The following is a 72089-nucleotide window of genomic DNA, read 5'->3' on the forward strand; positions in this document are numbered from 1 at the left end:
GGCTGTATAAATACATTACACTTTGAAAAACCACCCTTTAGGCATAATTTTGAGGGAAATGATACATCCCTTCTAGTGATATTTTATATCCTCTCGTTTTCTTCTTTTCACCTTGTAAGAACCATTGCAAAATTACAACATGGTAGCCCAATCATTTATGCTAAAGGTTTTGGGCCCCCGATTTCTGTCTACTCCTTGGCTATAGACGGTGCAAGAGTTTACTAAACAACAAGGGAGCCTTGTGGATGCCATGACAAGAATAAACTCACAAAGAAAGAAGTTCAAAGAGAAAGGTGAATGAACTAAAAAGAAATATCAAGAAGACTAATGAAAATATATTGGGTGCCAAAAAGAATATTGAAATATATCTTAACTTTCAAAAAAGTCATTATTGACTTCATCCCATCTTTGTCACATATTTCATCACATTTTCTAAAGTAAATAAAGATTTGGCACTACCAAAACATGTTAAACTTTGAAGATTTCGGCTAAAAAGGAGACAATCATGAAATGGAATCTACTATCTCCAAAAAAGAGGAGACAATAATACTATATTCTTGCATATATGGCAAACTCTCTGTTTTCTTAATCCCATGATAAACAAAAGTGAATTTTTGAAGCATTTTTGGTTCTAATGAGTAGGCATAATTAGGAGAAGACTATGATCAACGTTGTCCACAAGTTGCTAATGATGATGATGATGCTATCCATGAATAACAAGAGTAGGTGCAATCTAAAGACTAGGATGACATTGATGGTGCCCTAGGTAGCAAACACATGCTTGTTCAAGAGAACTAGCAGTCAATGATGAAGAGCAATAGACGATGATGAGGAAGATGTTGTCCCTGAGTAGCAACAAGCACAGCCTATAGAAGATGTTGATGCTGATGCCACCCTACTTTGATCACGAGCAACAAAGGAAGATAAAGATGATGATGAGCATGAGCATGAGGTAGAAGATGTAGATGACTGGTATGAGACAGGGAGTAGGGTTGCTAAAAGCAACTACTGCTTTCTCCTCTATTTTCCTCCCGTGATTTTGTTTATTATTTTCTTCCTCAACACAAAAGCAATCCCACAAAATCAAGCAACCTAAAGCTATTAGTCATTAATATGCACATGGCACCTTCTTTATTCATCTCACTCTAAGGTGCTTACTTACAACTACAATTACCTCTTACGATCTTGAATTAAAAATTATTAAACTACCATCCTACCATAATTCCAAATCACAATTCATGAATAAAAAATATCAATCATAAAACCTAAATGTATGTTTGAACACAAAAAAACAAATTTAATTACTTGGAAGTGTTTGGAGTTGGCACGAGTAGGCCCCCTCCTATTCCGCAACCATGAACCATGCAAGTGACTTCATAGTCTATGTGTTCTTGGCCTTGGCAATGGAACCAAAATTTGGGGCACCACACACTCAATGTATTTGGGATATTTGGATACACTCCTATTATTTCAAGAGCTTCAACCACTTAGCCCACCGATGATGACTACCTCATCACATAGTCTCTTGCACTTGAATTCATACTTGATTGTAGTGGATATGCAAAGAAAATCTCCATGCACGAAGAGCACTCTCATGCATTCCATGATCCACAATACACTCCTTGGGCTTCCACACCCTCTATGTCCTTCACCAGTCAAGAGGAGAGCATGGATAAGGCATGAGAGAGTACATGATAAGAGAAGGAGACTTCATCATTTTTCCCTCACCACACACTCTCACTCTCTTTCCCTCAATCTCAATCTCTCTCCCTTACTCTCTCACAAGACAAAAGTAAGAAAGCAAGAGCCAAAAGTTAGCACACACAAGAATGTCTTGTTCCATTCTTTCTCATCATCTTTATACAAGTTTTAAGGGTTATGATTTCCACATCCCCCTTCGGCATTCCAATCCTCTTTTTGGCCAAGTGAGTGGTCACTCCTTGCATGCACCTAGAGGTATTGATTTACATGTTGTTAATTCAAGTGTCACTCCTTTTGCAATACAAATTGCAAGGGAGAGAGCCTGGCTCTCTTGACATCTTTCAAAATAATAGTAAAACTCGGAAATTCAAAAAACTTGTGGTCCTTCCAAGCGCTTCCTTCCTTCGTTCCTTCATATTGTTAACAACATATGCTATTTTAATGGTAACCTATATGCTACCTAGTCCAAACATGTATCCTAGTCCTCAACACTAACCTATATGGTAGTTCACATGTGTATGCTAGTTACAACACTAACATGTATGCTAGTTAACAATAACATCTATGAAAGCATGCCACTTAATACAAATCTTTATGCTAGTTAACATGAAATTTCATGATACTTAGCACTTGTCTATATGCTAGCTACTAGCATGTGTGTGTGTGTGTGTGTGTGTGTGTGTGTGTGTGTGTGTGTGTGTGTGTGTGTGTGTGTGTGTGTGTGTGTGTGTGTGTGTGTGTGTGTGTGTGTGTGTGTGTGTGTGTGTGTGTGTGTGTGTGTGTGTGTGTGTGTGTGTGTGTGTGTGTGTGTGTGTGTGTGTGTGTGTGTGTGTGTGTGTGTGTGTGTGTGTGTGTGTGTGTGTGTGTGTGTGTGTGTGTGTGTGTGTGTGTGTGTGTGTGTGTGTGTGTGTGTGTGTGTGTGTGTGTGTGTGTGTGTGTGTGTGTGTGTGTGTGTGTGTGTGTGTGTGTGTGTGTGCGCGCGCGCGCGCTAGTCAACATAATGTGAATGCTTAGTAGCACTTATTGACTAGCCAATTAACAATTGTATGTGAGTCTATACTCACTTATATGCTACTTGTTAACACCTAAAGTCTATTCAGCACCAACCTATACACTAGCTTGTTAATAGCTGTATGCTAGTGAATACTAATCACCCAAGGTTCATCGAGTAGATGAACTAGATGTCTAAGTTCTTTCCTAATCCTTTTCTACATACATCCTTCCCATTGGGATAAACACAATTCAATATTCCAAAACTTGTAAACTAATTGTTTTAATTCTTCAATTATGATACTACTATGTTGATGCTTCCAAAATGTTGGCAATGAGAATAAGTTATTTGCATCACCTATATTGGTGTTTGGGAAATGGAACCATGCCAGATATAAGTCTTTCTTGGACACTTGTAGAACCCTTGCTACATTATGAATGTGCATTGCTTTAATTAAGTTCACAAGCATGGTCAATGCACTATTCTTTTAGAACAGCTCTTCCTTATTTGTTGGCTATCTTACAATGGCAAATATATTACTCACATTGGCCTCACTAGTGCTATTCGCATTTCCTACTCCTCTCTAGATGAATGATATTGAAATTCGAACACTATACGTATTATATAAATCCATCAAATATTTCACATGTTATTTCCTTCCCATACCTTTGGTGCTATTAATGAAGAGCATTATTGTATCATGCATAGTGCATCGCTTTTTGGATTCATCAATCCCCTTCACATGAACCTAGCCCTTGCACTTGCATTTTTCATAATATCGTCTCTTTCTTTTGGCCTCATATTGCATGATGATGACATGTGATTACAATTGTCTCTCCCAAACATCATGATCCGATGGAATCTTGCATCTCTAGAATCCATCAATAGTAAGTGATTGAAGCAAACTCACACTATTGGATTTTCATGTCCCTTGAACCCATCAATGATAGGTAATCGAAACTAATATTCATGATCCTTTATTTTTTCTTGTCATTGAAATCCATGGAGAACGAGCAACATTACAATAATTTGGCATATAATGGCTTTTTCTTTTAACATTGTAGTTCAGGAATAGTTAGCAGTGCATGCATCCATATTTCCCTCTCTCTCTCTCTCTCTCTCTCTCTCTCTCTCTCTCTCTCTCTCTCTCTCTCTCTCTCTCTCTCTCTCTCTCTCTCTCTCTCTCTCTCTCAATGTGTGTGTGTGTGTTGGGGGGGGGAGCTACAAAACTAAGAGCAAATGTTGTAAGATTTTATGGGTTGCTCTTTGGCCACTCATGCATGCGCGCGCGCACGGAGAGAGAGAGAGAGAGAGAGAGAGAGAGAGAGAGAGGAAAGTCCACATCTATAATTGTTTTTAATTAGAATTGCCTTTATGGAATGACATGGTGAATATCATATATTTTCAAAAGGAACTTTTTGCCAAATGAAGAAAATACTGATAACGTTTGGATATCAATGTCCATGGATATGCTATTTGGTAAACATTAACTTGCTCATATCCATAATTCAACAACCTTCTCCCATTTGGTCTACCACTCATGCACATAGCACTTGCAAGATAGAAGAAGTACATAGTTACTTGTACACTTTTTTTAAGGGAATGCAATAGAGAACAACACTGATCTCAATGTTATCACACCATTTTGGAACATTGTGTTTTGGCTCTTTTGAAGGTTATCACTAAGACTTCAAGAATATTTAGGCTTGGTTTGTGGAAAATTTTAGATTGGGAACCTAAAAAACTTAAGGGGAACTACCCACCACATTTTCTCATCTAACATCACTTACAAAAACCATTTAATATGTATGTTATGTTCTTGCACTCTCATTCAATGTTTTGCTACATCCCTTTTAATTTTGCAATCATGTTAAGAAGAATTACATGCAATATTTAGAACATTATATTATCACAAAATGTGGACAACTTTCGTTTAATAATCATCTTTTCATTGATAGAATGCCTTTTTGTTTTTCTTGCATGATTGAAAAATTAAGAAAATTTTCATGATGTGTTTGGGACATAAAACAATCACATAACATGGATAAAGTCAATGTATTAGAAAAGTGCATGCCATTCACAAACTTTTTTGCATGTACTATTGCATGTATGCAATCATTTGCATGGACTCTTGCATCATGAATCTAGTTGAATGCTTCTAGTACATTATCAATTTTTGTTTTTCCTTTCTTGATTGCATGTTCCCAAAAGTTTCATTTCAACCTTAGTCCTATAGCCTAGTCAATTTTGCTTCTCAACTAAGCCTATACTTGTAACTATGCCCTTGCCTTATTCTCATGCTATAGAAGATAGTCCAAAATACTTTCCTTGAAATATTTCATACATACATACATACATGTGTGTGTGTGTGTGTGTGTGTGTGTGTGCGTGTGCGTGTGCGTGTGCGTGTGCGTGTGCGTGTGCGTGTGTGTGTGTGTGTGTGTGTGTGTGTGTGTGTGTGTGTGTGTGTGTGTGTGTGTGTGTGTGTGTGTGTGTGTGTGTGTGTGTGTGTGTGTGTGTGTGTGTGTGTGTGTGTGTGTGTGTGTGTGTGTGTGTGTGTGTGTGTGTGTGTGTGTGTGTGTGTGTGTGTGTGTGTGTGTGTGTGTGTGTGTGTGTGTGTGTGTGTGTGTGTGTGTGTGTGTGTGTGTGTGTGGCACACATGCTATGCTTGCAGTTAGATTGCATGCTGATAGTTTTGTAATGCAGCCTTTGACATTCCTTGATATGTGCACACCAAAGATGGATGCATTGCTACCATTACAATACATCTTAGATGGTCTACAATGAGACCCAACCATGGTGAATTGAATTTAATGATTAAGATAAACATTATCAATATTAGAATTAATCAAACTATCCTTATTATTTCCTTGGAGATTCAAAGAAACACATTAACCATGCCCTTGCCTTGTTCTCATGCTCTAGAAGATAGTCCAATATACTTTTCTTCAAATGTGATATATATATATATATATATGCATATGCTATACATGTTATACATTGAAGCTAGATGGCATGTTGATAGGTTCCTTTTTTGGTAGGGTCACCCTTGTATTTACCTTCAAGAATAAGATTTGAGGTTTCCAAATGAAACCTTTGATACAAACCAAGCCCATTTAGTATTACTTCTTGCCCAATCTTCAAATAAATTCTAGTACTTTCTCACAACCACCATCTGTGCTAATACAAGCTCTCGTCAATCGTCCTTTTAAATTGCATAATAGTCCAACTTAGTGTAGTCCATCGGTGCTATTTAGAACATTTATCTCCCCTCAATCAAGGCCATAATTTCCTTATTATGTACCCTATTAAGTGAAGCATCATGTGAGTATATATTTGGCTCTCATTGTTGTAGAGAAGGAAAAAGTTGTCATTGCCATTCTACTCTTACTACTTGGTGTTTACAAAATATTCCTCATAAGATGGGCTTCAAAAAGGGCAAGTTCAATGGTTTTGATGACTCAATCAACAAGTCTGTATCAACACAATGAGTTATATGAATATAGAAGAGCAAAGCCATCTCACTTCAATAGGTCTTGAAGATCTAGGTCCCCCTTCTCCCCCTCCTACTTCTTCAGATGTTTTGCATATGGCCCATACTTTGGCCCTTGCATAGTTATTGTGAAACCCTCTATAAATGCCATAAGAAGATTGACTCTTGATGGGTCAAACTACTCCATTTGGTCTTGCAAAGTGGAGTGTATTCTTGACACCTTCAATATATGGTCTTTTGCTAGTATCCCTATTCCTCGACCAGTCGAGGATCCCAAAATTAGTTCAGGGATAGACTAGACTATCTTATGGGATTGGCTCAACTCTCGAGCCTTATCTTTCTCTTCATGAGCTTAAAGGATTCTATTATTGTACACATGTGTAAGTTGCAAAGCCTATATCTATGCCACTTTGAGAAGAAATGATTGAATCATGTCAATTGTCTCAAGCTTGATATTGTGTAGTTGACCTTACAGGGTTATAACTTGCATGGTTGATGGAGTCTTATACATAACATGTGACTTCTCTCACACCTCAAAAGATGTCTTAAGGAAGGTAACTATTGTAAGGACCCCTTTGGAAATGCACTGAAGAAGAGTAGTGCATGAGCCTCATCATTATCCCAAGTAAGAACTGCTTCCTCCTAGTTGTCTTCATCCTAATCATTTGGAATAGGAGAGGGTTTTTGAGGGTGCAAGATCATGCATAAAATGAGATATTAGAAGCACGTTTGCACAAACCAACACCTTCATAACAATACTCTAGGTGAGATAGTCAAGTCCCTTAACCAACATTCACTATCAGCAAAGGAAAAAATCACATTTGAAAACCTTGAGGGGACTTCAATTCAAATCATTGGTAGACTTAGGAGATCTTGACTTCAATTAGTTAAAGCCAATGGTCTCTCAAAGGGTTTGAGAAAAGGGCTTCATATTTACTTAATCAAATTAAATAAGGTAGAATGCCGAAAAGACCCAAAAAAACCTTCATGGCTAAGTGAATATCCTATTATCTTTCTCAAAGAATTAACTAAGCAATCCCCTAGTTGAGAGGTGGACCATGAGATTAAATTGATTGCAAGTTGAACTAGTCGCAACAAGACCCTATAAAATGTCAATTCTTCAAGCCAAAGAATTGAAATAATAACTAAAACAAATATCAACCCAAGGCTTCATCCGTCCCAAAGATTCACCTTGGAGTACCCATTTTCTTTTCTAGGAGAACAAGGATGGAACCCTTTTTGCATTGATTGTTATCGAGGACCAAAACCGTGACATCAAAAGTAAGTATCCCATTCCTAGGATTGAATAATTACTTGATATATTACAAGGGGCCAAAATCTTTTCAAAAGTTGATCTCAAATCAAGATACTATCAAATACGACTTATGGAAGAATATATTCCAACAATAGCCCTCAAGACTTGGTATAGCCATTATGAATTTAATAATAATATCCTTTGGATTAACAAATGATTCAACTACTTTTAACGAGTCAGTCCAACATATTTTTAGGCCATATCTTGATGACTTTGTGCTTGCCTTCTTTGATGAAATTCTAACTTACCCTAAGGAGGAAGCTAAACATACTTAATCGATTTTCAAATCATCCTTGAAATCCTTAGGGTGAACAAGCTTTATGCCCATCAAAGAAAATATTCATTTTTCAAGAAAAATATTGATTATCTAGGCTTCATTATCTCAAAGGAAGGGATTTCAGTCGATCCAACTAAGGCGCAAGATGTTCAAGAGTGGTCAGCTCTCCAAAACATCCAAGAAAGCAAAGGATTCCTATGACATACAAGGTAGTACCAAATCTTTATTAAGGACTATGCCCTAATTGCTACACCAATTTACTAAGCTACTCAAGAAAAAAACTAGAATGGTGTGGATAACCAAAGAACAAGAAAACTTTGATAAGCTAAAAGAATGACTCCACACCACTCCTATTTTGAAATTCCCTGACTTCTCTCATAAATTTGAAGTTGTCACTAATGTGAGCACAAAAGCACTCGCACGTGCTTTGTCACAAGACGATCATATGGTAACTTATTATTCTCCAACATTGAAACCATCACTCATGCCCTAAAGCACTCATGTCATTATCGACTTGTTTGGTAAAATATTTTTTAATCACCCACCACGGACCATAAAAGTGTCAATCCAACCTTATCTCTATACCAAGTAATCCCATCCTTGAATTTGTAGCCACAAAAATCCCTAATGATCTAGAGCAAAGTAGGATCAAGAAGGTTGTTTAAGGAGAGAAAAGAAACCCAAAGGAAGAAGCTAAGTTTAAGGAGTGTCACCTCCAAGGAGAGCTCTTATACTACAAACATAAGTTATGTGTTTCCAAGATTGGGATCTCAAGAAGAGGATCCTATGGGAGGCACATGACAATCCCATAGTTGAATACATCTATGAAAAGACCTTGAATGCTATAAGGAGAAGATAATTTTGGCTTGGAATGAAGGTAGATATGCTTCAGTATGTGACACAATGTTGAAGCTACCAAAGGGTGAAGATAGAAAGGGTCAAATTACCTAGCAAATCACACCCCCTTAATATTCCCCAAATGAATTGGATCAATATTCGTTTTGCGATTGGTCTATCCACTACTTAAGGAGGATACTTGCTCACTAAAGTAGCACATGCCATCCTAGGGAAAACTGCCTTTAAGGCCTCAGATATAGCAAGATTATTCATTAAGGAAATATTTCGAGTACATGGCTTGCTAAAAAGGATTTTTTGTGATTGAAACACTCTTTCCACCTTTAAATTTGAGGCCTCTCTCTTCCAAGCTATTGGTACCCACATATTGATGGGCAAATAGAGAAGGTCAATTAAGTCTTGAATGACATCCTACGGGGGGCTATTACAATAGTGAATTAAGAAGATGGATAAAATACATTTCCTTAGTTGAGTTCGCATAATGTCTCTTATTTACAAAGCATTAGAATGGCCCCCTTTCAAGAATTGTATGGGTAGCAATGCTTATCTCCTCTCAACTTCTTTGACTCTACCCTAAGGATCAAGGCCTCTAAAAGGATGTCGGAGGACATGCAAGAGCAAGTCAAGGCAATCCAATAAGATATAAAGGCAGCACAAGATCAACAAAAGGTTGATATAGTTCCCAAGAGGACAAAGTACACCTTGAAAAACAAAGATATGGTCTTCCTAAGGATCCAACCCAGAGTTCACTATCTCTTGGAAAATCTAAAAGGCTTAGCTTGAGATATTATGGACTGTATAAGATCATAAAATGCCTTGGCAAACATGCCTATAAGATAGCAATCTCTCCTTACTTAAAACTCCACAATATATTTCATGTACCTTGTTAAGATCATATGTCTCCAATCTTAGTCATGTCCTTGATGACAATCATATTGTAGTGCTAACACAAGGGATCCTTGAGGTTCTCAACTAGATACTAAAAGTTAGGGAAAACCCCCTAAGGAATTGAACTCTATGATAATATGTAGTACTATCGAAAGGTTTCACAAAAGAGTATGCAACTTGGATTGAAGAGTCCATCCTTTGAAGAGACCACTGCAAGTTTCTCTTAGGATGAGGACATCTCGATCTCTCTAAGGGGAATAGAATGTAATATACCCATTTTATTTATATTTTTCCTTATACTAGCTCGTTGAGTACAACTCCCAAATTTAGGCCATAATAGGAGCAAGAAGAAAACCATGTGAACTGCTTTTTTCACCTTTTTTTACACAAGAGATGTGTATATACTTGTATGCACATGGCAACTAAAAGCTTGCATGTAAACTCACTCCTTCCCCACCAAAAATCAAAAGAAGATGTACGCAAATAAGCCTCTCCAACATTAATAGCTAAAATAGACGAGATTACTATAGCCAAGATGGGCCCTTCTAGTATGCCAAGCCCAAGCAAGTTGTCCATGCCCATCCGCAAAGAAGAAAGCATAAGTTGAACATGCAACAAAAGATAGATAAGAACATAAATGATAAGGACAAGGAGACTATCCCATCTAGTAGTAATGGTGAAAGAAAAAATGATAAAGGTATTGGTAGGATTGCAGTAAAGAAAATGGCTAGACTTCCCTTAATGGATATAAATTTTTATGCAGATCTAGATGAGGAATATGATCTCTTTGAAGATATAGATGAGATCTATTAATTGACTTAAAGAATCACCTAGGCTAAAAACATTCACATGCAATATGAGGGGATTAGGAGATTATGCTTGTAAAGAAGTCTATTTAATGAAGTATTGCCAAGAGGCAAAAGCATGACATCATCATAATATAGGAGCTTGCATTGCCTCTTCTTGATCCATTGGCTCTTAGTTTTTTGGAGTTTGTGTCTTCAAGATCTTGCACTGCAAGTGGGAGGGGAGGAGGAAGGGGGAAGGGGGCACAGTGGCTTTAGGCACTTAAAGAAGTAGCATTGCTAGCAACCAAGGGGAATGAATGGCCTTGGCCAAAGGAGGATAGTGCTATTTAAGCATCCTTCTTCGCTCTCAAAAATCGTCAAATGAGAGCTTTCTTGGTTGAGGATGGTAAGAGATTGATGGCATTGTCCATATAATATTTGAGATTTGTGTGCTTTACACATGTGCTTTGCTATGTGCCACAGTAACTTCATTGAGGTGGTGCAGCCCCATTGCATGTCATCATTAAGAAATGATGCCCACTCCGTTCTCTGTGTTATTCTTAGATTATATTATTTCAATAATTCATCATTCATAATTTCTATTTTCAATCCTCTTTTGAAAACTCTTGTTATTGATACTACTACCCTGCCATTCTAATGTTCTTATATCCTCTAGACCTTTTTCACAAAATTTTGCTTAAGGAAAATTTTATTGTGCAGGAGTTTTTAACCACTCCCAAATACTCCTTTCTCATAAATTTGAGCCCTCTACAATAACTTCATAAGAAATTGATGTACCTCTTAAGCAATGGCCTATAATATTCATCCTCCTCTTTGGGCCTATATTCTAGGCCTCCCCATCTCTCATTTTTCAAAAAACTTGTAAATACCAATTTTATGATATCCCTTTATGTGTATCTCTACATAATACTCTTGTTTCATCTAAACAAGGGAACTTTACAAGAACATTTTGCCTTCAAAATGATGGCTCGGTTTAATGCTTTTCAGTAACACTCACATGGGAGGGTGCAACTTGTAGCTCATCCTTGTAACTTCTATATGGGCTAATTTGTTAACCATTCTTTTGTAGTTTGTTGTGTGGATCCCCCAAACTTATTACAATGGGGTGCCATGAACCCCTGCCACCCCCTCCATTTTTATGCAAGGAATACTTTCTTGCATTAACTTTGTTGACTTGCATCGTACTATTATTGACAATGATATGGTCGCTCTCCAAGTTATTCCTAATGTGAAAAGCTCATGTTGTTGCAGATGGATACTTCAAATTAGCTAAAAATCTATTACATAGCCATCTCTAACACTGGTAATGCAATTTCTAAACCAAAAATATTAGGTGGCAACTTGGTTGCTCTCATAAAAGAAGACATACATAACCATAATAGCATCTACATTCTCTTTTCTCATATCAATATAATGTTCATGGAAGAAAATCCTAGGCAAATGAAGTTTATGGATGTTGCCACCCCTTCCCCTGTTGACCCAACTATAAGGAAGGCCCTCATGCCTCCTGAATTCTTAGAATCTAATGCTAAGTTCTTAGGATACTCCAAAATGAGTGAAAGGATACAATCAAGGGCCCTATGTTGATACCTTCATCCCTCCCAGACTCTTGGAGCTTTATCTTCAGCCACTCAAACAACAACCTTGGGTTGATGGTGTACTCATGCTTACTACATTTATCCCAATGGGAATGCGCCTTGTGTTGTTTTCCGAAGAGGATGTCCCTATTGCAACCAAATATTATTCGAGCTTAGCTCATGAAGGTACTCCATCTCTCACGAAGACTACTATATTAAATGATCCTTTGAATCTGACACTATTTGAAGTTGGCAAATACTACTCACCCCATGTTGTGTGTGTGTGTGTGTGTTTCTACAAAACCTACAGAGCCTAATGAAGGAAGGCATGACTCCAAGTTTAGAAATATGGAGTATTCAACTACTTGAGACCCTTTATTAAATGATGTTGTGATCTTTCTAGTCACAAATTTGATTATTGCACAAAAATTGCAATATTATGGGTTGATCATGCAATCTAGTTTGTCATGCATAATATTGATATAGTTTTTCAAGAAAAATCATTGTGCAATATTTCCACAAAATAAAAGTTAGTTGGTTAGTTCAGAAGTTAGTTAGTCAATTAATAAGGTAGTAAGGTTACTAACTAAAGACTAACTAAGGTAAAAACTAACTAACATTAATAATTAACGATTTTTATTTAATTAAAAATATTTTATTTAAAAAATCGAGAGTTGTAAATCTGATATTTTTCTTGGATTGACAAGGACTGTAGCCATCCTTCACATAAGTTACAATGTGAACGAGACTTATGAGCTATATTAATCACTAGTATTAATGTGTATAATTTGGATGATCCAAAAATATTAGATTTTGGGCAAAACTAGTTTATTTTAGATATTATCCACAAAAAAAGATATGGAGATTTCTAGAACTGGATGTCATTTAAAAGAAAAGACAAGTGATATTTTAGTTAGTTTTGGAGATTTTATAAAAAGAAAAATAAAGAAAAGTGACTGAAGAAATCGCACGCGCCGCGATCGCAGTCCACAGACAGAAAACAGCACTTCGAACAGAGAAAAGAAGGAGTGAACTAAGAGCTTTCTATCCACATTTCTTGCAGTTTTACCCCCCTTTCGGAGCCAATGGAACCATCATATTTATGATCTGAGCATCGGATCACTTATCTTTCTAAGATCCCCCTCCACAAAGAGCTCCACTTCTCAGCCACAAGTCCTCCTCTCTAATTCACTATAAATATGAGGCATCGGGAGACACAAGGAAGCATAAGGAGACCCCGAGAGGCTACGAGAGAGAGGTAGAGAGAAGGATACCTCTCCAAGAGATTGTGAGGGAGAGCTTGAAAGAGAGAGAGAGAGAGAGAGAGAGAGAGAGAGAGAGAGAGAGAGAGAGAGAGAGAGAGAGAAGAGTCACCTGAAGAGGCTGTAAGGAAGAGAGTCAGCTCAATTCCATCTATTTCAATCCTCGACTCACCCATCTTCTCTTACGCTCTCCCATCTCGAATCTATTCCGCCTTCTTAATCTCTTGAGTCTACTTGCGGTGACAATGGCTCCCAAGCGAAGACTGTCATGTGCGGATGGCAATCCTATAACCAACAACAAAGCTTCAGGTGAAGGCATCATTGTTAATTCAACTGCGGTACCAGTCGTAAGTAATGTATTTCCAAATTGATAGATGCCTATTTTGATTCTCGTATGAGATACATTAGGCCCCATACTATGATGCACAAGTATAGGCCATCGGAAAGGATAAATTTTATCTTAACTACTCGAAAGATGGAGTTTGTGAAGTGCATATATCAAGGGAAGTTAATTGCACCTAGTTGCATATGGCTTATTTACTGATAAAGCAATTACAAGGAAGAATTAGTCAAGGGTTATGAATGGTATAGTCATCAAAAGAATGGCATTAAAAGATTGTGCATACAAGTGCTAGGTTAAAACATAGTCAAGGGTTATAAATAGCATAATTGCTAAAAGAATATGACATTAAGAATCATGAATAGAGAGTAGTAGTTTAAAGTTTAGATACTTCAAAAATACTAAGCTTAAGAGCCCAAATATTAAGAAGAACTAAATTCTAGCTCAAGGCAAGGCCTATTGGAGTTTAATTACTTGAAATCATATCGCACTTATCTTATCAAGTATTTACACGTTATGCCTATAATATGTTTTGATATATGAGAATAATTTCATGTTTGCCTCATGACTTGACTAAGAGCTAGTACAAGAAATTAATCATAAGGATTAAAACTAAGATGTTTTGAGATCTGTTTGATAACTATAATCCAATTCAGGGTTGCGTTATTGATCAATGTAACTGACCTATAGAACTTATGTCATTCAACTAGTTGTTGATTTGTTGTTTGGATGATTATTCCAAGTGCTTGTAATTTATGGTAAATGCATGGCAAGGGTCTATGATGACAAGTTGCCATGAGAATAAAGGAATGTTTTCTTGGAAAAGGATATTAGGGTTGAATGCCTTGTTTGTGTTTGATTCTTAAAGGATTTGATTAAGGAAGGATCGCGCTAGGCTACCCCCAAGCTAGCGGCGAGACGCTACTACAAGGGGATCATGATTATCGCTACGAGAGGCTTGGACCAGCTCCATAGGCGAAAGGTCTATCAGTAGGGATAGTCTCGAGCAGTAGGAAATGCGGGTGTTAAAGGGGACTCTGGCTGTAAATCCTACATTGTTCCCAAAATCTAACGAGCCCCTTTGTGACCCCCAAGATGGGATACTGGAACCCTAAATACTAGTTACAAGGGTGGAATCTAGGTGGGCAGAATACCCTCATGGAATTTTGTGTATTTTCCACTGGGTCAGAAAGATATGGAATTTATGGTGTCATTTGATTTGGACCAGTTACTTCTATTGGACAAAAGGGATATATAATTTCTCTTGTATGGGCGGGAGACAAAGATTAACTTGAAGATAAGTTAAGGAACTTGTTTGAACTTGTTTGTCAAAGGATTTCTTGCTCTGTTTTCGTGTATGTGTTGTAAGTTACACAAATAAACCCTGTTCCTAAAAGGCTTAATTAATGAAGCTGATTTTAAATGTCGCACATAAATGTGGTAGGACCTAATTAGAAAACTAAAGCTATCAAGGCAAGTGGGTGGGCAGACCCCCGACGGGTCTATCCTATGGTAGGGTGGTCCCAGAGAACTGGGAGGCTTCTCACAAGGTTACACCAATGTTTGACGACCCTTAGGAATTGTTAGATTAGAACCTTGATTCATGTTGTTTTAGGGGACCGGAATGGGACTATGCCCTACGGGCAGAGAGGTTGAGCAGTGCATCCCTCTCGTTTCCCATTCTCTTTGAATCAAGTGCGACATGGGTCTGCTTCAGCTTGGGTATCTCTACGTAAAGTAGGATGCCAAGGATTCGACGCTAGAATGCTGTTAGGAGACCTTGGCCACTAGGAGCCCAAATTTCAGGTCAATCCTAGTGGGGTCAGCCGTGAACGTTCCATTGCGAGGCAGATTCAGGAAACCCTAGGCGACAAAACTCGAAACATTCCATGGGAGTGCCGAGCAATGATGCTTAGATTCATTTCTCGATAGACTGCTAAAAGCGTGCCTAGACAGCCGATGGGCGAGCACCTTACAGTTGGTATCAGAGCCAGGTATCAGAGCCAAACTTCGTAATGACGCATGATTGATTAATGTATGGTTCATAGACATATCTTAAACAAAATAATCTAAGTGGTATGGCTTGATTGTTAGGCACCTCCTGCACCATAAATGCTGACATGCAAGAGAACAAATTTCTTCTCAAACAAATTAAGGCACCCGAGTTTGATGGAGAAGGAATATGTCATCTGCCCAATATGGTGTTAAATCAGCCTTGAATAAATCCCACCCATTGGAGAGGTTAAAGAGGTGGGCATCTGGCAATTCATCGGTAATGCCTTCTCCAACGGATTCCCCTATGGGGTTGCGTGACATATGATCAGCCATGTAGTGTTGTTTCCCCTTCCGTACAACCACAGAGAAGTCAAACTCCAAAAGCAAAAGGATCCACCAAGCTATGCATCCTATAGCGCAAGGTTTGTTCACTAGGTATAGCAAGGCTTGATGGTCTACAAAGAAGGTAAAGGGTATAGCCAATAGATAATGCCGGAACTTCTTCACAGCAAACACCATGGCCAAGCCCTCTCTTTCGATCGTCGAGTAATTCATTTCCATCTCCGTCAGTTGTCTACTAGCAAAGCTCACTGGATAATCTAGGTTGTGCTCGCCAGGTTGGCACAACACTGCCCCCACAGCGATTTTAGAAGCATCGATATGCACGTGGAAGGTTATGGTCCAATCTAGGGCTCGTAGAATTGGTGCTGTGGTTAGGGTTGCATTATCGATCAATGTAAGTGACCTATAGAACTTATGTCATGAACAATGTTTGAACCCTTAACATATGCCTTAGTCGAAGGAAGGAAGTGTTAAGAAATATTTTGCATAGTATCGCTCTTAGATCCCAAGGGGAAGAGCAAATATGCAATGGAAATGTTGTATCGTCTATTCTTGCATTGTTTGGAAAGAATACAATTGGTATTTTTTGTTGATTGATCGAACAACATCCAAAATGCTTTTACATTCAATTGGTTGTTGATTTGTTGTTTGGATGATTATTCCAAGTGCTTGTGATTTATGGTAAATGCATGGCAAGGGTCTATGATGACAAGTTGCCATGAGAATAAAGGAATGTTTTCTTGGAAAAGGATATTAGGGTTGAATGCCTTGTTTGTGCTTGATTCTTAAAGGATTTGATTAAGGAAGGATTACGCTAGGCTACCCCCAAGCTAGCGGCGAGACCCTACTCCAAGGGGGTCATGATTATCGCTAAGAGAGGCTTGGACCGGCTCCGTAGGCGAAAGGTCTGTCAGTAGGGATAGTCTCGGGCAGTAGGAAATGTGGGTGCCAAAGGTGGCTCTGGCTGTAAATCCTACATTGTTCCCAAAATCTGACGAGCCCCTTTGTGTCCCAGGATGGGATCCTGGAACCCTAAATACTAGTTACAAGGGTGGAATCTAGGTGGGCAGAATACCCTCGTGGAATTTTGTATATCTTCCACTGGGTCAGAAAGATATGGAATTTGTGGTACCATGTGATTTGGACCAGTTACTTCTGTTGGACAAAAGGGATATATAATTTCTCCTGTATGGTCGGGAGACAAAGATTAACTTGAAGATAAGTTAAGGAACTTGTTTGAACTTGTTTGCCAAAGGATTTCTTGCTTTGTTTTTGTGTATGTGCTGTAAGTTACGTGAATAAACCCTGCTCCTAAAAGGCTTAATTAATAAAGTTGATTTTAAATGCCGCACATAAATGTGGTAGGACCTAATTAGAAAACTAAAGCTATCAAGGGAAGCGGGTGGGCAAACCCCTGACGGGTCTATCCTACGGTAGGGTGGTCCTAGAGAATTGGGAGGCTTCTCACAAGGTTTTACTGACGTCCGACAACACTTAGGAATTGTTAGATTAGATTCGTGATTCATGTTGTTTTAGGGGACCGGGATGGGACTATGCCCTACGAGCAGAGAGGTTGAACAGTGCATCCCTTTGGTTTCCCATTCTCTTTGAACCAAATGTAACATGGGTCTGCTTCGACTTGGGTATCTCTGCGTAAAGTAGGATGCCCAGGATTCGACGCTAGAATGCTGTTAGGAGACCTTGGCCACTAGGAGCCTAAATTTCAGGTCGATCCTAGTGGGTTTGGCCGTGAACATTCCGTTGCGAGGCAGATTCGGGAAACCCTAGGTGACAAAATTCTAAACATTCCATGGGAGTGCCGGGCAATGACGTTTAGATTCGTTTCTTGATAGACCGCTAAAAGCATGCCTAGACAGCCGATGGGCGGGCACCTTACACACTGAGGGGCTTATTTTTCAAATGGCTTGTCTCGCAAGCACATGACATAGTGTAAGTAGCTCTAGTATTCTCCTATTTCTGTGGAATGGTTCTTATTGCAATAAAGAACCTCATGGTTAACAATGGTTCTCCAAATATTCTTGGTAACAAAAAAGGTGAAGGGGGCAGACTTATTGAACATACTTCTCTAACATCAAAACTTTTAATCCCGCAAGTAATTCCCTCATACAAAGGAACTCACAAGTTTTCTCCTGTGGTAGTCAACAACCTCAAGGTCATTATTATAAGCCTAGAAACTTTGGGCCTAGAAGCATTACTACTTCAACCCAAAGTTCCAACAATACTTTCTATTTGACTAATATTGCAGTTTATTTCTATTCAAACTTGTGGCTGTAAGGATATTGTTTCTATCAAGTCTCATGCTAAGTCCCTTCATATCTCTTTTTGTAATGGGCTACTAGATCTTGTTAAACCAAAAAGTTGCTTCAAAATACTTATTAAATCAATCGTTGCCTCGAAATATTTTTAACAATCTGATCCTTGGATGGAGATTTCTTTCGTCCTTAAGAGACATTCTCTACAAGCCCATGGATACATTTGTGATTTCTTCGTCCCCTTGTAGCTATGGTTCCTATAATAAAAGCTTTTATTTCAAAAACATGTGATGTTGGTACCTTTGACCCCAATACTGTTGCATATAATAATTTCAAGCTTCTAATTTCTAAGGGATTAAAGCATATTCATTCTAGAAGCTTTAATACTAAAGAGGCTCATGACTCACTACTTATTAGTTTTGAGGAATTCCTTTACATTCTCAATCTTGATGATAGTAGTTATCTTGGAAAATTTTATTCATGTATGACTCAAAAAATTCAACTTGGCACTCTCCCTTGCTAGTAGTGCACATTTTTATGAAATCAAACCAAACCTAATGCCTTATCTATGTTGCTTGATGACTTCTATATTGTAGGAATAGACAAGTCTTCTAATAGCCCCTCTTTTTTGGTAAGCAACAACTTATTGTCTCCATTCCAAAAGAAAGATTCAATGGAGTTGATTTTGACTCTCATAATTTTGATGCATCTTCCATCATTACAATGGTGTATGAATCTCTTAAATATCTTAATCTAGAATGGAATCATCCTTACAAAAATATAGCCTTCCTTATGGTTATGTATAAAGCTTGCAATGATGACTTTAGATGGGTATGATGACTTGAGATGGCTTACAAACGCATCTAATTGTGTCTATTCAGAATGTATCTCTATACTTGCTGAAGTCCTTTCTACTTACAAGGTTGAACTAATGATGCTTTATGCACTAAACTTGATACAAAAATATCCTTGCTCACTAGATGTAGCATCCAATCCTTTTGGATAATGGATTCTAGCCAACACATTTATATCAACCTTTTTTATGACAATTTTTTGTGCCTTTTCACGTAACCAAAGGAAGTACTATGAAAACATTCCACGTGATGGTGAATTTGGCCCTATCACTATTATCAACACTATCATCAATTGGGCTTTCCACAGCAAGATAATTTTTTTTCTCTCTCTTCAAAAAAATGATGGTGTTATGATGGGCAAGAGACCTTCCAAGGATCTTTCTCCAATCATCATCAACAACACCTTCATTTTACTCTTAATGGCACTATTAAAATACAAGATTGAGGTAGAATACTATGGGTTTTAGCTATTCACTACTATGGGGTGTAATATCTTTTTGGCATTCTTTAAATACAAATTATATAAGAACTTGGCCTCTCATAATAGATATGACATTCTCAAACATGTTACATGCTCCTTTTGTTTTACTATGATGATTTACTTCTAATCAATGTACCCAACCCTACTATATTTATTGGTAATAACCCAAAATCTATTTTCACTATCTATAAAGAAGTTCCTCTTGAATTTAATTACTTGGAAAATTTTAAATTTTTTTTTTGAAATAGCCACTTTATGTCACTTGCTACTACCTTCTTAAGTATGAAACTCTCTTATGTTAATAGGCTTACCCTCATAATACCTATAACAAAATGAAAAAATTCACCTTCACATGTAACAAATATCTACATCAAGCAAGTAACCAACCCTTTGGATGGTCAAGATTATTATTTCCTCAGGCCTATTCTCTATTGTAACAATCATGTGGACACTATGTATCAAAACCTCTTGTTGCTTGTAATAGCTTCACCAAAAATGGATTTACCAAATCTCGTCTTTGGCAACTTATTGCTATGGCAATTACCAAATGTTACACCCTTGATGTGTGGGTGGTCCATAGATTCATCCCACCTTGTCATGGTCCCCATCAAATACGGGGGATAGGGTGGGTGATCCATAGATATGCCCCACCTTGTCATGGTCCCCATCAAGTATAGGGGATAGTGGACTTTAAGTGAGCTATGGTTTGGACCTTTTGGAACTACAACTTTGAAATTATGAAGAAATGTTGTTATTCTCATCAAGGTTTGTCTAAAACTCTTATAATTCTAGCATGTTTAAAAGATAGTATTCACACATATGGTCCTTTTTTCCACAATGTTTTCAAGCTTTTACGGCTTATTTATTAATGGTTATGGAAAAAATTCCTTACACAATTTTTTAAATCCAATTTGGTAACCATTAATCTTGTTGACTATATATGACTATAACTTATAGTAATTTAATCTAAAGCTATTAAGCTTGCTTTATATCACTCACACACACACACACACACTCACAGTCTATATATATATATATATATATATATATATATAATTATTATTATTATTATTTTCTTTCTCTTTCCCATTAATTGTATACATCCACACTCAACATTAACCTTTTTTAATTTTTCTTTCATATTTAGCACCTTTGCACTAACCACATTCACATATTTACATATGCCAATGTAAACTTGGGTTTATAGGCATATTTATGCATATAACACTGTTATTCTAGACATATGTTGAGTTATCTAGATATGATGTGATATTCCATAAGCATGACATTTATTATGTACTTACATGTCTCATGTGCCTCCCTCGGTAATCATCCCTAGCATGGCATACAGGTGAAAGCATTAATGCTATGGTTGGTGATGCTGACATTGTGTTTCTCACCGAGACATGGGAGTAGGAGACATGTAGAATACTAGATATTCCAGAGCACATAATTCACAGCACATATCAGCCACATGTAGGAAAAAGAGGGCAAGGAGGAGTTGCATGCATATATAAATGTCACTTGGAAGGAATGATTGATGTATGTAAAGTAGACCGACATAAGCGGTACATATGGATTATGCTCAAGCACACTACACCAATGTACATTGTGGGATGTTACATTCCACTTAAGGATTCCCCCTTCTATGCACAACATGAAGTGGATTCACAAGAACCTTTTGAAGATTTGAGTATGGATGCATGCACATATATACAACAAGGACATGTGATGGTCTTAGGTGACTTAAATGCGCATATTGGATGTATGCAATTTCAGCCCATAGCGCATGATGAGCTAGACAAGGAAGAGGTTGTGGATGTAGATGCACGTTGGTGTAGACGGTCTGAGGATACAAACATTAGCGCTCATGGACGTGCTTTGATGGATATGGTTAATGGTTTGCACATGCCGATATTGAATGGTATGAATTGTTTCCCCGATACGGAAGTATACACGTGCTACTCAGCTACTAGTGGAGGTTCCAATGTGGTAGACTATGCAATGGTACACACGAATGATTTATGCATGATCAGAGAGTTCTGATTAGGTGGAAAACATCCAAAATTGGATCATATAGCTTTGGGCTTAACAGTTGATATTTACCACCATGTAGGACATGCAAGGGACATAGTAGGTACTAGTGCATTCCGTATTGATGTGGACAAGAGACAAGCATATGCTAGTCACATGGATAGTCTTATGAGCAATCTTACTAGGAGCACATGGGTGATCTGAGAGATGCAATGTTAAATATGACTATAGAGGTTTTTTGGGAAACCAAAGAGCAGTCACAAAAATGTCAAAGGATTGCCATGTAAGAAATGGTTTGATGATGAATGTAAGACTGCACGTAGAAAGCTAAAAATCCTCCCTAAGGGACGAGAACGAAGTGAGGTGGAAAAATGATATATTGCTCTCACGCGTAAAAAGCGACGACAATATCTAGTGGCCAAAGAAAGTAAAGATGCTAGGGACTTTGAGAAATGTCCAAGGTAAGCATGGAGAAAATTGCAAACCAAACGGTCAAATGTTATGGGGGATTTTACAGATGCTGACATGCTATCGTATGTTACAGAACTTTACATGCATAAAGGGGTACATCCCATCAGATGTGATGTACATAGGCAGCCATTTAGTGCTTTGTTCACATTAGAAACATTGGAGGCAGCCCTCAACAAGATGGCTAATGGAAAAGCATGTGATACTTTGTAGTTGAATGCAGAGATGTTGAAATGGATAACAAAGGAGACGAGATTATTTATGTTGCATGTGATACATCATGCTTTTGCATATGGTTTTCCATAAGAATGGCAAGAGAATTGGATACAACCATTGTATAAGGGAGGAGATTGCAATTTACTCACAAATACCGCACGATTATGGTCAGTTCAGTCATGGCAAAGCTATTCCAGCACTATCCTAGAAATGCAATTGAGTAAATGGGCAAAAAGTAATAACAAACGAGCTTATGGACAAGCAGGTTTTCACCCTGGTCATACATAGCCAACCCGCTCTCAGTGGTATTTAGACAGAGTATTGCACGACCTTGAACTCGATCACACACTTTATTGATTGAGATAGGTGCATGGAGTGGACAGGCAAGAGAGATGAGGTTATGCAAGCTATGTGGACTACAGAGTGTAGAATCAGAGGAGCACATGATTATGATATGCCCAGCATATGCACACATACAGGTTGACTTTGATATCCCTTTGCAGGGACCACTTCACCAGTTTCTGACCACTACTCCTATATCGAAGTTAGGGGCTCTCATCTGTTGGGGTAAAAGGCCCTTGGGCTTGCCCATGTACACTGACCACCCATATTCTTTATTCATATATATGAGATAGTGCAATAAGGCTGTCATATCATTCTTAACAACACCTACATTGTGTGTGCTCTTCTCTCCCGCATCTTCATCTTCTCCTTCTCCACTGTCATTGCATCCCCTTCAATTGGTATCAGAGTTTTGGATCAGAGTTTGATCGTGGAGCTTGGCCCGGCATTACTTCAACCCGAATTGAAGACCTAGAGCTTGGAGCTTCAATGCCAGCAGTGGCTTCTTCCCCCCGAGGTAAGATTTTATCTCCTATCTCTCCCCAGCCCTCATAGACTCTTTGCAGGTGTTCCTTGGCTTCATTGGGCACCTTGTATGCCCCCATTTTCCCCCTTATCCTCCTGGTAACCAATAGGCCCCACTGTAATAGCTCACATTTTTTTGCGCATGTTTCAAAATCTGGCTCAAAAATCCCTCATATCTCGGGCATCCGAAACCCGATTTAGGCAAGGTAAGAGTCTAACTTGGGGTTTTGGCATGCTCTGAACACAATGGCGATGTCAGATCTACCAAATTCTAATCATGGAATTTTTTGCAACAGATTTGAGTTGATTTACATTAAGAAAATGTCATGCTCTTAGCTTTCGTGATGCTCACGAGGCTTGGTATTTGATGCCCTAATGCTTTGGGGATGTTTGCCCAATGTTTTGAGATGCTTTGGGACTTGGTTTGAGCTTCCATAGCTCGATTTATGCAAGGATTTACTGTTGTACATTGTTTGGCCAGTAAGATTTTATCAGGGACGGCTTATGCATAATGCTCTTTGTTGACATTCGGGTGTCCTGTTGGATGTATTGATGCTTGGTCATCATGGTTTATGCCTGGATATGCTATTTGAGAGCTATTGAGCTTTGATTTGGATGCGGACACTTCGTTGTTGGTTGGGATTTATGCTACCTTGGTTGACATGTTATTTTACCTCCAATTTGGTTATGCCTATGGTCTACAGGTGCTCTCGACTACTCCGGATGATATGCTAATGTATTTGGATGATGCCACTTTGATGTTTATGCTCAAAGAGTAGAGCTCAATTCTTGGTTCACTATCATTTTCTTTGCAGTTGGCATTTCACTTGACAAGGTTTATGCCATGTGCTACCCATTATGGGATTGATGTTTGATGTGGATACTTTTGGGTTCGGCTACAGTATGGAAGATGTTTGGGCTTGAATCGACTTGCATTTGAGAATTTTGTGGAGCAATTTGCATTTGGTCAGCTTATCACTTATGCAGCTTGGATGTTATTTGGCCCTTAATGCCTCGATTATGGATCTTGGATTTACTTGGATGCAGATACATGTTTGAGCAGTGCTTGCTCCATTGTCTTGGCAGTTGGTTATTGATCTTTCATTGCTCATTGATGCTTGGTTCTTTGTGGGTCACTCCTTGATTAGTGGACTTCTTGACAGTGCTGGGTTTAGCAATTATGGCTTTGTTGCTTCTGTGTTGCCTAGCTTCTATGCTAGTTGGGTTGCTTTTGCCCATACAGGTCAGAGAGCAGTTGCTCTTGATGCTTACCCGGCTATGCACTTTGTCTACTGTCATGTACTTTATAGAGCCACTTATTTGGATGTTGTTGTACATATACTTAGGATTTTCCTCGAGCTTGACTCTTGCAGGATTTTTTGCCTCTTGCCGGTCTTGGCTTGACTTGGCTTTTCTAAGATGGCATTATGTACTGCAGAGCTATGCTTATGGATATAGTTATGGGCTGATTTTACGGCTGAAATCTGTATGTTCTTATGACGAATGTCTTATACTTTACCATACTGTGATTAGTTATGTCATGCAATTGGCTACAACTCTTCTTCATGTGGGAGCTTTTGCATCCTTAGTTGATGTCTTTATGTCCTCCCATCCATTGAGGTTTCATGAGCCTTTGCAGCATGCTTCTACCACTAATGTACTTGTAGATGATTGTCTTTGTGAGCAGGTTCCCTCCATTGGGACAGCCCTTAACTCCTTGAGCTCTGTGGATGCTATGGATAGCCCTATTCATGATGACTTGGATTCCTTGTCATCTTCTACAGGTTCTTCAGTTACAGATGTTGTATGCTTTCATTATGGAAAGCTTGGGCATGTTAAAAGAAAATGTTTTAGATAGATTAGAGAGTAGTAGAGACAGAGACGGACTCGACATGAGCAGAGAGTCAGCAATGCAGTAGGTGTTACCACTCTTTCTAGTGGTGAGGTATATGCAGTTACCCATGATGATGCAGTTGAGCATGTCCTCCTATCATCTAGTTTCCCTACAACTTACTTGCTCAATGATCAGGCCTATGTCTTTGATTGGCTATTGGATTCTTCATCCTCTTTTCATGTTACCCCTCATAGAGCATGGTTCTTGTCTTACAAGGAAGTTGACAAATGTATTGATTTGGTTCTTGAGCAGACTTATGCTATTGTTGGTACAGGGAACATACACCTAGCTTTGCCTGATGGAACTTCTCTTGTGCTCCATGATGTATTACATGTTCCTATGCTTAGTAAGAGCTTGATGTCTATTCATCAGTTGCATGATGCAGGTTACTCTTTTTCTCTTCAGGATAGGTCATGGAAGATCTGTCATGCTTGCTTGGTTTTGGCCAGAGGTTCTAGAGTTGGTTCTCATTACCCAGTGCATGTCTCTCATGTGGGAGATTCTATGGTTTCAGATATCCAGATACCACATGCATTGTTATGGCATTATCGCCTAGACCATATGCACCACAAAGAGATGGAGATCTTGTCTCATTTCAGACTCATTGTTGCCTCCTATGTCACATGCAGATCTTGATGCTTGCCCTAATTGTTCTTATGGTCCTTGCAGAGCCCCTTTGGCTTGTGGTGATTGTGAGAGGCATGATCCTCTAGATCTTGTCCATTGTGCAATTTATGGACCTATGCCTACCCAGTCACTTGGTGGAGCTTTGCATTTTGTGACCTTTGTGAATCATGCTACCCACCGTGTTTGGGATTTTCCCTTGGTACGGATTGAGGATGCTGCATTTATGCTTGACAGGTTTATGGATTCTACTAGTTGAAGGCCTAGGTGCTTGCAGATGGATTATGAGAGTTATACTATCTCTCCTAGCTTTCAGTCCTATTGTCAGTAGTCTAGCATTGATTTCCTATGCCCACGGTATTACAGGATTGCTCATGGCATGTGCTTGACTCTACAAGCAAAGGTTGCTTCTATGCTTACCACAGGTGGGTTATCTTATGGCTTTTGGGCTGAGGCCCTTATGACGGCAATCTACTTGCTTAATAGGACGTCGTGTCTAACTTTGGATGGTATTACACCACACGAGGCATGGAGTGGCATGAGACCCTCCTATAATTACTTGAGGATGTTTGGCTGCTAGGCATTTGTATATATGCTAGATATGCCTATGTCACGCAGATGTATCATCCTTGGTTATGGAGATGGTGACTTTCATGCTTACAGGTTATACAATTTGGATGCCTAGCAGGTTATACGAAGCCATCATGCTATCTTTTATGAGATGCAAACATCTCTCAAGCCTCTTGATGCGCGTTCAGTGCGCTTTATGGTTGATGCTACAACCATATGTCAGTCTTTTGCTTCACTGAGGCCACATACTATCTTGAGAGCCCCTCTGACATGTGTCCAGGATGTTGTTCCTTCTTCTATGATTGACTTTGGAGAGTCTATATGCTCTTAGCTATCTCCTATGTGCCATGCTGATGCTATGCGCCACTCTAATGCTTATGCTTTACAGCCTTGCACTCATGAGTTGTGCTTGCTTCATGAGAAACATTCTTGGATTGCTCCATTGTATGGAGCTGCAGGATCGCTTATCTCCTGGATGTCATGGACTCAAGGATGCTTGACTCTTCTTTCACAGAGGTTCCCGCTTATTGCACATCTCACTTTTTGATTGGGCATTGGGTGAGATGTCATGATTCCTCACCTTGTCTCTTTTCCTTTTTAATTTGTTTTTTCACTCCCTGGCCCATTGGCCTTTTAGTGGGAGGTTGTTGGGGTAAAAGGCCCTTGGGCCTGCCCGTGTACACTAATAACCACCCATATTCTTTATTCATATATATGAGATAGTGCAATAAGGTTGTCATATCATTCTTGACAGCACCTACATTGTGTGTGCTCTTCTCTCCTGCATATTCCTCTTCTCTTTCTCCATTGCCATTGCATCCCCTTCATCATCACCCACATGTTACGCTTTCAAGAGAACCACGCTGCATAGATTGTTCTTCACCGTAGCTACCCTTTCCTACCATGGGGGGGGAGAATCATTGTATATCTGGAAAGGTCCCATGGTTCATAATTTGGCCTTCCGTGGACGATAATAAACTAGTCTCCTCTCTCTCTCTCTCTCTCTCTCTCTCTCTCTCTCTCTCTCTCTCTCTCTCTCTCTCTCTCTCTCTCTCTCTCTCTCTCTCTCTCTCTCTCTCTCTCTCTCTCTCTCTCTCTCTCTCTCTCTCTCTCTCTCAAGTTGCATTAAAGGTGGCTACCATGCTTTCTTCCCATACCATTTCAAGGGGTCTTTCAATTTTATTGATGGGCAAGTTCTTTTTTTTTAAGTTTTTGATGAATTGTTGACGAAGTGTATGAAAGCCAAAATACTTGAATCAAATTTAATCATGACTATCAGTCCCAACTATGCATCTAAAGTGGTTTGTGGGGTTGATAGAGGTGTGGAGTTGGATGCAATCATCCGCACAATTGATGGTATGGTTCTCTACCTACTTCCTTTAGATTTAGTATGAAACTCTTTGTGTAATTGCCATGTTTCTAACATAATGCTTGACTATAATTTAAATCTTACATTTGTTTGAGGCAAAGCCAGCTTTGAAGGCAAGGAAGCTCTTCAAGCAAAGTTTGGTATATCAGTAAACTCGTATGTCCCAATAATTGGGTTTATTGGCAGACTAGAAGAGTAGAAAGGATTGGATATTATTACTAAGGCGGATCAAATATTCTTACTGAGGGAGTTCTTGAAATTCTAAAGGAGTATGTGCAATTGATGGTTGCAACAAGGAACATGCAAAAAATATCTCGAAAAAAGTAATTGGAGGATATGCAAGTTTTTTTTCTCAATAAAGCTAGAAGGAAAGTAAAATTCAGCACACCCTTGGTGCACAAGAGTATAGTTGCATCAAAGATTATAGCATTAAATGCAAACATGTGAGGGCTCTCTCTCTTTGCTCTTTGTTTGGAGGTTCGAGGGCTCACTACAGTCTTGCAATTTCCAAAATGGGTCGCCCTTCAATGACCTCGAGCAACATCATCGGCACGCCCTTAGCTTTTTCACCTTCATCAATGACATAAGTTTGGGATATTCGATGAACTACAAAAATCTTATGGCTATTAATTTGAAGTACATGCAAATATTTTGTTGTTTTAGAGCAGTTTGTAGTTCGATCAAGCTTGTTTTTTCTCTTTCCCCCATTCTTCCTTTTTTCCTTGATTGTTTTGTTATGTACTAGGAATTGATTTGCTTACTATGGCCACCTTGTCTTTAGTTATAATGTAGATATAATTATTGCTTTATATGTGTTGCACAATAATGCCAATAGCACACCATGTTGATCATGCCATTATAGTGGCCCTCAAATGGATAACTTCTAGGGGGTTTAATGATGGTAAATTTTTACAAGATTGCTTGATTTATTGCCTGGAAAGTGTATATATTTGATTGCATGATTGCTCCTTCAATGAGCTATGATGTTCTTATTTTGTGTTCAAACATTATTATTTCTTGATGATTAATGAATGTCAATATGTCTAATAATTATTATTCGTTTATTTGTTTTGTTGTCATGTTTTTTATAGTCCATCCATTTTTATAGTCCTGACATCAAAGCGACTAGCCGTAGTGGGGTGTAGAGGTTCTAGGAAGAATAATAATATATGATGAGGAGCTCGAAACCCAATCAGAGTGTAAGAGATCAACCTATTGCCAAGACTGTGGTTATATGATCACCTTGCCACAAAAGAAAGCCATGCAATTTTGATTCTGTCTTTAAAAACACCTTGATAACTATTGCATGGAGGGTCCTCAGCTAGGTCATGCTTTTGTATTGCCTATAGTGTCTTAGAAAACAACATTTGTGCCAGGTTAAAGTCGATAAGTGTGAGATCATCATTGTTGGAGCCATTTGTACAAGCTACAACCGTCTATATTTTGCTTTGAGTGCTTCTAGAGCTCTACATGTCATGGAAAATAGAGGCATGTTCTTTTGACTCAAGTTGGATCCTCTCTCTCCATCACACCCCATGCTTGCCTTTTCCATGAAGAATCTCTAATATATATAATTGCATCCAAGGCCATAGAGGATGGGTGGATCCATGATGATCAAAAGTAGTGATTCACATAAATTATGTAAAAATGTGCTTTGGCCTAAATAGTGCTTCAAAATATGAGGGGAGAGAGAGAGAGAGAGAGAGAGAGAGAGAGAGAGAGAGAGAGAGTGTGTGTGTGTGTGTGTGTGTGTGTGTGAAAGAGACAAATTATCTACCATTTTGTATAGTTTATTTTTTTATCTTTATTTATTGTGGTAGTAAACTCCTTGGTAGGTACTCTTTATTACCATAACATGTGCGAATGATGTGTTCTTTTTTGAAAGGTAGAAAGAGAAAGATAGTGTATGCTAAGAGGAGGTGTGTAGTAAAAAGTTCTTTTGTGTTTGCTTGCACAATTGTTTCCATGCTTCACATGATAACAATTTAAGGGGCATTTTGCTAAGGAAATGGTGGCATGGGGATCTTTTTTGTTTGCATTTGTATTTATATGAATCTCTAAAGTCCCATGTGGCATGGGGACCCTTCTTGTTTGCATTCATATGGATATGAATCTCAAAAGTCCCATGTAACACACGAGAGAGAGAGAGAGAGAGAGAGAGAGAGAGAGAGAGAGAGAGAGAGAGAGAGAGAGAGAGAGAGAGAGAGAGAGAGAGAGAGAGAGAGAGAGAGAGAGAGAGAGAGAGAGAGAGAGAGATTGTGTGTGCACGCGTGTACTGAATAAGGTCTTTTAGATGTGAACAATTTATTATAGTACATAAACATTAAACATTGAAGGTTAGGATCAACTCACGAATATATCTAAGTTGTGGATATATTTAAGGATGTGACATTGAAGCATACATTGTTTGAAGGTTTTAGGGACAATCAAAAGATAAAAGGCATAAATTTTTTGACTTGCTAAAAACTTACATTCATTGTTTAAGAACTTATGTGATGCATTGGAGTAGCTTTTAAAAATGTGATATTATGCATAGTGCACAAACAAAAATGTGAAGTGAGTGAGGGGTGTAGCCTCACGAGCTTCTCAATTATGCCAACCGCACGAAGCATGATTAGCGGGCCTAGCTGGCAATGCCAGCTAGGCTAGCTAGTTTATGATAATGCATAAACTTCTCTCACCCATTCACACTCACACTCTCTCTCTCACATATATATACTCACTTTTGCACATATTCTTATCTAATCTCTTCCACACATTATCCTTATTATCTACACTTGTTTCTATCTATAATACTACTCATTGCACAAGTCCTCCTTGCTTACCTACTCCCACTTCCATCGTGCTTGCATGACCTACTTGCTTCTATCTATAATACTACTCATTGCACAAGTGCTCCTTGCTTATCTACTGTCACTTCCATCGCACTCACATGACCGCTACCATCACTTCTTCTCCATCGAATGCAACCTTCTTTACAAAGCCATCCTCCTTAATAGTTTTTTCTCTCATTTAGAAGTGGTCCCCTCCCTCCCTTCTATCCTTGGATTTTAGCCATACTAACTCCATTGAGGTGGCACTGCTCCACTACGTGTCATCATCAAGAAACGATGCCCCCTCCACTCTCTATGTTATTCTAAGGTTATACTCTATACTATAACTTCATAAGAAACGATGTACCTCTTATATTATTATCGTCCCATAACCAATGGCCTATAATCTTTAGGCCTCCTCTTTGGGCATGTATTCTAGGCCTCCCCCTCTCACCTTTTTCCAAAAACAAGCCTTCTAAAGGCCAATTTTATGAAAGCCCTTTACGTGTCGTTATGCACTATAATCCTGTTTCCTATAAATATGAGAACTTTACAATAACATCTTGCCTTCATAAGGTGTTGCTTCCACAACAAGCTATCCCCTAATTTTTGTAGTTGTTTCTCAAGTTAGGGCCTAATAGTTTACTTGTTATGGACACCAATAAGGTATAATGCAATAGGAGTTGACATAAATAACAACTAGGTGGGTCTCTAAAACATGTAATATGCACTAGAAGTCATGGTTCTTATTTTGATGCTTACTAGTGCTTTTCAAAAAGCATGTTGGATTGAAGAGTCTCTAGATCCATCAGAATAGTGGACATACATTTGAAGTTATGGAATGGCTATTACGAAGATATGAACTATCTTCTAATGGTGCATTTGGTAGCAATTATAATCATACTTGTAGAATCTCAAGATCAAATGACAAGTGTCTCCATCTTGGTTCAATCCACACATACCAATGAGCATCAATGAACTAAGTGAAGTCAATCCATGAATATCAATGCACTAAGTGAAGGGTTCTTCATGATATCATAATCACATCTCACATTATTGCTTTGCTAAAGAGGGGTGCACGTGTAAGAGAATGGGAAAGTGCATGCTAAAGAGAGGTATGCAAGGGAATGAGAGAGAGTATGCTAATGCTCTCATGTTTTGGTGTGGAGGTCTATATGAAATTTTATTCTCTAGTGTCACGCATGCACTACACTTAGTTTTGTATGTAGAGGGGGCCATATATTGGATAGTTGAGACTATTGCTACACTCAAGCATAAAATAGGTCCATGATGGAAATTAATATGGTGAAATTCCAATGTTTATTCTATATGGGAGGGGCGGGCATCTTAGGGCATCCTGATGCTTGAAGAGTCTTTCTTTTCATGGTTGACTAAGTGTTCGATAGTATGAATGGCAATTTGTCTTCCTTCACTATCTCTCGAGATTATGGTGAGAAACCCTTTTGTTTTTAGGTGCTCATCATAAATATACCATGTCATTACTCATGGTGATTTGAGGCAAATGCATTGTTGAAGTATGCATGGTGCAAATTGGTGAGTGGTGCTTTGCTTTTGCTCTAAGGTGTGATTTCCCCATGATCTATGAGAGGGTGTTAGCAGTTATTCTTTCGACATATTGATTGTTATTATATTTGTTCTAGTTTTACACTAACGCTATGCTCATTAATGTCTACTATATTATAGTGTGTGCTTATATAGAGAGATAAACACATGACACACTTAATTATACCAAGATAATAAGTCAAAAATGCTCTTGTTACCATGACATATCTCTCCCTTAAATCTTGGCAATTTTCCCTTATTGCACCACATCGTGGCAATGACACAAGTAGTCTAGTGGCAAAGCATAAGTACATCATAGTCAAACAAAAATCTACATATCGACCACATTGACTAGTAAATTGAATAGTAATCTCATAGTAGAAATACTACTAGCAAATGGTACCTTGGATGCGAACTGATTACATTCGTGATCCACTATACATGAGTTGTCCATGACTAGAGAAATGGAAGTGTTATCTCCCCCTTTAGTATGAGGATATACTCGAGACCTCTTGCTCTACTGAAACTGAAAGAGTCCAATCTAAAGTCGGCTCAAGCTAAAATGCATTGAGGTAAATTGCAAATAATTGAGGATGATCTACCAAGTTACCCTCTTCCATCCACTTTTCATCCATTGGTGAATAATATTGAAACATTCACTAAGTACCTCGGAAATTTACCTCTTACCTTTCTTTTCTTATGTGCCAAGATATGCTAAGGTACTAGAATCTCATCCAACTTCCCATCCTTTGGCTGAGTGCACCACATATATTTTATGGCACATCCTTGTGAAAGGCCTCAATAAGCTAACATGAAATGCATATGTATTTTCAAATGTGGAGGCAATTGCATCCTATACACCACATTCTTTAACTTTTCTAACACAATAATGCATATTTAGCTTAGGATACAAATGCTCTTTGCCTTTCATCTTTTTTAGCATTGACATTTTCAAGTGCAACAATAGCACATCACCCTCTACAAACTCTAATACATATCTATGATGATCAGATGCCCTCTTTTGCTTCTCTTCAAACCTCTCTAACTAATGTAGGTAAGCAATATGGGCCTCATTTCTTTCTTGATATAGACATGCAAGAGTATCCCAAACATCCTTAGCTATCTTACACGAGGGAATATGTGGGATTATGGTATGTTTGACAAACATTGCAATCAAAGCATAAGCCTCTATATCTTTGTAATCCCAACCAATCTCCTCAAGGGTATGTGGTGATCATTGGTGCTCTAACATTAACTGAAGTAGAACTGGAACCTATAGCATCCTCAGCAGTACTTGTTTCTATTGCTTTCGCAACACTTGTAGCTTTTGAAACTAGGACGTCTTTCAATTCCATGTATGATGTTCCGAAGCCCCATTTGCAACCAATGCATGACACAATATATAAGCCAATAGTAGATAATTTGTTGCATCCAACTTGTCCTCAATACCCAACATATGGAATACACATCATTATTGCCAGCCATGGCCATTGACTCTACTTGATGCAAAACTTGCATGTATAGAGGAAAATATACACAAAACTAATTAATGCTATGAAGCACAATATAAAGGAGACATGAAGGGCTCTTAGTTATAAAGGAGACATGAAGGGCTCTTAGTTATAGAATTGAGTGTTGTCAAAATTTCTACACAAAAGGACAAAATGGTAGGTGCAATCCCAATTTGAGGAAGCCAAGTGGAGGGTGTTGATGATTATGCCCAAGAGGTTGAAGCCTATTCTAATATCAATCGTTAGATTTAGGAATATAGGAATGCACACACATAGCTTGGAGAAGAAGACGAAGCTTGAGAGGACACAACTCAAAGTGTGTTGAGAAGTATCAACGAATAAGATTTGCAAGACTAAATATGCCCTAAAAGTGAATAGGCATATATACAAGGTCGAGGGAAAAAAACCTCCTGTAGAGGAAAACAATAGCCCCAATGAACCTGAGTGCATTCACACGTATCACTACTAAAATATGATAGCAAGAATGTTTAAATGAGAATGGTACTCCATTCATACTTTCATTGCCCAAATTGGTTGTTGAATGATGACTTGTGTAGAGTATAGAAGAACTATCAAAATATTTATGTCCAACCAAATATATGTAGCTCCCACTTCACTCCAAGTGCTTGCAACTATATGAGACTAATAGAACCAAAGCAACAACACCTTCTTATAAACAAAGTTAAAGTAAAAGTTGCATGTTGATAGAAGAATGAGCTAAGGAGATGTCATGGAATGTGTATCATTATTGCTTATGACACCACAATTTCTTGATTCCTATACTCATTTCAATACAATAACAACTTTTACGAATAGCTTATTCCTAGGTTGAGTGACATTGTACCATAATCCATTAACTTTATAAATAAAAATCCCATTGTCATTTTTGTGTATAAATAAATCTAATTTCTAAACAACTTTGTGTACCACAAGAGCACTTAACCCTACAATGCTCAAAAGCATTGCAACTTTTCTTGTGTGAACGTATGAATGAGTTGTTATGCATTATGGTATAGGTAAAGTGGTGGAAATCTCAATTCATGGTTAAAATTTTCTATTTCTTGAACTAGAATCAATTGCATATGTCCTCGAGTTTCTTGAAATGATTTCAAAATAAGGCAAGTGACAAGTAACAATAGCTGAAGCTTAAGAGGGCTTCAAAAAAGATAAAGATCCCTTAAAATAGCTCCAAAGCATAGAAACATTGAAGATATAAGAACACTTAGGAGCCTCAAGTACCTTGAAAGATAACCAAGAACCATCAATATTGAGGCCTTAAAACATACCTTGATATCCACCTCAAAATCCATCAATACCTCAAAAGAATATGTGAATTACTCCTCTGAAAATTGTAATCTTCGCAAGTAATTGTGCTTCTTCGCAAGAATAATACTAAGAGTCAAGATTACAATCTTGGTTAGCCTTCCAAATTCTAATATTTCCCACTCACACTTTGAAAGGTTGAAAGCCTCATTATATGGCATTCTATATGCTCATTCAAAGAAAGAAAGAAATCAATAAATAAATAAGTATTTGCAAGCACTACATCACATCTAGGGATCTTGAACTTAGGTACATCTGATGCCTTAGTCAGCTCGAACCATATAGCTCTTTTTCCAAAGTCCCCCACATTCACTTAGAGCCCATCTAGGGATCCTCAACTTAGGTACATCTTGTGACTTTGGTTTGGCATGCTCTATCTCTAACCCTATAGTCCTTTTTCCAAATTCCACCCATTCACTTATGGCCCATCAAGGGGGACATACCTAGTGAGTTCAACTCACCTATGGTTAGAATTGTCTCCCTAGGCACCACAGTGCATCTAGGGATCCTCACCTTAGGTACATACTATGACTTTGGTTAGTTGGCTCCATCTCTAACCATGTAGCCCTTTTTCCCAATTCCCCACATTCACTTAAGGCCCATTAAGGGGGATATGCCTAGGAAGTTTAACTCACCTATAGTCAAACTTGTCTCCAAGTCACACACCACACACACACACACACTCTCTCTCTCTCTCTCTCTCTCTCTCTCTCTCTCTCTCTCTCTCTCTCTCTCTCTCTCTCTCTCTCTCTCTCTCTCTCTCTCTCTCTCTCTCTCTCTCTCTCTCTCTCTCTCTCTCTCTCTCTCTCTCTCTCTCTCTCTCTACCCCACCATGAAATCAATCATGAAAGAATGGCAAAAAGGCATTTAAAAAAGAGATATTATTTCAACACAATGTCCTTCAAAAATCACCCTTCTTGGATTCAACACTTCTATCCAATCTACTAAAGGCATCTCCCTAGGATCTTCTCCACCATTTCCTCAATAAGGAAAATCCTCACATCTTCATCCACCAAGATCACTTACTCCATCAACTACAACAACAAGAAGAACTAATGGAGTTGTCTTCTATAACTATGTAATAACCTAATAAGCATGTGCACACACATAATAATATACAATAACCTATACACACTCTTTTGCTCATTAGGTGTGGAATAACACTCCAGGCTTTCTTAGAGTTTGACCCATCTCCCAAACCAACAATGTGTGCTGTGTACACTAAAATAGAATATTAACACACCCTTAGGAAGTGAATTTTCATTTGCAAGTGTAAAAATTGCCAAGAATTATGAACCACCACCTATCTCTCAAGAATGAATCTTCCATCTTCTACAACCTAAAATTCAATGCCTATTCAAGTTTTATCCAACAAAAAGGGACCCTTAATCAAGTGTATACCAATAATGTCATGATCTTCAATAGCCATGTCATCAACAACTTTACCACTTGCCAAGTATCCTCCAACCTCTTTGTCAACATATACCACCCTCCTCCAAGGAAAGCATCATGATATCCCAAGCATTCCATATCTATGGTGCAAATTGAAGCATACTACATAAAATGTTGAGTTCCAAGGAACAAAAACTCATCTAAAGGGGGGATAATTTTAACCTCAACAACGAAGGACACAAAGTCAAAGCAGAAGCGTGCAAGTCCAAGTTTCAAATTTATTTTATAAATGATATTTTTTTAAGTTGCATTACATTAATTTACTCATTATCATTTGCAATGTATAACTATAATATATTCCAACTATTTTATGATTGTATTGTTATTTTCTAATATTATTTAAGAGCCAAGCTTGCTCTGTTATAAATTGTAATTTGTAACATCCATCCAAAGTTAGTTAGAAAGGCCCACAATGGATGCGAGGTTGTGAGCTCAAAACTTCTATTCACTTGTGTTAGAAAATGTCCAATTGACCTAAGATGTACACACAAATTAAAAAGCACCAGTCAAGAGCCTAAAAGTGGGTAGGGTGTCCAATTTGTTCGAGGAAACCCTGACCCTAACCCTAATGTGTTAAATCCAAAAAGTAAATGAATGAGCTCATTCTTGTGTGTGCAATTGTCAGAGAAACCCTTCTTCTTACTTCCATCTTATCTTCTTGTGCACCCTATTGTGAGCACGAGAGAGTGAGAGTGAGAGTGTGAATGAAAGACTTTGGAGAGTGAAGCCCTTCTCTCTTTTTGTTTTCTTCTCTTCTTTTTCTTCTTCTTTCATAGCTTGGAGGGTGAAAGGTGGAGTGTGAGGTTGAGAGTGCTACTTATCCTTCTTCTCTACTTTTCCTCTTTTTTATGAAGCACTTGTGGAATAGATCAAATACAATTAGTAATGGGAGCAGATTGAGAAGTGCAACCTAAATCATGAGGCCACCAATGAATCTTTGAAAGCATTTAGACTACAGTGTGCAAAGATGAGAAGATTAGCCCATTACAACTTATTTAGTCATTGGTTTCCTTGCTTGTAAGAGAGATTAAATGGCTTGGGGTTTAGAATGTGAGCTAACAGTGTGTGAGAGATTGTCATGCCAATGTGCATTGGCCTCTAGAAAGAATAAGAGTCCATCCAATGTTCCATCATTAAGCATTTGTGCCAATACTTTCAACCAAAAAAGCTTCCCTTTATGACTTTACTTTTTCCCCTTTCAAATATTACTTCTCCACCTATTTTAGAAACTCTCTTCTTGTGCCACATGTCTAAATACAAAAGTTATTCTTTACGTATGTATATACACAAGATGTTATGGAAAGCACCAATAATTTCTTCATGTTCTGTCTAGGCCAGAGTCTTTAGCCACCAATAGCAAAATGTTCCTTGTTGGGATTTTACTTGCCATGTCAACATTTACAACTGCATTTAATGTAGTTGGACCATCATTAAATGTTGGTCGACCCATTTTTAGGGCCCAGGGTGCAAGCTAGCTAGATTTAAGGGTAGTTGGCTATATATAGCCTTCCCCACTCCCTTGGCATATCATCTTTCTTCTTCCTTGGTAGATGCACATTCAGACTCTGCCATCTTCCTCCATCTCCAGTGTTGTCATCATCATTAGCTTGATCTAGTGCCCTCAATGACACTGAGGGCTGTATGCAGAGTCTGATTAGTCCCCCTTTGCCTTCTTAGAAAATAGAGAATTTTAAAAGCTCACATGGAAAACAAGAAGAGAGAATGATATTGTTCAATATTCTCTATGTCAATTTTGACTATATAGTATAACATCTCCAGACTTTTCTTATATTTATTTTATAGCATGTTGAGTTTGATGATCCCAAATAAATTGTAGACAAAGAAATAAGGAAAATGTGGGGTTCCACATCTTTGACACTTATTATTCCCTAAAGAATAATGCATGTGGAAATAAGTGGCTTTCATTGAGCTAGAGAAAACCATGCTTGGAAAGGGACAAGCATGGGGTTCATGTCATTCTAACCTTTCAAGAAGGGAAGAAGTGTTACAACTCTTTCTTTTTTTTAAATGTGAAAATGGTATGATATCATTTTTAATATAACATCTCTAAATAGATGAGTTCAATAGTACAAGCTTTTTCCAACTAGCTTGAAAACTCTAGCCTTTGCATACAAAATATTAGCAATTGCATACAAATGATCTTTGAGATGACTAATCAAGAACTCTTGCTTTGAAATTTGGGTACAATAGTAAGCCATACCAACAAAATGAAGAGAAACCACCATCACCAACCCCCTCACCTATGATACTTTACAAATAGTAGCCTAATACCTCTATTACCCAATCACTAAGGTAGGTCCATTCATGTAACATCATTGAAGCATGGTCTAGCACACTTTGCTACAACCATGTGCAATTGACAATGGTCTAACACACATGGCTTTAAGAGCTCAATAGTCTCGTTATAGTTGGCTTTCCTAACTATATATCAATATCAATCACAACTTTTGAAAATAACATGCTCTATAAGCAATACACCTTATTCTACAAACAAGATTTCACAGATGCTAAATGGTATTTTATTTAAAAGCTTCACAAGTGTAATGCCAAAGTTTTATCACTTGAGTTGTCTTCCTTCTACATACTCTTAAACATTATACCTATACATAGCACCATTATTTTGGATGTAATGGATTCCAACTAACCAAACTTTGGATAGCTTTCCCACCAACTGTTAGATGCTTTTTCGATAAGGACAAAAATTAGTTCTAACTTCTTACTAAACTCTTATGGGCCAAATTCTATGTTCAATTCTAGTGTATAGCTATCATGAGATATTTGTTCTATGAAGCCAATGCCGAATTTACATAACCTATACATGATATCTTGAAACTCTTCACTTCTTTTTATTCAAATCTCTTCCCCATGTGCATTTCTTTGTTGCAAAAGAAATAGATGGACTTCATAAACTTTGTCAAGCCTAGAAAGGGAGGAGGTTGAGAACTTATCATAATAAAAGGATGGATTGATAATCGCAAAAATAAAATCTTGCACCCCCCATGTTACTATTACTTTACATAACCTTGGATTGACTTAGATTTTTTAATTTCTTGGAAATAATGGTGCACTCTTCACATCTAACTACAACTTGGACACCTTTTTTGTAGGAGCAACCTAAAATTTTGTTGCACTCTAGAATATTATTTAAAAACTTTGCATTTATAGAAGATTACCACACACAAAAAGAATTGGAACTACTCAATCTTGTGTTCTAAATAACTAAGTATACTAAAAGATGTGATATGCATTATTTAAAATTGGAACAAGGCCAACAATTAAGGCTATAAGGTTGATGTGCACGAGAAAGGCTACAAAAATATTATCATTAATAGGGAAAAAAGGATCTCATTAGCATGGCTCACCCATGACTAACAACTCAGGTGGTAAATCAAGTTCCTAGATTGGATATATAAAGTAACAAAAATAAAGGTTGTAGTGTTAAAATCTATGATTTTAGAAGTTTTCTATATCTTACTACTATATTATTTTCGCTACAGGTTCAGGAAATCCGCGAACCTCCAAAGGGCTTCCCGAACCTACCCCTTTTCGAAACTTCCCTTTTTCAATCAAAAACTCCTCCCCTCCCCTCTTTCTCACGTGTAATCTCTCATTTTCTCTTCCCCCCTTTTTTTCATTAAAGCCTCCCCCCTCCCTTTTTTTATTAAAACCCCCTCCCCTCTCTCTCTTTCTTTTCCCCACTTCCCTTTTTAATTAAATTCCTCTGCCCTCCCCCCTCTCTCTCTCTCCTGCATGTGTAGAGCTTAGGTTCTCTCTCTCTCTCTCTCTCTCTCTCTCTCTCTCTCTCTCTCTCTCTCTCTCTCTCTCTCTCTCTCTCTCTCTCTCTCTCTCTCTCTCTCTCTCTCTCTCTCTCTCTCTCAGAGAAGAAGGATAAAAAGAAAAGGACGTAAAGAGGAGGGGGAAAAGAGGAAAGAGAATAATCTTTTTTTAATTAAACATTTTTCTTCTCCCCCTCCCCCCTCTCTCTCATGTGTAGGGCCTAGGTTTTCTCTCTCTCTCTCTCTCTCTCTATGTTAGATTAAACTTTTTTAATTAAAATAAGGAGAGAGAAATATACAAAGAGCAAAAAAGAAAGAAGATGAGAGGGAAGGAGGGAGAGGGGGAAGAGAGAGAGAGAATTATAGAGAGAGAAAATATAAAATTTAAGAGAGAGAGAGAGAGGAAAAGAAAAAAGGAAAAGAGAGAGGAGAGAGGAGAGAGGAGAGAGAGAGAGAGAGAAAAGAAAAATTTTAAAAAGAGAATGGAGAGAGAGAGAGAGAGAGGGAGAAGAAGAAGAAAAAAAAGAAAAAAAGAAGAGGGAGAGAGAAGGAAAAGACAAGAGAGAGGGGGAGAATAAAAGAAGAGAGAGAGAGAGAAGAAAAGCAGGGAGAGAAAAAAAGGAGAGAGAAAGAACCAAGAGAGGAGAAAAAAAACTAAAATAAAAGGTTGAGAGAGAGAGAGAGAGAGAATTAGACATGGGGAATTTGGGGGGGGAGAGAGAGAGAGAGAGAGAGAGAGTAAATTAAAAATTTAGAAATAGAGAGGAAAAAGAGGAGAGAGAAAGATGTGTAATGGATTGTTGAGCGAAGTTGTATCGCACGGCAACTTCGCTCACCGCTTCGAGGCAGCAAAGCTGCCACGAAGCGGCCTAGCATTCCGTGCATGGGAAGCGCGCGCGGAACACTAGTAATGTATTAAGTTATGATCATAGTCAATATAGGTTCTAAGACTTTATGGGGGTTTGCAATGGTGCTTTACAACTTTGTCTCTAACATTTTGGTTAGTTAAAATGTGAGTTGTCACACCATAATAATTCATATCCTTCTATGTCTCTTGCCCAATCTGAGTCACAATAACCAACCAAAGTGCTCTCACCCCCTCCAATGTATGAGATTCCATACTCCAAAGTACCTTCGAACACACTTTCATTTCTTGCAATGGCTTTCTTTTGGCTCATTTGAGAACCTTAGAACACAATGTACCTTACAACACACCTTGGTATGGCTTCGAAGGACCTGGAATGTACCTTAGAATGTGCTTTCCTCCAATGGCTTTAATTTGGCTCATTTGAGAACCTGCTTGAAGCACCTGTAGCTTCACTTATATCTAGGTATGTATTATACAAATAAAGAAGGCCTTCCACAACAATTTTGAAAAGCAAATTATTAACCAATGCAAATACATTTTATTTCAAAAGCTTCAAGTTAACTTTAGATGGAGTAATCATTCCCTTGCGGGTAACCATACCTAAAGCTTTAAGTAGGTCACTAATGCGCAAAAATTTAGTACACTTTGTTAAAAATGCAAAAGTTTGAGTCCTGTTACAAAAAATCTATATATATAGATTTTAACACATATAGTCCTAACCTAAAGATGAGGGAATCGAGAGCAAATGCTACTACTAATTGCCATAATGTAGTTGTAGACTACTAATAAAAAGGGCTTGGATATCATTTCACTTTTTCATAGCAACACATAAAAGACGTGTTGATTGAAGCCTTTCGTTTATTCCCCAAATGTAACATGGTTTCTACAACATCTAAAAATCTAGGAGTCAAAAAGAAGAAGAAAAGGGTAGGAACATTATTCCAAGAGACCTTCAAAATGTAGGCCAACATAGCTTACAAGATTCTTTGATTGGAATTTTCCCTTTTTGAGTGTCTATGTTTCTTGATTCCAACCATCACTAGAGTTTGCTAGGTTTCTAGGGTACTATTAACTAACATTCATTAGAATTTCTATCTTTTATTTTATTTTATCTAAGAAACACTTGAAATTTGAAAGATGCCTCAAGGGTGTACCTAAGGTTTGAACCCACTCACCCATGTACACACCCACACACTCAAACCACTTAAGTTAGAAGCCTATTAGCTTCTTCTATTTTAATTATTCATAAATAAATATTGATGGGTTTTTCTCATTTTAATGAAGGATTCTATCTATGTTGGAGATTGTGTATTGTAGGAGCTTAAAGAATATGTGTGATGTCAAAATCAACTTTTAAAATTTTTTTAAATTACATTTTAACTATCAAAGACAAGAAAAATATATTAAATTTGAATCGGAGTAGAAAATTAGAAAATAACTATGTGAACTCTTACATCCAATGCTCAAATGGTAAATAATCTCCTCTATCTCATTTATCTTTAGTGCAAGGGCATTTGAACAACGAGCTATTACACACTATTTCAAGGGCCCTTCAAGGGTGATTGCTTCTAGGTGGACCTTATGGGGACGACTTTGCACTCTTAGCTCTTTCACTAAAGTGTGTCTTTTCTTTTGGCTAGTAGATGCCATTTTAGATCATCTTATTTCTAAAAATAAGTTATTGTAGATGAACTATCAATTTAGGCATTTTGAGCTCAATCTAGTGATATCCTTCACGCATATTATGGTCATTGATTCAGGAAGCCCTCTCTATCGTTGAAGTCTCCCTCTCCAATGAGTAAAGTTTCGATCAATTAAATATTAGTTGAGTCCTTACTTACTAGTCTCTTAAGTCTCCTCTCTTGTAATAAATGTTTGATTAGTTAAATATTAATTGAGTCCTTCATTACTCTTGTAAGTCTTATACATATGCTAATCTAGCTCACTTGTACTTTCCTTCCGAGTACTTGAGGATTTTTTTAGAATTGCTTGATGTATGAATGAATGCTCAATAATTTGATATGAGAGATTTGAATAGTGTTAACCTCTATTGGTCACTAACCTATTACAAGTATGGTTTAAAATAAATTATTGGAATGAAGTAGTAAACTTAATCCATTTCTAATTCTTTATAATTGTGGATGCGGGGTGTGAAAATTTGAATAAGTGTGATGAAAGAGTGGGTTGCTTATAGGCATTGAGATTGAAATCCATGCTCTAGAGAGTTTAAAAATGACTAAACTCCATGCTATATTTTCATAGAAAAAAATCACATTGTAGTATTGTTGGTTATTTTTGAGATAGCATAGAATGTCATTTTATCACTAAGAGTTTGGTTTGTGAGTCAACTATGGCTAAATTTTAAGGAAATGAGTTAATTTATCAAATGCTTAAAGAACAAAATGGATTTTGTAGCTTTATCAAAAAAAAATTGTGAATATAAGACACCATATTCATGTGACTAGCACTCGTTATCTTGCCAAAAGAAAAAAGGGAAAAATAAGATGCATCACTAATCAACAAGACAAGGTGCAAGAAGAATGGCATGAAATAATAGGTACCTTTCACACACTTTATCAACTTATTTGGTTTCTACGGTGATTTGTTAATTGGACATTGGGAAACTTGCATATAAATGCTTATGACTCGTTAAGGTAATTATGAATATATGCATTGAAAAAGAGTAAATTTACTGTGTAAAAAGAACTACTACAACACGGAATTATAATTAACTCTTAGGGGCACTAGCACATATTATCAATGTCCTCCACCTATGAGGCGGAAAACCGCTCACACATATAATTTAGGTGGAGGAGGCTATAATCTTGAGTAGCACAAGGGTGTCAATTCCATGAATAAGGCTAAGTCCGCACTATGATGTGCACCTTGAATAGTTGACCCTCAAATCCCCATGTGTTCATATTGGGGGTGAATTGAGAGAGCGAGTAGTTGATGGTCTAACCACCTATTTTACCTAATTCATTGTTAGCAATCATGCTAGGGGTGAAGTAACACAAGAAAGTAGTTAATTTCTAACTAACCATTTTAATGGGTTCATTATTAGTTGAATGTTAGCATGTAGGATATTACAAACTATGCATAGGGGAGGAAAAACAACTACCCTCCTTAGTAATGAGACTCAATATGCATTTACTTTATGTTATTAAATATTTGTAGTTTTTATTTGTGTTCAATATCTGTGACTTAACTTTATTATGGTTTTCACTGGAAAATATGGCATTTTTTGTGCCCAATGTTTGTGACTTATCTTTATCATGGTTTTCATGAAAAATATGGCATTATACATTGAAATGGGAATCATGCTCACGGAGATCACCTAGAAATATCTAAGAGCCATGTCACACCTAGTGCTAATCGATCTACTTGGGTTTTCCATTCTTCTCTAGAAACTCATGGTCACATTGGGATGCCACTTATGTTTGTGTCAATGCAAAGGAAAAAAAATGTTGCCCAACTATTCCTTTTGATTGGCGAATGAATGCAACAACTTTTCAGCCAACCAATACGGATCAATGTTGCTCATTAACCTTTGTAGTGCTATGTTAAACCCCACATTTTGTCAGGCTTTATACGGCTACTTAGGGGTAAGAACCCCCCCCCCCCCCCCCCCCCCACTAGCATAGGGGGCAACTATGTGGTAGAGGGACAATGGGGTTCCCCTCCCCCCACTATCATTCGGTGTGACCAAGCCCTAAGTATACTGTGAGAGTTCAACATGAGGAATTTATTAAACCACCAATTTGAGAATAAATTACAAAAATATATTTACATAAGGGGATTTTTAAGACGCTTTTTAGAAAACCCTATAAACTTCTAAAGTAAAAGGGTTATTTAATTGATCTGAGCTCAAAATCACAAAAAATGATACTTTTTAGAATTTTTTGAAAGCACATAATATGTAGGTTTTCTTGAGCATGAACTCCCCATGGAATCATGATATTTTCAACTTTGAACTATTTTTTACATAAATATTAAGTAAATGTATAAAAGAAGTCAAGCCTCCCTAAGCATGCTTATGAATAAGTGGGGCTCTGTGTTTGGCATTTTTGCATTAAGGGCAAGTTGCACCATGCACCTATTATATTAAGGAAATTGTGAGCACTGCTTCTCCCTTTTCTTGGCTTGTTAGCTCCAACCCCTCAATGAAGCCATTTTAGCAAGTCCAAGAATGAGGGGTTTGAGTGTAACTAGATTGGTCCATAACAAAAGTACGCATGTAGTTGGTTGATGTACAATGAGCAGCATCTTCTCTTTATCTCAAATTTTTTCCTCTCAACTAGGGCCACCTAGTCGGATGCAATATGGATGCCCTTGCATGGCCTAGCCCTAAGCCTTCAAATCATCAGCTTATCATATGTTTTATTTCAATAGATGTATCGCAAGTTGACAAGAGAATGTCCCAAAGAGGCATAAAGAATGAAGAATGATGTGTAAAATAGGTCATTGCATAACATTGCTAGCCCAAATGACAATTTGCGTGACTGTTATAAAGTGAAAAATGATTATTTTTACTATCTAGCTAGAAGTTGCACAAACTATCAATTGACATCTCACTATCAAATTAATAAGCCATTTATCTTACAAGTAAAGGTAATAAAATCTTTGGTTGAGCTCATAAGAATGTTGGTGGTTGAGAGTATACTTGTAAAAAAGCTATAACAAAATCAAGGATGATATGTGTGCTTGCATAACATCTATTACTTGTGGTAGTTAGATACATACATGCTCATGCAATGTGCAACTACTCAAATAGTTGAGATGTTGGGATTCATTCACTTCAATATTGTAGAGCTTGCTATCTAAAGTGGAGATATAAAGAAGCAGTAAGATGCGTAGGAAGGTTTGAAGGGATTGATTGCTTTGCCTAATGTCATGAAGTAAGGGGAAGATGTAAACAAGATCACAATCCCCCTCATTCTATGTTGAAAGTGTTTTGCTCTTTACATTGATTGTTTTCATGTTTAGAGATCCAAACGCTTAACCATGTGTATTGGTCTATCCCACATAACTATAAGTTCAATGGCTTTATTAACAACATAATGCTCAAATCATCTTAAAGTGATGGAATGAAAAAAGTGGTCCAAAGGGTTAACCACATGTATTGGCCTATCCCACATAACTATAAGTTCAATGGCTTTATTAACAACATAATGCTCATATCTTCTTGAAGTGATGGAATGAAAAAAGCGGTCCATGAATCATCTACTTTGTCCTAGGGTCATTATATGTTGTGAAGTGACATTCAATTGTAATTTGTAAAGCTCAACACTACCAAAGAACATGAGCACAAGCATGGAAATAACAAAAAAAGGGCAATGTATGTTTTGCATGTCTATAGGACAATGCGTGGAACACATTAGAGAAACGCGGGATATGTGGAAATTATAGGAGGGGTGTTGAATTTTTGAGAGAGATGTTACTCATGGAGAGTCAACCTTTGAATGAGAGGATTTCTTTGAAGAAATCCTTAGAGAGTCGCACAGTAGGGTGATGCCATACAAGAGTTTAGCATAGTAGGGTGATGCCATACAAGAGTTTTGATTGTGTAAAAGGGAGGTTGGAGGTGGGGTCAAAAGGGACAAGGAATGTTTTAAGTGAAAAAGCATATCCAATAATGAAGACAATTGTGTAAGAAAGAGTGAAAAGGCTTTAGAGAAAAGCTAACCACTATTGAGATGGGCCATGACTAAAAGAATAAAGTGTGGGTAGGAGTGACTTCCAAGAAGATATGGGGGGTTGGAGAATTGTGTTAGGGTGATAAGGCAGGTGTATAGAATCTAATCCATACCTCTTCTCAAAGTTTCTTGATTTGAATAGGGTGGTAGATTGAGTTTGACAAAAGGTATATATTTGTCCACACATTAGTTGGGAGTCAACAAAAGGATTATGGTTGTCCACAGACCTGTAGGAGTTGGCAAAAGGGAGTATGGTTGTCCACACACTAGTAGGGAATTGGAAAAAGGGAGTATGGTTGTCCACATACCAGTAGGGAGTTGGAAAAAGAATGCATGGTCGTCCACACATTGTATGCTACTTTAAAGCACCCTTGCCCCTTTCATTTGAACCTTTATTGAATTGCTAGCACCCTCTAATTGGACTTTATCAATGATGTGGGGTAGTACTATGTCGATATTGAATTTGAGCCAATGGAAATGAACCATTGCCTTCTCTTGTCATTTTCTTTTATGTTGAGAAGATACTTTGCATTCAAATTTTTCATTGAGTAAAAGGGAGGATAAAGAGACTTTTGTAGAAGTGTAAACTAAGTCAAATCCTTCCTCAAATTTTGTTTAAAAATGTGCAATAGTATTTACTAGCTAGGACACTTTGCTACCTCGAAGCGGCAAGCGAAGTTAGCATGGCAACTTCGTTCAACAAATCATTTCTCATCTTTCTCTCTCCTCTTTTTCCTCTCTCTCTCTCTCTCCCCTAAATTCCCTATGTCTAATTTTTTTTCTCTCTCTCTCTCTCTTTTCTCTCCCCGCTTTTCTTCTCTCTCTCTCTCTCCTTTTATTCTCCCCCTCTCTCCTTTGTTTTCCTTCTCTCTCACTCTCCTCTTTTTTCCTTTTTTTTCTTCTTCTCTCTCTCTCTCTCTCATCATTCTCTTTTTAAAATTTCTTTTCTCTCTCTCTCTCTCTCTCCTTTTCTTCTCTCTCTTTCTCTCTCCTCTCTTTTCATTCTCTCTTTCTCCTCTATTTTTTATTCTCTCTCTTTTTAAATTTTATCTTTTCTTTCTCTATAATTCTCTCTACATGTTCTCTCTCTCTTTTTCTTCTTCTTCTTCTTCTTTCACTTCCTCCCCCCAAGTCTCTCTTAAAGTATGCAAACTTTATCTTTTTCCTATATATAATTCTCTTTATGTTTATATTCTCTCTCTTCTTCTCCTCTCTCTCTCTCTCTCTCTCTGCCCCCCTTTTCTTCTTCTCCCCTTTCTCCTAATTTTCCTTTTTTTTATTCTCTCCCTTTTAAATTTTATCTTTTTCTTCTCTCTTTCTCTCTCTTTTAAATTTTATCTTCTCTCTCTCTCTCTTTCTCTCTCCTCTCTCCCTTCCTCTCTCTCTCAAAAAATATATAAATTAAATTTTTTTTCTCTTTTCTCATTTTCCCCATCTCTCTTCCTCTTTTCCTCTTTCTTCTTCTTATTCTTCTTCTCTCTCTCTCTCTCTCTCTCCCCTCTCCTCTCCTTTCCTTCTCTCTCATCTTTTTTCTTTTTTTTTCTTCTCTCTATAAATTTTTCTAATTTTAAATTTTATCTTTCCTCTCTCTATAATTCTCCATGTGTTCAAATTCTCTCTCTTCTTCTTCTTCTTATTTTCTCTCTCTCATTTTCTTCCCTCTGTCTCTATTCCCCCTCTCTCCTCTCTTTTCCTTTCTCTCTCTCTCTCTCTCTCTCTCTCTCTTAAATTTTATATTTCCTCTCTCTATAATTCTCTTTCTCTCTATTCCCCCTCTCTCTCCCTCCCTCTCCTCGTCTTTCTTTTTTGCTCTTTGTATATTTCTTTCTCTCTCTCTCTCTCTCTCTCTCCTTATTTTAATTAAAAAGAAAGTTTCTCTTTTTTATTTTCTTTTAAATTTTATCTTTCCTTTCACTATAATTCTCTCTCTTTGTTCAAATTCTTTCTCTATAATTCTTCTTTTAATTTTCTCTCTCTCATTTTCTTATCTCTATCTCTCTCCCCCTCTCCCCTCTCTTTTTCTTTTTTCTTTTCTTCACACACACACACACACTCTCTCTCTCTTAAATTTTATATTTTCTCTCTCTATAATTCTCTTTTTTCTTTTAAATTTTATTTTTTCTCTCTCTATAATTCTCTCATTGTGTTCAATTTCTTTCTCTTCTTCTTATTTTCTCTCTCATTTTATTCTGTCTGTCTCTCTCACCCTCTCTCCTCTCTTTTCCTTTTTTCTTTTCCTCTCTCTCTCTCTCTTAAATTTTATATTTTATCTCTCTATAATTCTCTTTCTCTCTGTTCCCCCCTCTCTCTCTCCCTCCCTCTCTTCTTTTTTTTTTTGCTCTTTCTTTCTCTCTCTCTCTCTCTCTCTCTCTCTCCTTATTTTAATTAAACAAAACATTTACATTAAAAAGTTTAATTTAACAAAGAGAGAGAGAGAGAGCGAGAGAGAGAGAAAACCTAGGCCCTACGCATGAGAGAGAGGGGGGAGGGGGAGAAGAAAAATGTTTAATTAAAAAAGACTATTCTCTTTCCTCTTTCTCCCCCTTCTCTCTCCGTCTTCTTCTTTTCATCCTTTTTCTTCTTCTTCTTCTCTCTTTCTCTCTCTCTCTCTCTCTCTCTCTCTCTCTCTCTCTTTTATTCTATCTCCTTTTCAAAATATGTGAAAAAGTATGTTCGAAAAATTTTAAATTAAAAAAATATTTTAAAATATTTAATTAAAAAATTTAAATTAAAAAGTTTAATCTAATTGAGAGAGAGAGAGAGAGAAAGAGAGAGAGAAAATTTTGATTTAAAGAGGTTTGATTTAATTGTGAGAGAGAGAGAGAGAGAGAGAGAGAGAGAGAGAGAGAGAGAACCTAGGCCTTACACATGAGAGAGAGAAAGGGGGAGGGGGGAAGAATTTAATTAAAAAGGGGATGGGGAAAAGAAAGAGAGAGATTATAAGTGAGAGAGAGGGGAAGGGGTTTTAATTTAAAAAAGGGAGGTGAGAGGGGGGGGGAGGGAAGGATTTAATGAAAAAAGGGAAGGGGAAGAGAGAATGAGATATTGCAAGTGAGAAAGAGAGGAGGAGAAGGGTTTTTGATTGAAAAATGGAGGTTTGGAAAAGGGGGTAGGTTCTGGGCTTTCCGAACCTATAGCTAAAATAATATAGTAGTAAGATATGTGGTTGTGCATATTCAATCCTTCCTCAACTTGCTTCATGGACAAAGGGGCTTTGTGTGTGTTCAACATTTTCATATTAAAGTTTATGTTGCACCATGCATGCTAGCAAAAGGAAAGAGTCGGAACCATCACTTCTCAATCAACTCCAATCCCTCATTCTAACCATTTTGGACAAAGTCTTTGCAAAGATGGGAGGACAATAGTAGCTCGATTGGTCAAAAAGAGAGATACATGTTGTTGGTCGATGAACAATGAGGAGTAGTTTTCTCCTAATCTTACCTTAGGGTTGTCGATAATATTTACCAAGTACGGTGTGAGATGGTTGCCTTTGCATGGCCTAGCCCTAAGCTCTCAAATCATCAACTTATATGTTTTCTCTAGACAATTGAACTATAAGTTGATGAGGGATTGTCCAAAAGAGGCATAGACAATGAAGTGTGAATAGTAGAATAGGTATTTGAATGACATTGCTAACCCAAATAACAATTTATAGTGAGTAAAGTGAAATGTGATTTTTACTCTAGCAAAGAAGTTTCATAAACACTTGATTAACCCCTTGTTTATTCAAATAATGGGCCCTTTATCTTACAAGCAAGGTGGTACAATATTTGGTTTCACTCATAAGAAATACTAGTTGCTTGCCCATCAACGCTTTACCTAGTTGGCATTGTTGTGGAGCTCACAAGGCTATGCCTTGCTCATTTTGCATTTTTTGTGAGCAAACAAAAGCAACTCACAAAAATCAAGGGGGTGTGCTTCGTGTTACATGAACTCACTTTTTCATGCGTAACAATGTGCAAACATTGGATATAGGTGGCACCCTTTCATACAAGTATTGTACTTTGTGTGAGTGCACACACTTGGTGGATGTGTTCTTTTACACAATCTCTCACCTCAATAAAACCCTAGATGTGACATGAACTCTAAATACAACAATGAGTTGCGTTTGCTTTGCTTGCAATTTATTTGCAAAGCTTGCATCATGTGACACCTCTCTTATACGCTTCACACTCATCTCTTGCTCACTCAATGTGTATGTTATATCTACATACATACATGCATGCATGGGTATACAAAAGATATAGATGAGAGTGCATGCCACTTTGTAGTAGCACAAATTACACACACACACACACACACACACACACACACACACACACACAAATTAGTGTGCCACTTTATAGTGCCTTGCTATGATGGGTTATCTTTAGTGACACCATTGTGTGTCATTCTTTGGAGAGAGAGAGAGAGAGAGAGAGAGAGAGAGAGAGAGAGAGAGAGAGAGGAGCATCGATGTTACATGGTAGAGAGGAGAGGTGCATGTGTGTTTGCTGCAAAAATGGCGTACGAAGGCAGCAGGGAAAAAAAGAGAGTATAGTGCCTTGCTATGATGGGTTATCTTTAGTGACACCATTGTGTGTCATTATTTGGAGAGAGAGAGAGAGAGAGAGAGAGAGAGAGAGAGAGAGAGAGAGAGAGAGGAGCATCGATGTTACATGGTAGAGAGGAGAGGTGCATGTGTGTTTGGTGCGAAAATGGCGTACGAAGGCAGCAGGGAAAAAAAGAGAGTATGGTAGCATCTCCCAATTGTAGACCATTTGATTGATAATCAACATCTTAGGTGTTTGGCTATGTAACTTTGTGAGTCTTGGCCATGTCAAGCTCACAACCTAGGCGTGACAATGCTCTTAGCCTTGAGGCTGGTCATAATATTATAGCCTTAGTGCTGCTCATAGTATTTTATATATAATATTAAACTGCTGACCATATTTTTGGGTGGCTCCTGCCGCCTGCGCCACCTTGGGTTGTTTGAAACATTCTAATTTCTTATGAAATACTTAATAATAAAATAAAAAGCAGCAACCAAACGCAAAAGCTCGGATTTTCAGCTGAACTATATAAAGAAAGCGTGGGTTATGCCAGATTTACACAGGCGGCCCCCGAAGGACAAGCCCTCATTGTCTCGCTGCCTTTCTTCCCTTCCTGCCTTGCCTGTTAGGTTGCCCCCCCCACCCCTGCGCCCCTTTTTTTCCCTTGCTACAGCTAGGGTTTTGCACCTCCTTGCTTCCCCTTCCTCTCTCAGGCGGCTTCCTGAGACTGGCCATGGAAGCTGCAGCTGCTGCCTCGTCGTCGTTCTGCCGCCGTCAGTTGCTAAGCTTATCAGGCCAGAAGCTTGCCGCTTCTCGCCTACCTGACGCCGGTGACCTTCCCACATTGTCCTTCCGTTGTTGCCCAAGCTCCAGGTATTGCTTCACCCCCCACACGATTGCCTCTGCCGAAGGTAACAGTAGGTCCAGCTCCAGAAACCTGAGCCGCTTCGTGTTTGGGGCAGAATTGAACCATTGTGTGGCTGGACAGGTCGCCAAGTCCTCCGAAGCCCGCATAGCAAGTATTGCCGAGGGCGCTGCACCAAGAGGAGATGAGGAAGTCGGTAATTATGATGTTGCCTCCGGCGATGTTGTCAGAGAGGAGTGTGGCGTGGTCGGCATATTTGGTGACAGTGAAGCAAGCAGGCTTTGCTACCTTTCACTTCATGCCTTGCAGCACAGAGGACAGGAAGGCGCAGGTATTGTCACCTCAGACAATAGCACCTTGCGGTGTGTGACTGGACTTGGCCTTGTAGCAGAGGTTTTTGACAACAGCAAACTTGAAAGGCTTCCTGGGACGTCTGCTATTGGGCATGTCCGCTATGCTACAGCTGGGGGATCTGTGTTAAAAAATGTGCAACCTTTTGTTGCCAGCTGCCGCTTTGGAACCCTTGCTATAGCACACAATGGTAACCTTGTTAACTATAAGCATCTTCGTGCAGAATTGGAAGAGCAGGGATCTATCTTCAACACTTCGTCGGACACAGAGGTGTTTCTCCACCTTATTGCCACTTCTAAAGATGAGCAATTGGTTTCCAGGATTGTTAACGCCTGTGAGCAAATAGAAGGGGCTTACTCTCTTGTCTTCTTATCTGAAGAAAAGCTTGTTGCTGTGCGGGATCCTCATGGTTTTCGCCCTCTTGTTTTGGGGAGGCGGCAAAATGGTGCTATTGTTTTTGCCTCTGAGACTTGTGCTCTTGATCTTATTGAAGCAGAATATATTAGGGAAGTAGAGCCTGGTGAGGTAGTCATTGTTGACAAAGAAGGCGTAAGCTGCTCCTATCTGCTGACAAGAAGGCCTCGTCAGGCCTGCGTTTTTGAGCATATATACTTCTCGATGCCCAATTCAATTGTTTTTGGCAGATCTGTGTATCAATCTCGATATACTTTTGGGGAAATTCTTGCAGAGGAGGCACCTGTTGATTGTGATGTTGTGATTGCAGTGCCTGATTCGGGTGTAGTTGCTGCTTTGGGGTATGCAGCAAAGCTGAAGGTTCCCTTCCAGCAAGGGCTGATCAGGTCTCATTATGTGGGACGCACATTTATTGAGCCTTCTCAAAAGATCCGTGATTTTGGGGTCAAGCTGAAGCTTGCTCCGGTGGAGGCAGTTCTGAAAGGGAAGAGGGTGGTTGTTGTGGATGACTCAATTGTAAGGGGTACGACCTCCTCTAAAATAGTTAGATTGATTAAGGATGCAGGAGCGTCAGAAGTGCACATGCGAATAGCCAGTCCACCCATCATCGGTTCTTGCTACTATGGTGTTGATACACCATCTACAGAGGAGCTTATTTCATACAAGATGAGTATAGAGGAAACAAGACAGTTCATAGGAGCTGATTCTTTAGCATTTTTACCACTTGAAAGGTTGAGGGCAATGCTTGGAGACGAGGCTCCAACCTTCTGTGATGCTTGCTTTTCTGGATCCTATTCAGTTCCTCCTCGGGATCTTTTAAAAGCAATGGAGGAGGAGAAGCTGGCAGAGACATTGGCTGGTAGCCTTGAAGCTGTTGTAGACACTCGGCTGCTTGAAAGGACACGGCCCCAAAATGCACAGCCCATCCAAAGTGCACTAAAAGATCGAGAGCCTGCTGGAATTGCTTAAGCTTCATCTGCCTCTTGAGACTTTAGGTTATACTCCAATTGATTTTTGAGAGCAAGCACAGAAAGCTCCATGACTTGTATTTGTAAAGGTGTAGTAGCTTATAACTTTCACGTAATGAACTGTTAAAGCCACTGAGTGGGGCTTGATTCATAGCAAGTTTGTTGACTATAATAATGCCGGTGTATCAGTACTGGGTCTTGCAGCTATAGGCAATTAGGCTGTTTCATGTTTAAATCACTTTTGTACGGTTCATTTGATCAGTAGTGACTCGTCCTGAGAAATCTAAAAGCGTTTTACCCTCTTCTAGCCAGTCTTTCAAGAGGTACATGCAGATGTTGTGAGTTTGATCTATATTTTGATGGTGGTGTGCCCTTTCCCGAAAACCTGCAATTTGTTTATGTTAGACGTTGGAACTTTTAACTCACCCGTTTATTGCATGCCAGACATCTCACGTCCGTTTACCACAATCTGGAAACTAAAGCTTTGTGTCTTTCAATACTTTCGTTCTACTGTTCTGGAAGTTTTTAACATTTCGCAAAGCAATACTCAGGACGTGATCAGACTGAACTGCCTAAGGGTACTTTCCCGCGAGGTGTTTCGTCGCGGCACCTATATGAACAGAACTGAATGTCGTCAGTTTTGCGATTTCCTTCCCACAGTGTATTACATCACTCGCTGCCACCGGCTGAATATGATTGGTGCAGTGATTTGAGTGGGACTCGATGGTTAATGGTGCAAGTAGCCAATTGAGCATTTGAAATTTTCCGTTGCGGGAAATTTGTAAATGATCTTTTTTAACACCTCATCAGCACGGACGACCTCTTTGGATGGGTGTCAATCTAAAGCACTCAAAACGAGATCTGCCCCCCTCTTCCTAGAACATAAGCAATTGCAATCTGTTTGAAGCATGTAAGGCAAGTGGGAAAAACCTAGTGTGCTGAATTTGATGATGCACAGACCGTGTACGTGAAGAGTTTGCTTGTAGATGCTTGCAAAGGCAATCGTTGTTTCAACAGTCGAGTGTTCAGCTAATGATTAGGATGTGATGGGGTCATTGAAAACACATGCAAAACTCACTTTCAACGTTTATATGGGTGCACTTACAACTCCAATACTTCAACTTTGGACGACATTTTGCAACTGGTGTTTACTGTCATCTCAGAAATAGATGATGCGAATCTTGGCTGAGAATCCATAGCGGAAGAGCTTGAGGCAGCTCTCAAACGCTTGGGCAGAAATAAATCGCCAGGACAGGACGAAATTACTGTGGAGCTGCTAATGGATTCCTGGGAGTTGGCAAAAGATACCATCGCCAATATATTTAACAAGCAATGGAGCCTGGGACGTCTGCCTCACTCCTGGACCAAAAGCGTGATTACTCTCATACCTAAGCAATCCATCTACAAGGTGTTCACTATAGCGGACGCATCGAGGTTGGCTCCCCTGTTGCAGAAGCATTTGCACCGTATCTGCCTCACTCCTGGACCAAAAGCGTGATTACTCTCATACCTAAGCAATCCATCTACAAGGTGTTCACTATAGCGGAGGCATCGAGGTTGGCTCCCCTGTTGCAGAAGCATTTGCACCGTATGCAACATGTGTTCATACAAGGCAGAAGTCTTCTTGATAGTGTTTGATTGCAATGTTGTCAATTAGATGGGTTGCCAAATCTGGTCAGAAAATAGTGATGTTGCAGGTAGATATTGAGAAAGCATTCGACACAGGGAGCTGGGAGTTCATTAGGAGAACCATGGTCAAAATGGGGTTTTGCAGTAAGATTGCTGATTTTCCCTTCTTGGATAGCTCAACATCAATTTCAATGAACGACTCATTGACAGAGTCTTCCAGTATGCCGAGGTGTCTTGCCAGGGATGTGCCTTGAACCCACTACTGGTCGCTATAGCGACACACCCATGCTTCTGTATGCTCAACAAGCTAGCAGTAGAGAATCAACTGGTAGGAATAAAGTACAATGACAAGCAATTAATTGGGCAAGGTTTTGCAGATGACCTAATGATGATGTTATTAGCACATGGGCAAAACATAGATAGATCAGTAGAGGTGCTACATTTGTACGAAAGGGCTGCGGTATTCAAGATCAATCTGGGGAAATCCTGTTTAATCAGTGGTACTGAGAAGATATGCAAAATCTGGGCTGGAGTGGGAAAATCATAGGCAGGGGTACCATTTTCAGGTACGTGGGCTACCCTTTGGGCATATAGGTCAGTGAAGGAGCTAAAACGAGATGGATCATGGAAAAGATAAGAAGGAAGGCACTCAAATGGAGAACAATTTACTGGTCGCTGCATGTCCGCCTTAAAATCATTAGCACATTTATCTATCCAGCTCTTCGCTTCTATATACCTCTAATTTGTTGGAACAAGTCTATGCAAATATCATGGGATTCACTGATTGGTCAATTGCTGTGGAGCAAACCAGGCGACTCAAGATACTGCGCACCTATCAATTTACAATCCCTTGAGACTTGATTGTACCGTGTATTTCAACAGCAGTCTATGCTCTAAGTGTGGGGTGCAAAGGGAGGATGTTCTCTATACTCAAATTTTCCTAGAGCTGGAAGAGCAAGGAATAGTAGGGAATCTGATTTTTTTCTTGGAAAGAGATTTGTAAAAAAGGGAGAACCTGCAGAGGGGCAGGTGCAGCGTCTTGAAGACAATATATATTGGGCATGGGGTTTTGTGCCCCCCCGGCTACGGCGTCGGCACTACAAAGAAGAGGCTACTCTCTAGCTAAGAAAGGTGCTTATAAGGTCCAAGAACCAGCGTTCAACGAACAAGGACGGGTATTGTCCAAGAAATGGAAATTATCAAGGGCTCATCAGCCGGCTTGAGAAGCTGTGGCCAAGGAAATTAGAGGTGCGGTAATGGGAGTCAGGAGGCTCATCTCGATATGCTCGAAAGGCAAGAGTTTGCCGCTTGTGCTGGAAACAAAAATCAGTAAGAAAGGCCTTTGTTAATAATGCCAATAATATGGAAAGAGTTCAGAGAGTTTGGGGGTTGATGTTGAACGAGCGGGGAGACTATTGAAAGTCTTCGAGGGGGTATGGAGTGCTCGAGTGCCATTGAAGTACAGGGTCTTTGCTTGGCGTTGGCGGATCCTTCAACATAGCAGAAATTTTGCATAAGCGTGGCCCATCAGGCAGGCCAGGCGGCGAGTGCAAATGCGAGGAGAGTATGGAACCTACGTTCTTGTGGAGGGGGGTGTTGCCAGAGAAGCCCGAGCGTCAATAGCACATCGATTAGGAGGAGCTGCAAGGCGAGAGGAGGGCACAGTCAAAGTGCGTCGTATCTTAAGGGATGGTGATAAGCGCTCGCCGCTCAGCACGGAAAAATGAAGCACTAAAGTCTAGACTGTAAAGGTGTTTGGTCCTGATGGAATGCTCTTAAAACTTAAAAGGCAAGGACGGATCTGATGTTGGTCAGCTAGGCTATTTTGAGATAGGGGAAAATGAACAACTTTAGCACGGTGGTTTTTTGAGAGTGCTTTCAGTTCCATGTTTGGTAAAATAGAGATAGGGACGGGACTCGGGAGGGGCTTAATGTTGCAGTGTCGAGGCTATGTGATGAAATTTTGGGCATTCTTTTTTGCAATTTAATTATATACATTTTTTAGTGCATCGACTGTGAGCGTGAAATGTTTGGCGAATTGGCACGGATGTGCCGTCTGGCTTGGGGCAGATGCCCAATCATCAAAAGCCTCGCTTGGCCACTTAAAGGTCTGAGATTGGACTCGGGTCATTTAGAGCTTTGCCTTGGGGATTTGAACTATAATAATGGAAAGGGGAAAGTTAAGCCTTTCAAAAGTTCTCTCTCTCTCCCTCTCTGTCTCTCCTTTTTCTATGTAGAGCAAACAAGAAGTTTGATATTTCAAAAATAAAAGGGGGCTTCTTTTGAAGGGTGATATGATAATGAAAATGGGAAAGCCTCTTTGAAAAGTTGTTGGTGGCTCTTTCTCTCTCTCTCTCAATTTATTTTCTAGTTGAATATAGAAGATGAGATGTGATGATATATTTTAATTGTTGAACATGTGCATGTAATGTGTACACTCTAAAAGCATTCACAAATGCACACACTATAAAAAAATATGATTTAAAAAAGAAAGATGAGATAATATTTAAATAATCAAACATGCAGGTGCATATAATGTGTATATATTCTAAAAACATACATGAATGTACATATACTATGAACACACACACACACACATACAACATATATGGATACTAGCCTATCCCGCTTCGCGGCAACTTCGCTGCCGCGAAGCGGGGTGCAAGGGAAGTGATCGCACAGTGGGAAATGCTATCACAAAAACATCACATACTTTACTCTCCTCTACTCACAACCCCTCTATCTTTGATTCCATTTACACCTCCCCCCTCTATATCCACACTCACTCAATCACTCTCAACCTCTCTCTCTCTCTCTCTCTCTCTCTCTCTCTCTCTCTCTAAGCACCCTCTCTATGTCTCACACACACACACACCAAACTTAAAACTAAAAGTAGTTCCAAACCAATGTAACACAAAATGCCAAACATAAAAACAATCTATCCATGCACCATACCTACAAACATTCCTCTCGACATAAATGTAAGAAATTATATGCTTGCACATGCGATAATTAGAAACAACAGCACAATACTGAAAAACGAAGCCACAAAGACCAAGTATAAGGTACGCAAGTGTTTTTAAGCACCATAGGCAAATGGCTAATGCCAACAAAAAAGACAATGTCTCGAAGATGCCTAATAGAAACAAAGATTTTTGACTAATCATTAACAAAATCTTCCTCGTTGAGAAAAACACGAGAAGGCGAAGCCAGGAATGCTTCCATAGTTTCCATTCGTAATCACATCGGCAATGCAACGCAAAATGCCAAACATAAAAACAATCTCTTCCATGCACCATACCTACAAACATTCCTCTCGACATAAATGTAAGAAATTATATGCTTGCACATGCGATAATTAGAAACAACAGCACAATACTGAAAAACGAAGCCACAAAGGCCAAGTATAAGGTACGCAAGTGTTTTTAAGCACCATAGGCAAATGGCTGATGCCTACAAAAAAGTCAATGTCTCGAAGATGCCTAATAGAAACAAAGATTTTTGACTAATCATTAACAAAATCTTCCTCGTTGAGAAAAACACGAGAAGGCGAAGCCGGGAATGCTTTCATGGTTTCCATTAGTAATCACATCGGCAATGCAACGGTATAAGTAAGTACGTGGAATAACAATGTTACACGTACTTACTTATAATTGAGGCAGAGACTAAGCACCACAAAAATAATTTCCATAAGAGACCTAGTCAAAATGAAGCCACAAAGGCCAAGCATAAGGCACCGACGTATTTCTAAGTACCATAGGCAAATGGCCGATGCCTACAAAAAAAGACAATGTCTCAAAGACGCCTAATGGAAAGAAATCTTCCTTTTCTTCGAGGAATCATTAACAAAATCCTCCTCCTTGAGCAAAATATGTGAAGATGAAGCATTGCACGATTCCACAGTTTCCATTGGTAATCGCATGGGCGATGCAACGGTCCTACCTCTCTCTTCACCACCTGCATTAGAACAAAAATTACAATATAAGTACATGGAACAACTAACAAAGTTCATTCCATCCCAACAACAATAATACCTGGTCGAACATTTGTGAACCACTCCGTAGGTACTGACAAACGTTGATGCAGTGTCACAAAACAACCCAAATCTTTGAACCCATACTTAAACCAATGCCTCGGTATCTTATCTGTATGGGAGCGTTGAAATCTCTTCTTATGGTCAACCTCGTACATATGCACCCGAAAACATTGTGTGTATCCACAATGTACAACTTCAATAAAAACTGGGAGCTTGATGTCAATATTAACATCATCATATAAACGCTCGATGACCCTTGCAAGTGTTTTTCTTATGATATTATCAGGAGCTATAGTGAGTAATGTGCATTGCAGCTCCTTTTGATAGTCAGAAGCTGGGTAATAGTGCCACTCCAGGGTAGGCATCTGCAAAAGTTAAATGAATAGTGAAATATGAAAAAATTACACTTCCAAGAGTATATGCCAACCAAACAGCGCATAGAGAGCAATTCACACATATGTAAAACCAACTTCCCTGCATGGTCATATATATGCAAAAACCAATGTACCTACATGGTCGTCAATAACTACATCTCCGCAAAGAAAGTAATGCACATTATTGCACCTTTCGGAGAACATCCTTGTATACAATGTTTGTGGTCATACCCCCATCCTCTTCACCCAATAGCACTTTCACACCATGCGAAGATTTTACCCTTGAAAATGCAACATACAGTTGACCATGTGTAAACAATGGTGCCTTTAGATAAAGCCCAACAATGAACAAAGTTTGCCCCTGTGACTTGTTGATTGTCATAGCGAATGCCAACCGGATGGGAAACTGTCTCCGCTTCATAGTAAATGGCAAATGTGTAGCATTTGAAATAAAAGTAATACGGGGAATAAAAACTCGTTCGCCCACATTTGCCCCTGTTATTATCTGAGCATCTATCACTTTCCTATTGAAAGCTCTGCATATCAATCGCGTACCGTTACACATACCCCTTCCTGGATTTAGGTTTCTAAGAAGAATAATAGGTGCATTTATCTTCAACAGCAATAAATGAGGAGGAAATCCACCTCCAAGGTCTAATGTATTTAAATACTCAACAGAGTACAAAAATGAGTCGTCGGTCTCTGCAATTGAATCTGCACTATAATACTGCCTGACCTCCCCTGGCATTAGTTGCAATGCACGATCATTCAAAGTAGCCACCTCTGTATTCCGCGAGGCAAGTATAGCTCGCTCACTAAAATACGACGTGTAGTCACCCACATTGGACACGTCACTGTAGACACTATCAATCAGTGTTTCGATAGAGTGCCCTTTTAATATCATGCCAGGTGGGACACACAACTTATCACAACTTTCGGTAACACCCACTCCATCCCCTATTCCTTGAATCCAATAGATGAACCCATTGTCCACCACACTACCAGCTGTCGACACTCGCATATTCCCAGATAGCCTTAGCACCCTTATGTAACACCACAAATCAGAGTAACACAATGCAGCATTAACAATATCCTCACGTGTTCCCTTTACCACAACAGGCAAGACTTGTCTAAAATCTCCCCCAAACAAAACAACTTTTCCACCAAATGGCTTATCACAGCTCATAACATCTCTTAGAGTTCTATCAACCGCTTCGAAGGCATGTCGATGGGTCATAGGAGCCTCATCCCACAAAATAAGGCTTGTTTGTCTCAATAACTGAGCAAGGTCACTTTGAACAGGAATATTGCAAGTGGATCGATTATTTAATTCTACTGGGATTTTAAACCGCGAGTGAGCTGTACGACCACCTGGCAAAAGCAAGGCAGCAATGCCACATGATGCTGTTGCCAATGCTATGCGACCACCACTGCGTACCTTCGCAAGCAAACATTTGTATAGGAAAGTCTTTCCAGACCCACCAGGACCATCCAAAAAGAATACATCCCCAGTATCTGTATCAATAGCTTCCATGACTGCACCGAAGGCAATTCTTTGTCCTTCATTCAACATTCCCTCCATGGATTCAGAAACCCTATGTTGTTCTGATATGTTGTATGCATATTCATCTTGCAAAAGAGGGTTAGCATGTAGTTGTGATTTTGGTTGATGAGGTTCAGGCAACCCATCAAAATCACAAAGTCTTCGTCCTACATGACGTAAAAGGTCTTGTAGATGCAACAAAGCCATGTTAGATGCCTCACGCTGCAGAACACCAAGAGAGGTATGCACGTGCTGTAACTGCAATCTATACATGATATCCTCTACCATTTGCACCATAAATCTTTCCCATAGATGGCCAGGCCGAGCTGGCTCACAAAAGACCAAAATTGCAACAAACAAAGTTCGGAGTTGAGCACCAGTTTGCACAGAGGCAGCTTCCTCTAAGCACATAACATATTCATCATCGCTCTCCAACATGCCCCTTGCAATGCAAGCATCCCTAAAAGTATCACAAATCATGCTATCAACAGTACGCAAATCTTCAAAAGAAGTACATCCCCGACACTCTGTTAAAAGCATCCGCAAATAGTAGAGCTCACCACAGGTAGGCGCCACAAAATACATCCGACCACATGTATTCCCACGCTTCCTTCTAGTCCACATCTTATGTCGTGCATTCCATACCCAATACACTGGAAAGTTTTGATAACGAATAGTCCTAGCCTCTGGATGAATGCGGTTGCACACAAACCATTCAGTAAGAGTAGTTTTCTGAAGGTCTTCATTTTGCACAACATCTGGTATACTATCTGTATCCCGAAACACCACATAGTTCTCACCAGGCAAGTGTACCTGCAGACGTTGTATATCAGGCTTTTCATCGTGCAATGCATAGTCATAGATCCGCCAACATGCCTCAGAGGCAGAAACATATCGTGCATCCAAATAACTTTGTATCTCGTCCACCTCGTGAGCATCGCCACCATTCTGGACTGAATCAACCCCAACAGAAAATTTGACGGTTGCACGATCATGCCCCTTGTACACATACTTATACAAATACTTCACAGCCGCAATTGTCGAGCAAACCTCTACATTTATGTGTGCATTGTATTTTTTACTTAAGAATGGATTATATGGAACAATCCATCGATTATCAATAACATTACCATTTATGATCACAGAGTTTCCATCATCTCGTCTTCGATAAACGGGATAGCCAGAACTATCAACTGTCGTCATGCCCACTAATTTTCGTGGGTAATCTTTAGTACATCTACCCTTGTCCATACAGGGACTCTTGGGGTTCAATCCTCCGCAAGGGCCATGAATGTTACACTTTGAAATTGTCTCAAATAAGGCTGGAAACTTAACTCTATTGGGTAACTCAGCACAAACCAGTCTATCGTAGTGACATGCTTCTGAAGGTTTGAAAGACGACTCTAAAATTAGCAAAGTATGAGAATGTGGTAGTCCCCTCTTTTGGAATTCAATCACAGTAACATAGCCAGCAACCTTTCCAAAGAGATCCTTTCGCAACAACGTACACATCAAATCAGCATGCTTTTTATGAAACACGCGAGCAGTCAAATCCGGACGATCATAAGCACTTTGCCCAGGCAATAAAGCATTAGTAATCTCCAACCACTTTGGATTGCATGTCATTGTTATAAAAAGGTCAGGTTTTCCCTTACATCGCACTATAGCCATGGCATCCTGATATAATTGATACATGTGCCTTGGTCCACCTGTGAATGACGACGGTAAAACTATCCTCTTGCCAACAGAGGCACCAACAATCGGCATTGTCCCATCATCGTTTGCCCCCACCATGTCTGCCAAGCCTTTATAGGCCTCCGATCGTAACACTGATTGATTCTGGCGACACCAAGTTAACCTGCATTGCTCTATACTACAATAAGCATCAACAATAAATTGCTGCAATAGTCGACCAGCACGCAATATGCACACCTCAGTATCTTCACGCACTTGAAGACGAAATGCATAAAACTGCATCTGGGTTACACAATTTTTATTTGACAATTCATATATGTTAACAGGAACACTAACATTACTGTAGGGAACCTTTACATGCCAACCATCATCCCCCATAGGAAAAAGGAGGACATATAGCATTGGCATATATGCCCTATGCAAGTTTGAAATAGCAACACATCGACCACCCCGAGTGTAAACATGAATATCCCGACGATCAAGAGTACCCTCGTCACCCTGCCCTGGCATGATAGCTGCAACCTCAGTTGCTGCAGGAGCAGAGTATTGTTTACTGGTTCTTTGAATACCAAAAATACTCATTCTTAGTTCCTGCACGGGATTATTTTGCAATTGCAAACCCACTGACCTAAAAGCACGTGCATATATGTTGTGTCGATGCATCATACATTGAAGCTCCCCTAGCAAGTTTGGTAATAAATCATGCATAACCCCCAGTCTATTAAGCAACTCATGCTCGGTATCATAAACATACAGTTGTGCAAATCTTGGCCTTTCTTGACGCTGCACATCAGGAAGCAAAGTACCTATACGGTGATAAACAGACCCATGCACTCTAAAGGTGTAACCATTCCCAATAACGGGTAGCTCATCAACATTAGCTCCGAGTGATACAAATGCAAGAGCGCTGTTGTATGCTCGTATGCTGTTTTTAAATATCCTACTCTGAGGGTGCATGCCATGCAACAAATCATGCAATGGCTGTGGTGGACGTAGCAACGGCGGCAACATTACTTTTCCATTTCGACAACAGTGTCTTCCAAACAAAATTGACCCTTGAACCCGAGTCTCGCATCTCCACAACTTAGCTGAACACCTTTCACACATCATACAAAGACTCCCCATGGAATGCACATCCAGCTCTTGAAATAGTAGTATTGACATTGCCGGGTGAACATCCGTTGCAGGCAAAGCATTTAAAATGGAGCACAATCCACCACTTTGGGGATCAAAAACAGCAATATTATGAGCACGTGACTCATTAGCCACTGAATTTTCCACATTGTGGTGATTTCCAAAATCTAAACCAACATGCTGTTCAACTGGCTCATTATCCCCATTTACAAATTCAACACGGTGAGACACACTCTCACAAACGACTCCACTAAGATTTCCCCCATGTTGGTACATAGACATTGAAGCATTATTAACATGTGACTCAAAAGTCACATGATTAAGACCATTGCAACCACCCACTAATGGCAAAGCATTCGTCAAATCCACACCAAACTGTCGCTGGGCTTGAAATCCCCTAATGGTTCTATCCGGTGATGGCAAAACATTAGCCACATCTATACCAAATTGTGGTTGGCCTAGTTCACAATGACCATTTAGAATCTTCTCATGGAACGAATGGTTTTCAATGTCTCTTTGAATGGATCTACCACGATCTAAAATCCCTTTCCGAGCCCTGAGTCTAGCAACCTGCCGTCGCTCATACCTCGTGGAAGTAAGCACGTCCCTACGAACACGCAACACATAGTCTCTCCCAGTTGCTCGATGCGAACACCCCATATTGATCACTTGGCCACAAAACCTATTATCAACGTATACACACATTTAATATATAAATATGTAAATTTAAGATTAAATATCAAGACACAAAACCACTACAACCCAATCAATGTAAAAAGACGCTACACCAGCCCATTAGAGAGAGAGAGAGAGAGAGAGAGAGAGAGAGAGAGCCTGGTTGCTAAGATAGAAGTAACCTTGGTAATTAACAAAAGAAAGTAAACATGCAACTGAAGAAACGACTATCAATACACTTTATCAAAGGCATGGTTTGATTTCTAAACTAAATGTATTGCGTACATTCGATGTACACAATATATCAAATCTAAATATACCAACCATCATTGGAGTATCAAATCTGCTCCATGTAAATATCAAGAAAGAGACATCACGTCATACACACTCAATACATTTTACTCAAATACGCTTTGTTATATCAAAAGTGTTACACATCTTAGCACTTTTCATGTAGGCTTTACAAAAAGAAGTAAATATTATCATAAAAAGTGCCAGCCCATGCACTTTAAAATACACAACACAATCTGAACCTATAAGTTCCACCCCAAGCAATTTTTGCATATACATAGTCTTCTTAGATGCGACCGTTCATCTGACGGCTCAATTGTTGCAACAAAGCATTAAACCTACTAACATTCATTTGAAACTGCAAGAACGGCAACCGACAACCCCTCTGGCAGATCACAGGTTCATGGTCATCTCCAAGCCCCCAAACGGAAGCCCACATATCGTTCACCAGCAGATTCATTAATCTGCTTGTCTCAGAAATAATTGCTGAAAGTGCCCTTACTTCACCACCCAAATCAGTCGACACTTGCTGGAGAACACCCTGCGTGTGTCTGGTCTCGCTGACAACACCATACAGACCTTTAGTCTGTTCATGTAACTCCATTGAGTACATGGCAAGCGCACTATCAACACGCGTATATAAACTCGTCTGCATTTCCATCAACTCATTCATCTTGGCCTCAAGTTTTTTAAGGTCCGAAGCGTCCGAAGTAGCCCTTGTGTTTCTTCGAAACTTTGCAGCTCTTGTACATTTAGCAACATGTATCTCTTGTCTCCTTGCCACCTCTTTCATTTTTTGCACATTCATTCTATTAGAGCTCATACGTTGGCTGCAATGAAACATATAAACAATCATCTCCAAAAATATAAATAGTAGCACTTTGACGCAATCACAATTAACAAAACTATCTTCCATACCCATGCGAATGAACCCAAGCTGGCAAGCGCCGAAGAGATGACGTTGTTGCCATTTTGTTTATTTCAACTGAATCCACTACACTCAATGGAGTCGAAAGCACTACGTCGGGAATATCTCCTATGGCTTCGCTTTGTTCCATGGCTACATCAAACGTCAAGACATAAGTGATAGACACATTCACAACCTTCTTGAGAGTAAAGAACATGTTCCTATACATAAAGGTATCCCCAGTCTCGAAATCACAAACTCTAAATGGGCGAAAGAATATATGTACGCTACACATGAGTACTATCATGCACACATGGCACTCACCAAGTTCCAACCATGCATTGCCTAAAGGCCCTGCCAATGGATCTTCAATCATGTACATCTTCACAGAAAGATATCCTATACAGAAAGATATCCCCAGTCTCGAAATACTTATTGGTGTAAACCCCATAGGACACACAATAACTTACTAACTCACATTCGCAACCACAAACCCTAAATGCATGAAAGAATATATGTACGTTGCATGAGTGCTATCATGCACACATGACGCTCACTAAGTACCAACCATACATTGTCTAAAGGCCATGCCATGTCGATCTTCATTCACGTACATCAGCACAATCTTGAGAGAAAAGAACATCACGTATATAGAAGGGTGTCACCATTCTTGAAATACTTATTGGTGTCAATCCCATAGGACACACAATACCTTGCCAACTCACATTCGCAGAGAGAGAGACAAAGAGAGAGGAGCGAGGAAGGCAAACTATACAAAACATCGCAACATATCAAAGCTACAATCATTCTATGTATCTAGTCCAATCTAAGTTTCAAAAGTACATTAGCAAAATTACTCAGTAATCAATAGAGAAACATAGAGAAACAGAGAGAAAGAGGAACTATTAAAATGGATTGAAAGTAGTTTTATAATTTGCAAGACACATACGATGTGTTTCAAAATGAAGATTTTCATCAAACAATTCATTTAAGAAGTCTTGCAAGAATTACATATACCAAGCAAACCACGACAAAGAAGCACTGGTTAACATCGCCAAAAACCTATTGTGAACCACTATTCAATGATGCAATGTTCTCTAGTGCATATCAAGGGCAATGATCTCCAGTGCCAGAAGATGAGCCTGCACGGCGATTCATCTGCGTTAACATTGCTGAGAATCTATTCAAATAAACTTTCAACGAAGTAAGTTGCACATCAAGAGCAATGTTCTCCGGTGCAACTAAGCTCTCGTTCTTGTGTGCAATCAGCTCACATACTCCATCCTCTATACGACCTGTACTATCAAGAATATAGAGAGGAGCGAGGAAGGCAAACTATACAAAACGTCGCAACATATCAAAGCTACAATCATTCTATGTATCTAGTCCAATCTAAGTTACAAAAGTACATTAGCAAAATTGCTCAGTAATCAATAGAGAAACATAGAGAAACAGAGAGAAAGAGGAACTATTAAAATGGATTGAAAGTAGTTTTATAATTTGCAAGACACATACGATGTGTTTCAAAATGAAGATTTTCATCAAACAATTCATTTAAGAAGTCTTGCAAGAATTACATATACCAAGCAAACCACGACAAAGAAGCACTGGTTAACATCGCCAAAAACCTATTGTGAACCACTATTCAATGATGCAATGTTCTCTAGTGCATATCAAGGGCAATGATCTCCAGTGCCAGAAGATGAGCCTGCACGGCGATTCATCTGCGTTAACATTGCTGAGAATCTATTCAAATAAACTTTCAAAGAAGTAAGTTGAACATCAAGAGCAATGTTCTCCGGTGCAACTAAGCTCTTGTTCTTGTGTGCAATCAGCTCACATACTCCATCCTCTATACGACCTGTACTATCAAGAATATCTTTCAGCTTCCCTTCTTGATCATTCGAAGATCCAGCACGCGGACACCAATTTTTCTGAATATGCTCATAAATGTCACCTATATAACCCTTGATCTCTTCTAACTCGCCATGTATAGTTACTGCATCAGCAAGGTGCCCTTCATATTTCTCATCCAACATTCTCTCAATCCTCTGTAGTCGGTCACCAATGTTCTCAGAAATTGAAATTGAAGCCTTTTGACGTCGAAATAGTGTCTTCACTTGCTTTTCAATCCCATCCAGGCGACGAATAAACCTTAAGGAACCAACAGAACTATCATGCCCTGCAACATGCTTAAGTGCACGACGAACAGCCTTTTTCCTTGTGGCCTCCTTTATTTTGCGTGCATTCATTTGCACGTCAGAAGTGCACTGTATAATATCTTCTACAGACATATTCTTGTTTGCTGTAGAAGCCTCCATACTGGACAAAAAGACGCGTTAGCCTTGAGGGACATATAAAATATTCTCAAAATTTTAAAACAGCAAAAACTACCATGTTTTATACTACCAAAGTTTAACTAACCCTCTCTCTCTGCTTGTCCCTCTCCCTCTCTATACACCTAACCAACCAACCAATACACTAAGTAACCAACCTCTAAACTAAAGTAACCTACGAACCAAACTAACTAACTAACAACCTATTTCACTAACTTACTATATATTTAACTATATAAATCAACCCTAAACTAACACAACTAACTAAACTAACCAAGTAAACTAAATAAAATAAACTAACCCTAAACTAAATGCAAAGTAACTAACACACAAAAATAATTCAAACTAATTATTTAAACCAATAACCTAATTAACTAACCAACAACCTAATTAACTAACTAATTTACTATTTATCTAAATATATTCAACTAAATAAACTAAATATAAACTAAAACAAAAAAACAAACTAACCCTAAACTATTAACTAAATAAACAAATAACTAACTAAATGAAACAACTAAACTAAATAAACAACCAAAACTAACTAAACTAACTAACCACAAATCTAACCAAACTAACTAACAACCTATTTCACTAACTAACTTACTATATATTTAACTAAATAAACTAATCCTAAACTAACACAACTAACTAAACTAACTAAGTAAACTAAATAAAACAAAATAACTAAACTAAATAACTAAAAACTAAGTTCATGTAACATAGGACTAAAAGTTTACATGGGTATGCATGTAACTATTTATCCATGATTGTCTACCTAACTACTTATATACATGGATATTATTATAACCACACAATCGACTAAATAAACTAACTAAACTAACTAAACTAACTAACCACAAATCTAAACTAACTAAACCAAATAACCACAAACAACCAAAACTAACTAAACAAACCAACCCTAAACTATTAACTAAATAAACTAAATAGATAATTAAATAAAACAACTAAACTAAATAAACAACCAAAACTAACTAACAACCTATTTCACTAACTAACTTACTATATAACTTACTATATATTTAACTATATAAATCAACCCTAAACTAACCAAGTAAACTAAATAAAATAAACTAACCCTAAACTAAATGCAAAGTAACTAACACACAAAAATAATTCAAACAGGGTAATTTAAACCAATAACCTAATTAACTAACCAACAACCTAATTAACTAACTAATTTACTATTTAAACCAATAAATACATCAAAACACATTTACAACCTAAACCAAATAACCACAAACAACCAAAACTAACTAAATAACTAACTAAACTAAATAACTAACTAAACTAACTAACCACAAATCTAAACTAACTAAACCAAATAACCACAAACAACCAAAACTAACTAAATAACTAACTAAACAAACCAACCCTAAACTATTAACTAAATAAACTAAATAACTAATTAAATAAAACAACACATTTACAACCTGAAAGAGAGAGACAGAGAGAGAGAGAGAGAGAGAGATCACCGACCTGAAATATCCTCACAAACAAACTGCACAAAATATAAACCAAAATACCAATAAATTAGACAATACCAAGCAAAGCAACCTCTCTCTCTCTCTCTCTCTAAACTAAAACTAAAACATACATGGATATTATTATAACCACACAATGGACTAAATAAACTAACTAACTATAAATAAACTAAGTCATAGTCTAATCAACTAACTAAATAAACTAACTAAACCAAATAACCACAAACAATCAAAACTAACTAAACTAACTAACCACAAAAATAATTCAAACCCTAAACTAACACAACTAACTAAACTAACCAACCCTAAACTATTAACTAAATAAACTAAATAACTAATTAAATAAAACAACACATTTACAACCTGAAAGAGAGAGAGAGAGAGAGAGAGATCACCGACCTGAAATATCCTCACAAACAAACTGCACAAAATATAAACCAAAATACCAATAAATTAGACAATACCAAGCAAAGCAACCTCTCTCTCTCTCTCTCTCTCTCTAAACTAAAACTAAAACATACATGGATATTATTATAACAACCTACGAACTAAACAAACTAAACCAAGTAAGGTAAGCAACTAATCAGCCAAACTAAAGTAACTAACCCATAACACATATATAAACTAAAACAAAAAAACAAACTAACCCTAAACTAATACACAATCTTCTAAAGTAACTAAGCAACTAATCTAAGGTAAAATCTACTAAGTAACTAACCCATAACACATATATAAACTAAAATAAAAAAACAAACTAACCCTAAACTGTATGTAAAGTAACAAACTAACCCTAAACTAACTAATTAAAAAAACTAACTAAATAAAGTAAGTTATAGTCTAATCAACTAACTAAATAAACAAACTAAATCAAATAACCACAAACAACCAAAACTAACTAAATAACTAAATAAACTAAATAACTAACTAAAAAAACTAACAAAACTAAATAAACAACCTAAACTAACTAATCACAAATCTAACCAAAGTAACTAACAACCTATTTAACTAACTAACTTACTCTCTCACTCACTCACTCTCTCTCTCTCACTCACTCTCAAGTAACTAACACTCACTCACTCTCTCTCTCTATCTCTCTCTCTCTCTCTCTCTCTCTCTCTCTCTCAAGTAACTAACACATACATAAACTAAAACAAAAAAGCAAATTAACTCTAAACTATATCTAAAGTAACTACTACCTTACTAACCCTAAACTATATCTAAAGTAACTACTACCTTACTAACCCTAAACTATATCTAAAGTAACTAACACTCAATCTAAAGTAACTATTAACTAAATAAACTAACTAACTAAATAAAGTAACTAAGTTATAGTCTAAAACTAACTAATCTAAATAACTAACTAAACAAACTAACAAAACTAAATAAACAACCAAAACTAACTAAACTAACTAACCACAAATCTAACCAAACTAATTAACAACCTATTTAACTAACAACCAATAAATATATCAAAACAAATTTACAACCTGAAAGAGAGAGAGAGAGAGAGATCACCGACCTCAAACTAACCAAAACTAACTATTTAAATCAATAACCTAATTAACTAACCAACAACCTAATTAACTAACTAATTTACTATTTAAACCAATAAATACATTAGAAAATACCAATAAATTAGACAATACCAAGCAAAGCAACCTCTCTCTCTCTCTCTCTCTCTCTCTCTCTCTCTCTCTCTCTCTCTCTCTCTCTCTCTCTCTCTCTCTCTCTCTCAACTAAAACTAAAATAAACAAACTAAACCTAAACTATTAACTAAATAATCTAAATAACTAACTAAATAAAACAACTAAACTAAATAAACAACCAAAACTAACTAAACTAACTAACCACAAATCTAACCAAACTAACTAACTTACTATATTTATTTAACTAACTAACTAAACTAACTAAATAAACTAACTAAACCAACTAACCACAAATCTAATCAAACTAACTAACAACCTATTTAACTAACTAACTTACTATATTTAACTAACTAAACTAACTAAATAAACAAACCCTAAACCAACACAACTAACTAAACTAACTAATTTCGACAACTAACAAAAGAGGATTGTTGATTCAATCAAAGATGACGAACAGAGATGAACTAAATAAACTAAATAACTAACTAAATAAAACAACTAAACTAAATAAACAACCAACACTAACTAAACCAACTAACCACAAATCTAATCAAACTAACTAACAACCTATTTAACTAACTAACTAAATAAACTAACCCTAAACTATATGTAAAGTAACAAACTAACCCTAAACTAACTAATTAAAAAAACTAACTAAATAAAGTAAGT

At 38.3% G+C, this 72089-nt stretch overlaps 1 pseudogene; it reads left to right on the top strand.

The window, feature by feature from the left end:
* The first annotated feature begins 51642 nt into the window (after window positions 1–51642).
* Window positions 51643–53799, top strand: LOC148038094 (amidophosphoribosyltransferase, chloroplastic pseudogene; annotated as a pseudogene).
* The last annotated feature ends 18290 nt before the right edge of the window (window positions 53800–72089 follow it).

This window comes from Lygodium microphyllum, chromosome 3, assembly GCF_053477565.2.
Source record: "Lygodium microphyllum isolate KBCC chromosome 3, Lygodium_microphyllum_v1.1.10, whole genome shotgun sequence".
Lineage (NCBI taxonomy): Eukaryota > Viridiplantae > Streptophyta > Polypodiopsida > Schizaeales > Lygodiaceae > Lygodium > Lygodium microphyllum.